The 72,089-nt window shown below is 38.7% G+C and overlaps 4 protein-coding genes and 1 long non-coding RNA gene across 5 annotated transcripts; 2 read left to right on the forward strand and 3 right to left on the reverse strand.

Moving 5' to 3' along the window:
• Positions 1-5,372: 5,372 nt before the first annotated feature.
• LOC148414784 (ephrin type-A receptor 4-A-like) lies at positions 5,373-40,000 on the reverse strand. Its single transcript, XM_088428710.1, has 19 exons — positions 39,832-40,000; positions 38,289-38,356; positions 34,266-34,463; positions 33,314-33,424; positions 31,990-32,344; positions 21,558-21,713; positions 19,866-20,366; positions 16,710-16,834; positions 16,436-16,595; positions 16,238-16,349; positions 14,452-14,510; positions 13,118-13,231; positions 12,850-13,035; positions 12,175-12,236; positions 11,860-12,069; positions 9,855-10,031; positions 6,960-7,147; positions 6,680-6,859; positions 5,373-6,206 (listed from the first exon to the last, which is right to left on the reverse strand). Exons 1-19 carry the CDS (start codon positions 39,986-39,988, stop codon positions 6,089-6,091), a joined length of 3,237 nt encoding a protein of 1,078 aa, XP_088284836.1. The 5' UTR covers positions 39,989-40,000; the 3' UTR covers positions 5,373-6,088.
• Positions 8,902-22,641, forward strand: LOC148414785 (uncharacterized). The gene is made up of 3 exons (XR_015867370.1): positions 8,902-8,956; positions 9,880-10,013; positions 21,566-22,641. It is a non-coding gene; the product is annotated as an uncharacterized LOC148414785 (long non-coding RNA).
• An 11,247-nt stretch (positions 40,001-51,247) lies between the features above and the next one.
• On the reverse strand, positions 51,248-51,975 carry LOC148414786 (uncharacterized). Its single transcript, XM_088429873.1, has 4 exons — positions 51,849-51,975; positions 51,662-51,770; positions 51,504-51,578; positions 51,248-51,416 (listed from the first exon to the last, which is right to left on the reverse strand). Exons 1-4 carry the CDS (start codon positions 51,922-51,924, stop codon positions 51,344-51,346), a joined length of 333 nt encoding a protein of 110 aa, XP_088285999.1. The 5' UTR covers positions 51,925-51,975; the 3' UTR covers positions 51,248-51,343.
• A 5,043-nt stretch (positions 51,976-57,018) lies between these two features.
• Positions 57,019-58,692, forward strand: LOC148414787 (monocyte chemotactic protein 1B-like). The gene is made up of 3 exons (XM_088430036.1): positions 57,019-57,187; positions 57,251-57,359; positions 58,471-58,692. Exons 1-3 carry the CDS (start codon positions 57,121-57,123, stop codon positions 58,616-58,618), a joined length of 324 nt encoding a protein of 107 aa, XP_088286162.1. The 5' UTR covers positions 57,019-57,120; the 3' UTR covers positions 58,619-58,692.
• A 2,982-nt stretch (positions 58,693-61,674) lies between these two features.
• Positions 61,675-62,964, reverse strand: LOC148414788 (C-C motif chemokine 2-like). The gene is made up of 3 exons (XM_088430081.1): positions 62,847-62,964; positions 62,649-62,763; positions 61,675-62,250 (listed from the first exon to the last, which is right to left on the reverse strand). The coding sequence occupies exons 1-3, from the start codon at positions 62,902-62,904 to the stop codon at positions 62,028-62,030; spliced, it is 396 nt and encodes a 131-aa protein (XP_088286207.1). The 5' UTR covers positions 62,905-62,964; the 3' UTR covers positions 61,675-62,027.
• Between the last annotated feature and the right edge of the window lie 9,125 nt (positions 62,965-72,089).

Genomic DNA, 72,089 nt, shown 5'->3' on the forward strand with positions numbered 1-72,089 from the left:
CAGTAGGCACCTTTTGCCTAGATATTGTTTTTGTTTTTATTTTCTGTAGATTATGACCTGGAGTAATTTAGTTTCCACTTTTGTATTTTCAAGTTTAAAGTTTAAAACCATAATTTGTTGACTAGTATCACGGTGTTTCCAAACTTTTGGGACTGTAGTTTATGCATTTCTGACTGATTCCGCCACATTTCACATCCCTACAAAAGGTAATCTGGAATCACCATATAATGACAAAAAAGCCTCTTTACAATCACAACAATTTTGAAGTTGTTACCTTCAAACCATTTGGTATTGCGGTAAGTCCCGCAATACATTCCAACACCTGCCATTGGCCACAAGCCGCGGGGAGAGACAACAAAAATGAGCTCATTGATTTCATCCACGGGGGTGTCTAGCTGCTAAGCTTTGGAACCCCGCAGGGCAATGTGCATCATCTCGTTTTCCACAGCCACCACCTCCCCCTGAAAACCTCTGTGCTTCCTTGACCTGTCACCTCAGGGAGAACAAAGCATTATTTGGATCGCAGGCAATGGTCTCACTAACGTATCTATTTAAAATGAACATTTAAGGACATGTGTAATTTTGAAAAATCCTTCTTCTTTGATAATTTAAACTCATTTAAACTGCACCGTGGTGATTTTTTTTGAGTCTTTGTTTTTTTAATTCATCCCCACATTTCACTGCTCCTGTGTTCTTCTGATAAAACCTGTGTAGCTGAAGTTGGCAGGCAAAGCGCTACATTAATGCAGGGAGAAGTTTGTGGAGGTCAAAATAGAGGTAGAATGAGAGTAAATATTGGATTTGCGTGGCTGGGAACATGACTCCAAATTAATGCTAATGTTGCTGCTCTCTACAGATGTGTAAACAGGCCAGATGCTTTGTTCGCAAATGACAAGCACAAGAGGTGATAATGTTTCAATTATGTTTGCACATTTTTCCACAGCAGCCTGATGAGCTATAAAAGTGCATAACTTTAGATCAATGTTATTGTGATTTTAATTTCATCTTTTAGTACTGGTATTTACTAAAAATCTTAAATTTGTTTGCTTGGATTATATGACTTAATACTGTATGGGCACATTGACAACATAATAAGTACACAGTTTATAAGGAATTTTCTTGTAGTTGTCATTGAATGTCTCCTAAAGAGAGATGGATGTGGTTCAACATACCTAGCTAGTGTAATACAAGCTTTAGCTGAAAATGTCTATCTGATAATATTTATTGCTTCAGAGTAGTGAGCAGATGATAAGGAGAGAATCTGACAAATTTGCATTTCAAATGTTTGCAATTTCCCCGAAAACAACTTTTTATTTTTCCTTCCCTAAACTGCCAACCACTAGTGTGTAAAATTGCCTTTGGTGCAAAGATGTATTATAACCATTAGTCTGTATACACACAGTGCCAGTCGAAAAAGAGCTTGTGAGGAAACACCTGGTGTCAATGTTGGAGATCCCAAGCTGCCGTCTGCCCACGGACAATTGGGATTAGTGGTAATCGCAGTGGTATTCCTTTTGGGATCCCTCAGCAAATTATCCATGCGATGTTGGAGGCTCTGCCTTTACAAGGTTTTATTTAAAAAAAATGTTTAATTGAATATAATTATGTTTTTTTTCATAATCCAGTTGTTTAATTGATTAATATAACAATGAATCAATCCTTGTCTTTTTTCCATAAATTTGCATCACTTCATGTGACAATGCATCAATATGGGTCACTGGCGGATCAAAACAACATGGAAAAACATGATGGATGCACTGAAATCAATGATATGCTAATTTTTTTTTTTTCTGGGAAAAATAAGTGCCTTACTATATGTCGTCATTATGTTCGATAAGCGGTAGTATTGCCTTTTTTTTCAAACAATACTTTATTAGGCACTGCTTAGCTCACTTGTTGAATTCCCACAGCATGAGTTGCGACTTGTTCTAAGACCTGGAAACCCTCATTATGATCCCATGTCTAGTGAATTTCCAAGTCAATTTTTGCCTCAATTAAAGGCAAAATGAGACGAACAATGATATTGTAAAAGAAAAAAAAAACCTTACTTCATTTGTTCTTGAGGTTGCTGCACCTAAAAAAAAAAAAATCAACCGCCCCTCTCCCACCCTTACTATACATGGTCTTTTGTAAGACTATACGTACCCTTTTTTTTAATTGCCTCACTATACATGCTCGTTCATTTAACAAATATTTTACTATAAATAATATTAAAAAAGGCCTAAGTGTTCCAATTATTACCTTTATTACTATCTATCTATCTATCTATCTATCTATCTATCTATCTATCTATCTATCTATCTATCTATCTATCTATCTATCTATCTATCTATCTATCTATCTATCTATCTATCTATCTGTTTGTCTGAAATAGATATCGAAACTGTTTTGGTAGCCAACGAGCTAGCTAGATAACTAGCTAGCTAACTACCTTCCTATTCACCTACTGTTAAGCCATCCATCCATACATCCATCCATCCAGTCACAAAGTTGATTTTTTTTGCTTTCTTGGCAAAATTGGCACATCAGTTTTAAAATGTATGCCTCTGCGAAAAATTGAAATAAAACGGCCCCCTGGTGTTGTTTGTCTCCAAGCGGGTAATAATGACTGCAGCAGAAGAAGTCATTATGAACAGGCTAATGCGTGTCAGATGCTACCTGTCCAAAGCAGCAGCAGCAGGGGAGAAGGAGCCAAGACTTGTACGCTGGGCCAGCATAATGAGAGAGACATGTCCTGCCATCCTGGACAGCTGTGCGTGCATGTGCGTGGCCACATCCTCAGTCGGTGAGCCCAGTGCAGAGTTTCTTGGCGGTAGTTTTGGAGAAATACACACACAGCCTTGTCAGGGTTGCCGTGGGAATGCCTGCGGCATTGTGTCCGTCTTTGAGGTGGATGCCTTTAATCCTGAAACAAATCTCGACTTTGTGTTGTGTGTCTCCGGCTGTGTGCGAGCGAGCGTGCCCGTGTACAAAACTCAATCTCACAGCCATTAAGTTACGGCTGGCTGTGCAGCAAAGACGCCCCGCTGCCACTCCCACATGGAAGAGCAGGCAGGATTAGCCCGATCCATACGAGCCCTAATCTGGGGACAAAAACCCACATTGGCCTCCCACTGAGACATGGAGACAGAAAGATTCAATTTGATCCGCCCCCCTCGATACATCAAGAGTGTCTTTTGGCGTTAACATTACTACTGCTCACTCGACCGTCGGGCAATGTGGATTCAGGGCCACGCTGTTATCCATTTCATCGATTCCTTTTAGAACAATTTGGAGCACATGCAGGCCTGATTTGTCACGGTCGTTGTAAATGAAAATGATCTGACTTCAAATTATGGCGTGTTTAAAAAAAGGCTCCAAGCTTTGAGAGAGTTGAGATGAGAGAATAGGAACACGTCATTCAGTTGGTGCTTCTGTTTGGGTTGGCAACAGAGTTCACATGGGTACAGCGTGATTTTTTATTTTTCTCTTAAAAACTTGGGGCGCTATTTTCATTGTCAGCGCATCTGCAATGTTCCTCAAATGCCGGCTGATCGAGCTATTTCTAATTGCGTAAGGTTCATTGTGCATCTGGCAGAATGGTCTCCTCCGCACTTGGCAAAGTGACAATTTGTTGGCAGAGAGTCAATCCAAGTGGGTTCTCTAAATGCATTTAGAAAATCTATGATTTCACTTTACTTCTACAAGTACAAATTGTGATTACTTTTGGCACCGCCCTCTACCAATACCGTAGCATTTAAATTCAGTATGCATTGCAGCACCATGAAATGTGGCCTGGTCATGTGACATCACTTGCTCATTATTGTTGAGAAGCAGCAAGATTCAGTGCCTGGAGCCAAACCGGACTCCTCCTCCTCTCTCTCTCTTTCTGTCTCTTACTTAGCAGCATCTGCCTCATTAACCACCATCAGCATTTCATTTCGGGAGTCATTGGGAGTGAGTCATGGGGGAGGCTTGTGTGTATGTGCATTTGCATGTGCGTGTATGCAGCCAACTCTCATTAGGCTGGAAAAACATTGGCGTATTTGCCAGAATCCAGATTGTATGGTCCCTTCCTTTATGTATCAAAAGCATCCTTCAATCAGCTCCCTAGTGTGTGTGTGCGTGTAAGACTATGCGCATGGCGTGGTATTAGAGGACAGATGTGTGCTGATTGAACAAGTTTGCACAGTGAACTCAGCCCAATTTGTCCCGGCAAAAGCGCGATTCCACGTCAAGACAGCCTACAGCTTTTTCTTCCCCTTTTGATTGCAAGAGCTCTCTCCTGTCTTTCTTTCCGCCGGTCCTCTCTTCAACTTACACAACCGTTTCTGGCACAATTTTGATGTTCAGAAGAAATGAATTCTTCAGCTAAATATATTTTGCCCCTTTCCGAAGATGGGTAGAGCTATCTATCTATCTATCTATCTATCTATCTATCTATCTATCTATCTATCTATCTATCTATCTATCTATCTATCTATCTATCTAAAATAGATATCTAGGTAGCTACCTACCTACTTACCTACCCACCCACAATTTCGTTTACACATTTACTGACAGTGATAGGCACATGCAGTGCCTTAAATTGTAAGTGAGTTTTTCCAGACTCAAGGCGTGGTTTGAACAAATTTTTGGTTTGATTTGCAAGTGTAGAAACAAGGCATATCAAGGAATATGCTGGCACTGATTTCAACTCAACCTCAACACTTAAAGAGAGGGACAGAAACATGTATAAAACACAATAAGTTTGCTTTAAACTCGCCAGCTTAATGTGAACACAATTGTATATGCCATGAACAAGTTAATATATATTGTATGTGGCAGCGTTATAAGGATTAAAGAAATGGAAGTTTTAACACAAATGGTGAAGCATCACATATAGACAGAGCGACATTATTCTCCCAATCACAAGCATATTCTTTCTCCTCAGTGAATATTTCAGCAGGGTAGTCGGTCCTTTACTGAAGTTGTGAAACTCTTATTTGTTTGTTTGCATGGCAGTAATGTACTTCCAGAAATATTTTCCATGATGAAAAAAGTTTTCAATTCTTTATATCCTTTATAATTATGAGTATGAGTATGCTTTTTAGGTACTGTGTTATAGATTGCTATTGTCCCATTTTGGGGGAGACTCGAAACTTAATTCCATCCATTTATTTTTTATTGAAAAAATTGCTTTGAATGTTTTGAGTTACGAGCATGGGTACAGAACAGATTAAACTCATATCAAAAGGCATCACTGTGTGTCATATGGGCATTTACTGAGTGGGTTTAAGGTTTAAGGTTTAAGATTATTTACATTGGCTCTATATGTAAAGCTGTCCCTAATATTGTGGTTAATGTGTGTATAATGAACCAGTGATATATGCAGTCATTATTGTACAAAAATGTCCATGGATGAATTTGGGCATTTATTATAATGCAATGTGGCAATCAATTCAGATTTTCCTCAGTGCTTCTAATTTACAATATACAGTAAAAACTACATAAAAAAGACCATAAATAAAATGTTTCATGTAGCTAATGAGACAATCAAGACTGACATGACATTCTAATGTAAATCTCTAATTAATACGATTCAACAAAGACAACTATAAAAACAAAAGTGAAACATTCATTCCGTTAGTAAGTAACTAGTGATGACAAATTTGTCCTGACTCCTCCCATTTTCACTTTGCATATTAAGAATATTCAAAGACGTGCGACACTTGGACACAGGGGGAGTCAGTTATTTTTGAATTTACATTGCCCAGGCATACACGTACCCCACAGACAATTTTCTTCAAGTCAAGCCCAAAGCAGCGCAAAAAGTCCCGAATAAAACTGGAAGCCATCCTGCTTTCATGTCAGCTTTCACAAAACAGATAATAAAATAATGAAAAACAGAAGCGAAGAAAAGAATGGGGCTTCAGTCTCAGTAGCAATCTGTGGCCACATCCAAATTGTGTTTTTCCAAAACTCCGCAGGATGGAGTTCGACAAAAGTGCTGCTTGCTCACGTGTCACATACTGTACTTTCGTTCCACTACTTGTATTGGTTCACTGGTGAAAAGTCCCCCTAAAGTGCATGGATGAGGTAAATGGAACTTAGGTATCCGTCCCGTGACTCAGACTGGAACCATTGTATGTTGCATGTGCTGCATTTGAGACAATATTTCTTGCTGTACACTGGCAACTAGTATGTCCTGGTGTGATGGTGTGAGGATTCCCAATCTGTTCATCTCCCTGTGGAAAGAGAGGGGAAAAGACAAACGGTGAGTAAAAGGGGCGCTAATAGGTCACGCACCAATTGGAAAGTCTGAATGCAGTATATATAATTTTTCGGACTCCTTTTAAATAAACTCTAGTGTTTTTATGGAAGGCATAGGCATGGGGTACAACAGTCTCAAATATCAAGTAAAAAATGTACAGAATTTGACCAATCCGTGGTGATAAAAAGGTTGGAGACCACTGCACTACACTACAAAACTTGAATTTAACAACACAAGAAAATTAGTCATGACATAATTTAAACAAAATTAACTGCCATAAATGGGATTTGTTCAAAAATAAGACCCCTCAAAACTAATGTATTGATACCACCCACATCTTTGGAATTGTTGTAATGGCATCAGTGAAGTTAAAAATCACAGCTAAGGTGAACGCGCTAATGAAGTTGCAAGATGTCATAATAGAATCAAGACTAAAAGTGCACTCACTGCTGTGTGAGTGCCAGGAGGTTATCCAGGCTGGAATATCCACCAGCCACGAGTGTCTCTGTGTACCTCTCCAAACCAATGGACTGCAGCCACTCACACAGTGACCACTTGGACGCGCACACTTCTGGTAGGACTGACACACACACTTCCGGACACACTCCAGACTCCAGCACCGCGGGCCTGTGAGCACACAGTCACAAGTGAACTCGGCTGAGTGGCTGTTCCTTCAGCTTTATTAAAGTAATGATGCCATTTTTCAGAATTTCTTTGTATACTGGACCTTTCCCCTCCAGTTTTGCGCAGAGTCCCGGGGTTCCGGATGAGCTTATCCAGCATGTTGAGGATCTGGCTGAATGTGGGTCTCTCGGCTCGGTCTCGTTCCCAGCAGTCCAGCATGAGCTGGTGCAAGACCACCGGACAGTCCATGGGAGCAGGAAGGCGGTAGCCTTCTTCTATTGCTTTGATCACCTACAGTACAGGAAGGACATAGGTGGAGGCACATAGCTTTCAATGGCTGCACAACAGCTTTGAAATGCTTGTTTTAACAGCTAATTGTGAAAGTGATGCGAAAAAACAACTGGGATTTGCATGAGAATCAACCTCTGCAAAGTACATATAAAACTGGAGCATATTCTCACAAAACTGAGCATGCCGTAGTTCCCTGTGTAAGGTAAGAAAAACATGTGTTTGAGGGTTTTTCTCAGAAAGTTTAAGTTAGATTAAAACAGAGCTTCTCATATATGGTAAAGCCCCAAAGAGAAAACATTTTGCTCACGCCCCCCCACTTGCCATGCTGACCATAAATATGGTTATTATCGATAAAAAGTGTATAAGTATACTTAAAACTGCATCCTTTTTAACATTGACACAAGGAAAAAGCAATAAAAAAAAAACTTTCAAAAACTGTCAACCACTTTTTTATAGTATTTATGTATGGTTGAAGGTTTGGCTAATCCAGGGGTATCAAACATAAGGCCTGTGGGCTGGTTCTGGCCCACAAAAGGGTTTAATAAAAATGAGTTATCTTTTTTCATAAATGAAAAACTTGAAATGTTGCATGATTATTAGTAATATTAATGATTTACGATTTACAGTGATCTTGTGCTTTTTACTGTTCTGGACGGTAATAAAACATACTAATACATTTGAAGTTGTTCTTTTGAAGTTATATAAATATACTGTATACCTTAATTTTATTGGAAATGTATTTCCTCAATAAGGCCTGCGAGCTGAAACAGATTTGACACCAATTGTCTGTGTCTGTGCATCAAAGTGCCCGTAAAAAAAGATGCCAATCCTCATTTTATCACAATTACACTTCTCATGGCAAAACAAATCCTTTTCTCTGGGGTCATCTGCGCCCCTCCTGGCATCACCTCGCACCCCCGGGGGAGCTTGCCCCACTATTTGAGAAACACTGGATTAGAATGATAATAATGGTTAATTAATTAATTCCAGATCTTAACCAACTAATCTAAGTTTTTTAATCACTTGATACCGTTAATATATATCATATATTTTTAAAGATATTTTTTTGTGTGTAATGCAAAAGACTGTACAAAACAATTTAAAATTTCTTCAAATCAACAAAATGACCCTTTCAACCTTATACTTTCTCAAAATATGTTTACATTGATGTATGGTTCTGTGCCTGGATGATGTCAAGATTCATTGGCCTTACTGGTTTAAAAGCAAAAGCACCAAAATCCCTGCAACAGTGCAAAGGTTAAACACACATCCCTTGCTTTGTTTGCCTTCAGAGGTCCTCTCCTGAAATATCAGAGACGCGGAGCCTGTTTCATGTATTCTTCGACATCAAGGGGCCTCATTGAAGTTTGCATAATTGGTCTCTACAGAAATAAACGTTTGAACAGAAACCAGTTGCACACAAATGGTGTTCAGTCTTCAAGTGAGCGCTATAGGGAAGTTGCCTCGTAAAACGCGACTTCGGTATTCGCCACATTCATGGATTTGTGCTCTAAGTGATGTGTAGTTCAATATCTTCACAATGACATGCAACCGTACCTGCATGACTGAAATTACGATTAGCTAAGATTTTGTCAAAAACGGGGGCTTGGAATCTAAGAAGTCGCTCCTCTGCATTGCCTTTCTGTGTTATGAATTTCAAAATTTGGATTAAAACACTGCAAAAATAATTAATTGTGACTTTTTTCTACATATGTAGTTTGGCCACTGGGGGCAGTATAATGCATTCATGAAGACACAAACAAAGACTGTAGGAATATTTGTTGATCTTGGCAGAGGAATGAGAGTTCTGTGAGTATTGCTATTTGTCTGCGTGTATAACTGCACCGATTGTGTTCATACATACTAAATATATTCAGCCATTTTTTCTATGATTAATTTGATAAGCAAATAAAATTTCAGGGCTCAGCTTGCAAAATAATGTGACCAAAAACAAAGAACAGGTGGCCAAAATTGTTTTTTACCTGAGCCTTGAGCACAGGATGACGTTATTAGTTCACAATAGGTGGGAAAAAACATGCCTTAAAATGTATTAGTTATACAAGAAAAAATATTTAGTTATCAAAGACAAGATATTCACTTTTTATTGCTGAAAGTAGCTAAAATGGTAAAGTATCACTTTAAGGGGCTATAGCCATTCTGTCACATTCTGATGCAATTGCAATTCTGTGTTTGTATTAAGCTAAGTGGACTTTAAAGGAAAGCTATGTAGTTGTTTTAAATGAACAATGTGTAATTATTTTTGTTTTATGTTTCGTTTGGATACAATAGAAAGGCGCTCTTGCTCAAAGCCATCTGTAAATAAACATTATAATGACTCATTCTTTCATGGCAGGCATTTCATAATTAGTGTATAAATAATAAACTAAAAGCTTCAAAAGCCTTTGATGTTACACTGATTGACTTATGAAACTTTAAAGCATTTGAACTATTATGCATTAAAAAAAGTTACTGTGATGTTTTACTCATCGTGGCATAAATACAGCTACTGTATGGTTCTATGCATGTCCCTGAGGTACAATCTAAACACTAAAGAAGGCTTATCAAGGGTGTATCAGTATGCATGCTGATCATTTTATGGGTATCGCACCAGTAATCAGTACACAATGCCCACGATTAACTTTTTAACCATTTTAGTCATTCTTTTGAATAAGATGAGTTTTAGGTCAGAGATGATAAAAATACTCACATCCTGGTTGTTCATGTCCCAGTAGGGCCTCTCGCCATACGAAATCACCTCCCACATGACGATGCCGTAACTCCACACGTCACTGGCTGTGGTGAACTTCCTGTAGGCGATGGCTTCCGGGGCCGTCCACCTGATGGGGATCTTCCCGCCAGGTGAAAGGTAAGTGCCAAGTGCTTCCTGAAATAGTCAAAGATGGTCACTGTGATTTAGTCGGACCACTTTCATCACTCTGCGGTGTTTGTGCAGCATTATGTCATCTCAAAATAAAAAATCTGGATTTTTTTTTAAACAGTAGAGTGAAAATTACATTATCTGAGAGTGACCAGCCATCCCGTCATAACTGAGACAGTTCCTATTTTCAGCCTTGTGTCCCGAGTTCTGACAGAGGCATGGGTGCGTCCTATAAACAGTAACCTAAAGATTTGATCTTTTTAATTTGACACCATTTGAGGAAGATTGATTCGTCAGCCACATAAGGCGAGATGCATTTTTCTACCAGCCGTATTCTTACTTAAAATAATTACCGTAACAGATGAGCTAGAGGGCGAATGTCAGTGCCTGTTGCAGCTAACAGCAGCTCATATTAAATGTGGTTGTTACAGCATTATTTTCAATCAAGGAAGAGAGCAGGCTGAACCACCGTCCGAGTTCATCCTTGTTGACACACAGGAATTGACCCGTTTATTAATTGTGATCTTTTGGCATCGGATGGTGCGAAATTTTTGGTTTGCAAACTAAACTCGAGCTGTGTCGCGAGGAAGAAGAAAAACAATTGCTTCGAGGACATTCAACGTTACACTGGCGAGGCGTTCACTGAACACCCACATTTGGGGAAAATCTGAAAGACACTTAACTTAACCCGCAACAAATGAGAAACAGTCAACCAACAAGAAAAGTTGCATACAGATTTACTTAATTCCCATATTCAGTGATCGTGAATTAAATTTCCAATTTCAAAACAGTATCAAGATAATAAGAGAAGACGATTTCAGTGCTATATGATTGCAATAAAAGCTATAATTCCGATTCGAATAATGCAGCGTTTGGTAACTCAAGCAAGATGGCCTCTTTAATTTTTTATGAAAAGTAATGGCTTTGAAAATGTGAGTATTCCGCCTCTGTCTCATTTTTAATGAACACTTAGGCTTAGTATGCAACTGTATTTTAATGTTGGTTATGATAGTGGTACTTAGAGAGCTGACTTTGTGGGTGTATTTGGAACCAAAAAATGTTTAGAACTACTACTCTAAAAGCTTTTTACACAAGTGCAAAAATCTAGTGCAGAATATGAAGTCTAATCTAACCCTTATAAATGATTATAAGGCTGAATTAGAAGACAATATTTTTTGTTGGCGATTTTTGCATTATTAATACGTAAGACATCAAGCATCCTCAATAAACCAGGAAATAAGCCCAACCGGCTATCAAAACAAATATAGCACTTCTCATTCTGTCGCTATTGTTTGGTCTTGGCACAGGTCTGCTCTCTGCCAGGTGCTCTTTTAATTTAGTATTGTTTATAAAACAGGGAGGTTGCAAATCAGAAAGGAGAAAATAGCATGTACTCTACTATACTTGACATCAATATCATAATGAGGAAGAATGCATTTAGCTGGATGCAGGGCGTAACCATCCTTTTTCCTGTCAATATGATTTTATTATTAGCCACTAATCAAGCATGATTAGCCACTAATCAAGCATAATTGTATTAAAAATGCTTTTGCTTTGCAATGCCATAAACTTGACCTGAACAGATTTTAGCTCCTCTGATTTTTTTTAGAGCCATATTTTACAAAGTGAGGTGCTACTGACAAAAAAAACAACAAAAAAGTCAACCCAGTGAAATCAAGGTCGACTAAAGAGGAAACACAAAATGTGCTTTGATATAAAAATAAAAATCCCTGGCAACCATGCCTTGCCAAATTTCTTCTGGGACATGTTCCATAATAAATGGAAGGCTGGATTATTATTATTTTAACAAAGTGGCGGCAACGTATGTTCCTACCCTTGTGGTGTACGCAGCCTCCGGGTCATCCTCCAGAACCCGACTGAGGCCAAAGTCGGACACCTTACACACAAGGTTGCTGTTGACCAGGATGTTTCGTGCGGCGAGGTCTCGATGAACGTAGCTCATGTCTGACAGGTATTTCATGCCTGAAGCAATACCACGAAGCATGCCCACCAGCTGGATCACCGTGAACTGGCCGTCGTGTTTCTGAGCAGTGACAAGAGTCAATCAAACCACATTATAAGATTTGTCATTTCAAATTCGAGCTTGTTCTAAATACACAATTTATAACATAAAGAAAGCGAAATGTACCCGAAGAAACGCATCCAGGGATCCATTTTGCATGTATTCCGTAATGATCATTAGGGGTTTGCCTGAACACAAAGGAGTCATTCAGTTTCCATTTTGTAGCGTTTCTCTCTCAGCATGTGTATAAGAATTTGAGATTTCTTTTTTTTTTTTTTTTTTCGTTCAATCAGATGTGAGCTTCAGTATTGTAAATCTAATCTGCCTGGGACCTTCAAAATTAGTAATTTGGGTCCATGTGACATCAACTATATTAGTAATGGGACTATTTTTATCACCATTCAGATTAAAACAAATGTTAGAGCCTATTTTGACCAGCAAAACACATCTGTAGCAATCTGCACAAATTTCAGTAATTATTGCTGTTGAATATCATGTATTTTACGATGCATTTCAATGGGCAACAATTACATTTGAAGTTTGTATATTTGAGGGCTGGACCATCCAAATCCTCCATAAATAGTGGAACTTGTCTATGTTTAAATAGATGGGTCCATCTTCTGATTTCATCGGCAATCAGTTATGATTTGTTTTTAAACTTGGTCGATGATCCCGATCGTGTAAAGCCTGATTTCTGTAATTGTGAGGTGCCAATGCTGGTATTACACCGAGTCACGAGTTACTTAATTAAATGCTATTATGATGCAATATGGCTGTCAGTACTGATCACCATCAACTCACATCTGGTGACAACTCCCTCCAGCCTGATGATGTTCGGGTGGTCAAACTGTCCCATGATGGACGCCTCCGATAGGAAATCTCGCCTTTGTTTGTCCGAGTATCCCGCCTTCAGACTTTTAATGGCCACGTACACTTCTCGCTTTCCGTGCACGCGCAATCGCCCGCTGCACACCTCGCCAAACTCTCCTACACGGCAAACAACAAGGTCAGTGCCAAGTAAGCACGTAGGTGGAAGTTTGCATGTGTGCGTGTGTGTGTGTATGCTCACCCATGCCGATGACTCGCTCGATGTGAATGCAATTCACGTCAATCTCCTTGGCAAACTCGTGGATGGCCTGATCTGGGTCCTCGTAGGTGAATGGGTCCACGTAGATCTTCACGCCTGCCGCGGGGGAGAAGAAACAACTAAGCATAGGGTTGGAAAATTACCAGAAGGGTTCTGGTCAATTTTCCCATTTTAAAATGTCAGTGATAATGTAATAAAAATTTAGAGTGTCTAGTAATAATTTCAGTGATGGGAACTTTAGGGGAAAATGTATCATGCATCTTTTTACTTTTATATGATTCGGGCAGCAGCTTATTGGCATGTAACACAAAGCCAAAAAAATGAAAATCAACCAATAGCAAAAGAAATTAATTGAGACACTAATAAATTCATGTATGTCAGTCAAAAGGTAGGTAGAGCTGCAAAAGTTTTTGTTAGATGTCTGACTCGTAAATCAAGTTACCATTGTACTTTCCTGAAATCTGTTTGTAGTTGTCAGCATTGTGCTAAAGACATCTATCTATCCATCTATTTTGTCTATAATCAACATTTTATATGACAGACATTTTTTTAAAGAAAAAAACTTGCAAACCAGTTTTGAGCATTCAGATCGAACAATTTTTTAAATCATTTTCCATAACCTTTTCCCCGCCAACAGTTGGCATTAATTGTCAATGGCGCTCCTTGGGTTTCCATTGACATCCTTTCATGTTAACAGCCCTCAAAGTGTTCACTTGATTGCTGATTTTTCATGTAAAAATATTACCTTCACAAACACATTCATGACGTCATCTGAAACTGACCACATTTTCTCAGAGTTTAGGTATGGCCAATCATGGCTCACCTGATTTCTGAGTTTAGTCATGTGACCTTCAAAAGCTGAGTCGTGAATGGTTGTAACGTGAGCTCTGAGGAATTGTGATGTCATTTTCAGGTAACAACACGAGGAAAACAGCTTTGAAAGGTTTTTATTGTAAATAAAAAATAATTTCGTTATCAAATGAAACATAGTGAATTGATTTTCGCTCAGAGTATACAGTTTAGCTCTTTTCGGCATGCCAAATGTAGCAACCTTTTACAGCTTGAAAAAGGCTAAAAACGTTTACTATCTCTAAATTTCCCATTGAAAACCTTGATTTATTACTACATATTCCCATAAATTCTTTTCCATGCCCATGGAATGTCTCAAACTTGGAAAATTCCAGAATTGTGCATCCTTGGAAAGAATGCAGAGGACGAGAGGCGGGAGTTTTGTAAAAGCAACAAGTTTTTAACATTTCTTGGTAAGATGCAAGTTTTAAAGTGAAATATATCATCAACCTGCATGTAAAATCTACCTGGATTAAGATGCTTCTCCTCCTCTGAGTCTTGCTTGGTTTTACTGTACTTGCTCCTCCTGGTCACAAAAAATAGTTATTATTTTTCACATGTACGTTCCACTCAAAGCAAGATTGTGATTACAATCACCTTTTCTTCTTTTTTTTGTGTGGTGGGGGCAAAACTGATGACAATGAGAAGTGAGAGCAGGAAGGACACGGCGTGAGCACATGAAAGCGTTTGAGGAACGAAGGAGGAGGAGAAAGGGTGGGCGGGGGGCGACATCAGGTAGTACGAGATAAAAGGTGTTTTCCACAAAACAAAAAAAGTATCCAAAAAAAAAAACCTTTGTGGATGAACAGGAACAGGTGTGTTTAATGTGCATCTGTGCGCACCTGCTACGGCTTTGTGCGCATGCATGCATGTGTGTGTGTGTCTAAGAGAGAAAGAGCAGAAACTGACACACACGCATAGAAGAGGAGACAGTGATGACAAGTCAGGGACAAAGGGATTATCACTGTCTCCACGCTAATCCCCTTTAAAAAGCTGCAGGTAACACACACACCTTATTTAGCCGCACAATGGCGGCGCTACAGTGGGCGTCTCTCTTAATGATAGTGCTGGCGTTTAAGGCAAATGCATTATGCATTAAGAAGATGCTCAATGGGCACTTCATTGGGCACACCTGCATCATCTAATGGGAGCCTATACAAGCACTGAATCAGAAATCTGGTCTGTTCTCCATAATGAAAGCGACACAAAGCCAAGGACTTGCACTAACAATATGATCAACAAGAATATGTTAAACATTGCATCATTTTTTATTAATAGAGGATGCATTGCATGTAAAACGTGAATGAGTAAGTTGTAAAAACATTTCATACGGCTTTCGTATTACAAGTAGTGTTACCTCCCTTTAAATAAAAAAAAAAAAAAAATCACTTATGGGTCAAAAAGTAACATCCATTTTTTTGTTCAATTTTACCAACCATTATGGCTTGTTTATTTACAAAATTACATTTTTAGGTTTCATTGTATAAAATGACCCAGCTTTGGAGTTTTTTGATAAAATAACACAAAAAGTTGTGGCAAATTGGCACAAATGTTTTTTGAGTCATAACTGGGTTATTTTTAACCCAACTGTTTTTATAGTATAAAACCTATATAAAAAGGTTTCAAGATGGTATTAATCTTATTCATTGTAGCTGATAAAGCCTGTATGTCCATGAGTATTGGTATGTCTGTCTGCGTATTTTACTGTAGCGTAGTGTATTCAGATATAAGTTGTTTAAGGGGACATTAGACCTATTTGGGAATTTTCAGCTTTAAAATGTTCATATAAAAATATTAACATTTTAGAATAGCTGATTAATTTGATCACTATTTAATTTAGCTGTACATTTAATAGTTTTTGTGCAACATTTACATGAGTGGAAAAAAAAGTTCCTCAGTATGTTTTTGGACACTATTTTGCAAATGTTCATCTTTATCCCCAGTGTCGGTAATTAAACCAAAACAAAATAGAAGCCTTTATCCCCATTGCCCACAGTCTACACAATGCGTATTTTTATTTGTTTTTGATGTTTGACATTATCTTTCCGCTAAGAAAGGAAAGAAAATGAACAGTTTCAAGCCGCTTTTTTCTTCTAATATTGTCCCCTCTCATTGTGGTTAAGTAAGGAAAGCAACAAGGAAAACAAAACAAGGGAAAACTTCTCGTCAGCATGCAGTGCAGTTCTACATCCGTGCAAAGTAGACTACATATAATGAACACAATTGACAGGGCGCGGATGTTTGTGTGCGTACCTGCGACTAATGATGAAAACAGCTGCAGATATAAGCAGCAGAATTCCAACCCCGCTCACGGACAACAACAGGAAGGCAGAGTTGACGCCTTCCCCAATCAGAGGGAAGGGATCTAACCGGAAATAATACCATTTATTATTCATCGCTACAAGCACAAAAGTGATCCTCCAAAACAGACGAAATTGGTGATTCACGTACCCGAATTAGTGGCAAATTCAAACGGGGTGCTGAACTCTCCATATCCGGCGGCGGTTCGAGCCCGCACGTGAAAAACGTAGACAGTGAGCGGATTGAGTCCCGTGACTTCTACGCTTCGCAAAAAGGTCCTCATTATGCGGTAGGACCTCTCCCTCTGATCCTGATTAGACGGGACAAAGTGGAGATCCTTTGAATGCCTGACAACAAGTCCTTTAAGGAAATATTGGCATTCCAGACGGACTGGCCGGCTTCCATTAACCTGCCAGACACTCACCTTCTCATAGAACTTGACCTCATATTCGAGGATGACCCCATTGGGTTGGTCAGGCTGTTGCCATGACAATGACAAAGTATGCCGAGTGACATCAGTGGCTTGAATTGATGACACCGGAGATGGAGCTGAAAGACAAAACGAGATCCAATCGTAATTTGCTGCTGCAAAATGTAGATTTGAATACTAATCGATAACTGTATGATGTGTTTGTAGTGCTGCAACCGTGAGTGAAAATGTTGCACTCTGTACAAGTGTTGCCTGCCTTGTTCAACTCCCTTGCTTCACCCCCAATCAGAAAGCTAATGAAAGCCACGATTAGGCATTTGTTTTAAGTAGTGCTACAACGATTGATCAGCAACTAGTCAATTATCAAATTCAATTGATAATTTTTTTGATGACTGATGATTCGAAAACAGTGATTTTGATGATTGAATTTGCTGTTTAAATATTATGATTAAACAACTGCATTATATTGAATTTATTGGAAATAATGTCAATTTTTGATAAAGACATGGAAGTGAAAACCTTTTTAAAAAAATATGTGATTAATCAAAAAAAATCGAAGGATTAATCAAATTTCAAAATAACCACTGATTGCATTCCTAGTTTTTAGAAGAAGAGGAACTGAATATAATCTTTTTTTCTTAATTTTAATACCACTCTTGTGCTATTGAATAAAAATACAACATGTTTTATTCTGGAACGCAATGATTTTGATGACTAAATATGATGATGGAACATTTTTGTCTATTTTCTGACAAGCTATGGCCCAAACCAGTAATTGTATCATGATTAATTTGTCACTTTGAAATAACGCCATACTGTGTCTAATCTCGTAAACTGCAATTATAGAGGAGCAGTCAAAAGTTTGGGAACACTTTTTTTTTTCTGCGTGTGTGCATTTTTCGTTTTTTAATTTCCTTTCCTATTAATTGTAGAGTAACTCATTCAGTGCCGATGGGAACTATAGAGGTCATTTTTAATAGGCTGGTAGTGAATGAAGAACAGTATGAAGAAGTATTAATGAACAAGGCCTATATTTTATAATTTATATTCAAAGTAGGCACCCTTTGCCCAGAACAGCTTTGCACATCTTGGTATTTTCTGAGTCAAAGCGTCTGATGTGGATGATGCATTTATCAAGACTCAGTAGCTTAAATTTCTTGGCCTCCAAATGTGTTTGGGAGCGTTTGAGTTTGAAGGCGTTTCCACACTCGTGACTGGGACTGTTTTTCATTATATGAGTAATATATGGTGACCCTTTCTCCATAATCCCATTGACCCTGTGCTCAGGAGAACTAACCTAAATCTTATTCGGTGCTATTCCATTGGGGTGAAACATCTCGCTCGCTCTATAGCTCGCTATCGCTCCACTTTTCCAAGTCTCCTTTCTACTGTGAGTCATGACGTGGAGCCATATGGCAGTGCAGGTTGAGTTTGACACATCCCAGGCACAGGCTCATGTTGTGCAATCCCAGCTAACTTATTTCCCCGGGGCGCCTCAAACTTAGCAGGTGTGCCACTTTTTCAAAATGCCAATGTCGAGTTTTAAAGCCAAGATGGTTGAGACATCGAGCGGCAAAACTAATGGAGGGCATTTGTGGAAAAAACGCCAGTCTTAGCCAACGCCCTCACAGCTATAATGAAACACACCATAAAAAAAACGAAGTGACTCGTTTTCAAGTGGTTGACACAAGATAAACGTCCTTCTTCTGTTAAATTTATGGCTTCCTGTTACTAGTTACCATTTATGTGTTGTTTTTGCATGTGCACTGTTCACTATTTGTATTGAAGCCAGTGATGTGCATTTCCCAGAATGCTTTCTGACATCCGGCTGAGAAGACCCCTATAATTAACTCAGCTATAGTTTAGTGTAGGAGGACAGTGTGATAACTATGGCAACAATGAATCCGATTGAAAGCAGCAATGGAATATTTCCATTGTTTTCCACATTACAGGTGTGTTACGGCTAGTTAAAAAAAAAAAAAACACAAAAATTTTTGAACATTTAAAAATTGCATGTCACAGGTGTGTGTTGTTTTTGTTTAAGCGGGTATGGATTTCAGATTTGCTCCTCACTGCAGAACTGACCTGGACCTCGCAAGACTGTTGCTGGATAAAATGTATGGCGGGCTTTAGCAGTTTGATCCATCCATATTGAAGCAGTACAATCTTAAGCATTGTGAAGTGGGCTTAAAATTGGAATGGATGGATGGACTGGTGTGTTCCCTGATGTATCTGCCTTCAAGAAGTTAATATGTTATTTTTTTTTTTTTTTAAGTTTACTTTTTTAGTAGGATTGATGTCTGACAATATTTAAACACTAGGTTGTCTGTTACACAGTTTCAGTAAATCAAGCTTTTTGAGTCTAGTTTCTGAGTCTACTTTCTGATGCTCACTGTGGGTACATTGGATTTTTGTTCATAATGATGTTTTACTTTTCTACCCCTGTGTGCTGTTTCTGGTTTTAAATTCACCTCCTCATGTAATACATATACTTGTTTGTATACTTGTTTTTGAGGGTTGGAAATTGAATAATGATAGTGGCAGAGGGCGGCAGACTAGTTTGTACGTCGCCCTCACATTCAGAGGTCGGGTGGTTTGCTTCTAGCTCCAGCACTCCTGTGTACAGTTTTCATCTCCTCGCCGTTTTTATGTGGGTTTTCTCCAGGTACTCTGGTTTACTCTCATATTCCAAAAACATGCAGAGTAGGTTAATGGGACACTCTAAATTGTCCTTAGGTGTGTTTGTGAGTGTGAATGGTTGTTTGTATTTGTGTGCCCCACAATTGGCTGGCAACTGGTTCTGGGTGTACCCCGCCTACTGCCTGTAAATACGGTTGTCTGATATGTTCCTCCATTATTTTTGTCGTTTGTTTCCGATGTGTTTTAGATAGATGCAAACTTGTTATTGGAGCAGCAATGCAAAATTGCAGAAGCTTTTTTCCCACTAACTGTGACAATTTTCTTGAAAAAAATGATCTGTACTTGACAAATCATGCAAAAAGTGGCCAAAACTCCCAACAATGACAAATGCACTTTTCTCCTCGAGCAGATGATTATGTAAAGCCAGAGAAAGTCTCTCACTGGACCCCATTGTTCAAACTTGTAATCACCAACATTTGCACAAATGAATGACAATCAAATAATCCTTACCAGCTTGATTTGTGGTTACGGAGACCGACACACTCTGGGCGCCCCCAGCCGCACCACCCTGGGAGACGCCATTGCGTGCCTGCACGATGAAAGTATAGTGAGTGTGGGCTCGGAGCTCGCTCACTACCACACGGGTGCCCCTCAGGCCTGTCTGGTCGGGAGAGAAAAGCACGTCCGAGCCGCAGGGTTGACACAGCTGAGATCCTGAAGCCTGTCTGGCGGAATCTCTCTGATAGACGCCTCTCCCCATCTGGACTTCCGGTCCCACAATCCCTTGGTCTGACTGCATCCCCTGGCCGTCGTGCCGAGCATCCGGTTGGGAACTATTATGATTCCTGGTGGTGGTTTTATCCCCCATCTGGTCCCTGGTTTGACAAACGAGACACTCCAGGCTGTAGCTGATGTCGCTTCGCCCTCCCAGTCGGCGGGGAGGGCTCCACTCCAAAACCACTGAGGTTTCGTTCACCACTGAAATCAGCTGCTGTGGCGCTGATGGAGGCTCTGAGGAACAAAATAAACGATGGAAAAGCATTTACATTGAAGTCAAATGCTCCAGAGATAGCAAAATTATGAGTTTGACTAAAATCCCAAAAGTCCTGTAAATTTTAAAGCATCCAATGCCATTTTAAATGGTGACTCTCAAAGATGTCATGGCGTTTTAATATAATTTGTCTTTTTCTGGCACCAGCCATCATTTTTTCTCAAAACAAATACCAGCCTCAGCCAAATAAAACAACAGCATCAGAGATTTGATATACATGAGGACTCACATTCAAAATCACTTTTTACTCCAGTGTATTGTCACTTTTTATAAAGGTTAAGCTTTCTCATGGTACTTTGTTCTTCTTTCTAAAGTGTTTATTTTTTCTCATACTAACTTGATAGCTAAAAAAATGAGATGCAAACCTATTACACCACCTTCATATTGAAAGTATGGTATAAATGTACTGCCAATTTGGAAGTCAACCAGTTCAAATAATGTTTAAAACGTTGCCTGGCGTGTACTTTGGCACTTGATGTCCAGGGAACATGACATCATAGTTGTATAGGGTTCAGGTAATGAACAATCACCTTGTGAATATCACATGACCAAACAGAGAAAAATGTGATCTCATTTAGCCAAAATGACTAGTTAAAATTGATTAAAAAATAGTTACTGGTCTGATCTACTAGTGGTTGTTAGATAAAGGAGATGCGGGATGTGTTTTTATTACAGAACACTTGAGATTGTATTTTTTATTTTATTTTTTATTTTTTTTGGGGGGGTGCCTCCATTCATACTTGTGTTATTTCCCTTTGTGTGTTTTTGGTGACAAGTTTCTGTTGTCATTTTGTTTCCCAAGGCACGAAGACCACATGGGCTGTACAAGCATAATTAAGTTTTACGACTGAGGCCTCTAACACAGGACTTTACTGAGATATTTTGATAAGTAGACAAGGGAAAAAGAGAACATTTGTTCACGCCAGGGTCCGAGCTGCCTAACAGGATATGGATGGTGGTTTAGTCATAAGTAATAGGATCACCCAACAAGAGTTCCATTTAGACAAGTGCGTGTCTGCCTCTGTTTGGTTGGGGTGTGGGGGAGGGGATGCATTGATTACCAAGAAACATGTTGTCTGTGTTTTTACTAAAACTCATTGTCTCGGCATGTTTTTCATAATTACAATAAGTGGACCAATATGTTTTCTTACGGGAACAGGCCATGGAGGGAGGATCGGTGTCAGCTCGAAAGTATCCGGAGTGGCAGTCACAAACTGTTGCCCCTTCTCGAAGAGAGTAGCTGTGTGGAGGACACTTGGAGCATCCTACTTCAGATGACCTGGACTTGTAGAAACCAGCGGAACACGCTGCAACAAGACAACGGATCACGTCAATATTCTTTGGCTACCAATTTGTTTTTGCGTTGTACCAAAGTTCAAATCAGTTCACACATTTGTGAAAATATACATCTACACTATTGCATGTTTTCGGTTCATACAATGTTATGGATGTGAATTGAATGGGAATATTTGATGACTTTAAATGGTAATCGCTAGTGTGCTAATGCTAATCACGATTGTTAACCAATTAGCATTGAATGAATGAAGTTGCATAAATCCTTATATATTTGGGTAAGCAGTGAGGGGGTTGCACAATCCAAACCATTGTGGTTAAAATGAATAATCAGAAAAACTGAAATGAAGAATATCCAATGCTATTTTTTCAGCAATTATCTTTAAGCGTATAATGTATTTAGAGACAACTCTCAATGCACTTTTTTGAGTCTGTTACATTCAGATAGTGACCAAAAGTTAATAAGGGCATTATACATGCAAAAAAAAAAAAAAAAATAGCCTCTGCTCCATATTGCGCTGTGTACCGTGGAGGCTTTGGCCACCAGTGTAGCACTTTTCCTGCATCCCAAGCTGAAGCAGCACTGATGTGCCAGCAGTTTCCTGCAGCTAATCATCACTGATCATCAGTGAAGCTGTTAATACAAGAGGAAAGGCAGCAATGTGCCAGCTAAATCAAGCAAAGACACAAGACTGCTGGCGAGCTACTTGCTCGTTTTGCAATCTTGAAAAAAAAAAGAAAAAAAAGTAAATCAATGCTTTTTTGTTGCTCGGGGTTTGGAGAATATTTAGTCACTGATATGTAATGGTGTTGATTGATTTAAAATGATACTCCTTTTGTAGCTTTTGAAATTATATTTGGGAACACACAGTACATTTGTGTCCCTTGGCAACGTGACAAACTGTGAATTTGGAGCTCAACGATATTTTGTTGGGGTACATTTGTGTACCCCATAACATGTGTATAACATTAGCCGAAATAGAAATTTTGTTAATTGTCATTTGGCAGTGTTTCTTGGGTACCGATTCATTGTTGCTATAGTAAATACCGGTCTTTTCTTACTTATTAGTAATTGTGTCTGTATATCTAGTAGGGCTAGTAATCAAAATTAAATATTAATTGCATACTAATATACAAGATGCTTCACTTTAGAAGCATCACCAATGCTACTGCTAAAGTTAAAAGAAAATCACACTGACATGCTTACAGAAAATTAGCATACAGTTGTGGGTATGATGTTCCTTTATATAATCAATATTCATATGCAAACACTGCAGCTACACATGCAGGCAAAAATTACAACAATACTTAGAGTCACCTATTTTTCCTAATTTGCTAAATATATTTTTTTTATTATAGAGCTCAATTGTGATTTTCTTCTTCTTCTCATCTTGCATCATAAGTGTATAATATGGTATATGTATGCAGAGCATTTTTTTTCATTTATTTATGGCTATTATTTGAGTGTGTTCCCATATCAATATGTTAATCTATCATTTTCGATATCAATCCCAATATATTTGTTGTTATTATTTTTCCAATTTTATAACCTCTTATATTTTGATATTATGGAAATAAAATTATGTATTTTTTTTTAAGTCGAGGGTCATGGGATGTAACCAGTTCTCTTATTTGCCTCTTGTGTGGCTGAGTGATGCACGCAAAATCGATTTAGCAATACACTAAGTCTTTTGGTCCCTCAACATTTTAAGCTCAAGTGCATCCAAATCAGATAGCATTTAAATGCAAACATATTTTGCTGCATTGAACGATAATGTCCCTAAAAGTCAGAAAACGAAGCAAACAATAAAACGCATAAAATGTTCTTATCACTCTAACATTTTTTATCTCTTCTAATTTTGTTGGCTATACCTTTTTTCCAATAATGTTTGATGCTAGGTTTTGTCCTTGAGGGGACAACTCCACAGGCCACCTGTAACATATTGCTTGTGTCTTATAAGCCTTGTGGCAGAATCACTGGCCACCCTGCAAGCAATATAATCACAAGCCACTCAGGCCAAGCGACCCCTGACCCGTCATACACTTCTCTTTGTCTTCCATATCGAGCAGTCGGAAAGGCCAGACAATCAGATAATTGACACTCGGAAAAGTCTTCACACTGCCGACACTTAAAGAGACCCTCAAGAGGGCTTTCTAAAGCTAACAAAGAGACAGTTTGACTTTTAGGGAATACTTCAGCGAAATGTACCTCAAAATGCAGTACTGATAGCCCGCACAAACGGAAGCGACGTTTACAGGAGAGATGTGATGAGGGTCTCTCCCTGCTGTGTACTGAGAGGTTTGTGCATTGACAGAGTAACAAAGCAGTAAATGAGAACATAATTACCCATTTTGACATTCACTGGTGGAGCCAATGAGATTGGAGAGCATGGGATGGATTTCTCCATTCCAAATCCTGAGGGAAAATCCTCAGTTTGTTTCTACTGCAATCATTCACCTTTTTTCATCATCACACCACATTCATCTTTCCTGCTGCTCTACCGTCTTGCAATTCCAAAGAGATGGATAAATCCCAGTGGTTGTAGGAAGAGAATCAGGAAGAATGTGTGAGTGTGTGTGCGTGTGTGTGCGTGTGTGGTTTATGATGAGTGGATGAGAGGGAGGAAGTCTTGACTCACATGGACCATCCTGTCCCATCTGTGCGAGCCTCCATAGATGTACTCTTTCACACACAGGCTTGCCATCCCTTTCAGACTTTTCACAAGCTCCTCATTCGCTTCCTGCACGTTTCCCCCCACGACCTCCATTTTTCATGCCTTGAATCGCTGATAACTCCGAGTGGGTACGAACATCTCCCTGCCCTGTCCGTGCGGCAAACTACGAGAAAGTCGGCTTTTATAGCTTATTGACGTTAACTTAAACGAGCCCGCATGGAAAGCTGTTGCGTAAATTCATTAACATAAATCCAATAAAACAATAAAGATAAAATACAGCCCAGGCAAGTAAACAGCGCAATGAGGAGAAAAGAGGAGGAACCAGACAAGAGAAAAGACTCCAAGCTGCCGAGGATTTGGGGGTTGATTGCACAGCTCTGCCAAGGGGGTAGTGCAGCGTCTTTGTCTATGTCCAACACAATCACATATCCCTTTCACCAGCACTGAGGTCAGAATAAGGGAGGACGAGAAAGCCTTTAAAGCTGTAAACTTCCTTCAGCGTCCTCTTATGTCTGCCATTTGTTCTGTTGTCTCTGGTCTTTTTTTTTTGTGGCTTCTGCGGCAGTTTGAAAGCGGTTTAAGGGTGGGAGGGAGCATGACCTGGAATAACAGCTCATATGGACATCATTAACCCAGTGTTAACCCTCATGCTACTGAGAGCTGTGAACAACTTCAACGCTAAACTGATGTATTGTCAACGCAAAGTATATCATTGCTCCATTAGGCACATGCGAGCTTATCACTAAGATCTGCTTTCGTGCCCTTAACGCTTAAGAACATAAACTAAATTGATTTAAGACACTTCGATATGGAAGCCAGGATTTGCAAATGTGGAGGAAATATTTTTGACTGGGCTTTGTTGTTCCATCATACTGCAGTTACTGTAACAAACTGGTGCGAGTTGGCAAAGTTGTTCGGACATACTACAAATGTGTTTGAACATCTTGACAACGCCGTTTGAACATATTTTGCACAATTGCATGCACATGCCTTGATGTCTTGATGCTTATTCATCCAGAAGAACAGAATCAAGGGCCATCTAAGAGCCCAAACTCTTGATTAATAGGTGTAATCCATGATGACTGTCCATGTACCCTACAAGTAAATTGTGTGGCCCTGGGAAAAGTACACGTGATGTTTATATCCAATAAATGTATTGCTTCTGGAAGAAATATGAGGTTTTACATTTATTTCCATATTTCATGTCTCAATATCGGCCACAAATGGTACATTTTCTTCTGATTTGATTAAGGTCTGGTACGTTTCCATATCATGTACTTGTGCTCAAATAGAAGAGCTCAATCTGAGCTGATATTATTGAAAATAGTACAAGGAAATTTTCTAGTGTTTACAGTATATGGATGCAAACAATGTCTTTTTCATTTGAATCAGCCTTCACGTGCTTAAGACAAGTGGGGGAACATAGCAAAAATATCTCCAGACCTTGCTCTGAGAAAATATAGAATGTGGCAAAGATTTTCGAGATAAAAAAAGGCGAAGGCAAATACAGAAATGGGGGAGGGACGGAAAGATGAAGACATGCAGGGGAAGGTGCCCTTTGATTACTATCAGCATTGTCGACATTTGCATATGCATTCTTCTTCCTTCTAAAATGCAAATGTGTTCGTTGCAAATCCGACTAAGAGCCTTGTCGGCACACTGTATGCATGAATGCATGTGTGTGTGTTCCTCTTGAACCCTTATCATCTGTCAACAAAGTCTTGTTTCCACCCAGCGGACGTTTTGGAGCAGGAAGCACCCCACGCTGTTCCGTGTCTGAAATGTCTGTGTGATGGATGGATGGATGGATGGAGGGAGGAACAGATTGATGGATGGATGGACAGACTGATAGACCCTCACTCGAGAGGGAGGCACACTGTTAATCACAGGGGTCATGCCCTGTTAATTGCAAGCTATGGAATGCAGGAGGAAGGATGTGATTCTTATCTTTTCTCTACTGTGCTCCTTCATTCAAGTAAACGCCTGAAAAAGTGACAGTCCTACAAAGCTTGGCAATAAATCCAAATTCACATTATAGCCTAAGGAATGTCTTTAGCAAATGCCACAGCGAATTGGCTGCATTTAAAAACTGGTACTTTCAAGAAAAATACGCATGCTCCCCAAAGCCAACAGTTCGTACATTAGCATGTGAAAGCGAGCTGGAACAACAATGACCCCCGCGAAACTCGGCCTCCCTCCTCACTGTCGCACAAAGATCAACCCTCCAGTAGCACCCGCCACCCCCTACGACCATGGATCAGGGAGTTGGGAAAGGGAAAGAAAGGATAATGAGAGTGCAGCTTGTTGCGATGCCAGAGAGCTACACACGGACCGACTGGTGGGTCTTGTAAAGACTCTATGTCCACCTGAGATGCACGGAGAACACACACGTTTGATTGTGATGTGGTAATGTAAACTCCTACCCCGATGATTGAACAATCACTCGTGCAATTCCAATCTCTATTCCAACTTTGGCACCAACCATACAGTAAGCCCGCACATACACACCACACCAAAATGCACTCTTCCTCCTACACACACTTTTGTGGGCATTGCTGGGCAGCACTCCACAGTGTGTGTGTATGTGTGTGTACAGACACCAAATCAGCAATCCAAAAAACAATTTGTGGACAAAATGCAATGCGATAATTAAAGAGGAACACTCAACACAGCAATCTTTTGAGTAGCTGCTCACTTCAGCCTCTTTCACACCTTGAAGCCACAAAATACTGCATCAGTGCCGCATATTTTCTTATAGAATATTGGAACAGGTGTGGTATTGTGCTGAAAGCATTCATCACCATCCCACAAGTATTGAGCTTGTTAAACATCTAATCCTAGATTGGCTCACAAGTAATGTAAAACAATGCTATTGTGTTTGAAGAAACTACGTCTTCAAATTTGAGGTGTTTCAGTTAAATTATTCACGCACCCAATCACGCCTATGGACACTTTAGTATTTCCAATACATTCGCCATGCATGTTTTGGGGGGGCTAGGGGAGAACATGCAAACTCCACATAGGAAGGCCAGAGCAAGGTGGATTTGAACTCAGTTCGCTTTAACTGTGAGGCGGATGTGCTAGTCACTGCCCCACTGAGCTGCCCTGGAGTATACTGTATGTACTGTAACATGAAAATTTCAAGCAGTATTAAAAATGTAATTGTAAAAAATACATTTATGACTGAAATGCAAAGGTAAAAATGTACATGGAGTTGAAGTTATTTTATTTTTTTCGTTCCCCAAAAATTAAAAATCACAGTTTATGCTGTATACGGGGCACTGGGTTATAAGGCATATGGTCAGCTTTTGAGAAAATTGAAAGCTTTTAAACACGGTAACTTTAAAATTTGGTGCCATTTTTAGCCTTTAAATTGGTTACACGTTTGAACTAACTCATTCAGGAAAATTCATCTGATTGTCATGAAATGTTGTGTTTCACATATTTGCCATTGCCATGGCGATGGCCAAAAAATGTTGTCTTTAAGAATCTAAAATAAGCCAGAAATTTGGACACACATAATGCTTGTCAAAAATATGACCGTTTTAGAGGGGTACTTCTCTGTAGCAGTACCCAAATATGGCAGTAGCCCACAGTGCAAGTACCCAAAAGTGGCCAGGTTTGTGATAGCACTTAATAGCTGCTTAGCTCTTGTCCAATTTTGGAATGCTGTGTCACTGTGTGAAAGCAAACAGGCACTGGACTCTGTGTAAAAAGCAAAAGTTAAGTTATAGTCCATTCCGCTATGGAATAGCGATGGGGCTATTTTGCTCGAAGCCTCTTTAACACAGCCTCTTTTTTTGGATCTGTCTCTCTGTACTCTCACTTTATTTTCTCTCTGCTGTCGATGAGACACTGCAGGTGCGCTGGAAAGAAGCGCAAGCATGAAATCTGTCTCGATGGTGGGGATTGGGAATGCAGAGACTGTACACAAAGAGGCATTCCAAGCCTCCCAGGCAGTGAGCGGCCCCGGGCAGCCTCAGAAAGCCAAAAGCAAGGAGGAGGGGTGTGACACAGGAGGGAGACAAAAAGCAGGAGGCTTCGCTTCCATTCTTCAGCCATTCCCATTTCAAATTCTCTCTGTTGTTTCTCCTGCGCTCGCCTCTCGTCTCCCCGCCTTCATTTCCGATCTTTCCAGACGGATCGCAGCTGTCAAACTTTTGACGACTTCATCTCGCGCGGTCGTGACCCTGCACTCCGCCTGTATGGGAGTGTGTGCACGGCTGTCAGTCAAGAGTGTTTGACGTCTTCATCGGGCTCAGTCATGACCTCAGTCTTAACCGGGGGTGTAAAAAAGAGGGGGAGTTCCTGCAGTCTTGTGTTTCTCTACCCGTCCCCTTTGCACCCGATGATGACCCCGCTGAAGGGGGAGGGGCGGCTCTGCCTTCTGCTGTCACCGGCCCTTTCTCAATATCTCACCATTCAACATCTAATCCCTTCTTCCTTTCCTCTGCTCCTGCTATTATCCACGTCAATCTGTATCAACAGTGAAAACAAGCGTTTAGCATTTCAGCATACTGACTGAATCTCCTCTTGTTTCAGGAACCACAACTAGTCTGGGAATAGAAGGATCGGAATTGCTGACTCAATTAGCATAAATGTAGCTGTATGAGCAGTAGAGCATACCTTTCATTAAGGTTCCGACTATGGTCATTACACCAGGGTTCCCTGTTTACTTGGGGGTTCAGTAAAGAGTGATTGGATTTAATTTCTGTCAAATTGATGTGGAGATGATCTATACATGAATAACGAAACCCTTTCCCAAATTATTTTGAATCCGTTAAACAATCTGGATCCACCTTACTTCGCTGAACTCCTTCACTCCACATACCTGCCCGCGGCCTCAGGTCTGCGGACCAGATGCTAGTGGAGATGCAGAGAACTTAGCGGGGCCTCAAAAGGCATCCAGCCTTTTCCCTGGTGGACCCTTCCCTTTGCAAAGAACTTCCGTTAAATGTAAGGCAAGGCTCTCTGTCCAACTTAAAACTCGTCAAAAGACACGTTTTTATTCTCTGGCTTTCAATTAAATACGCGACTCGACACTTGTATTTTGTTTTTACTCTATAGTATTGTTTTTGGTTATTTTTATTTACTATTTTGTTCATTAGTTGTATTTGTGGTAACAATGTTTTAACGCTTTCCTCAATGCATGACCGATTTCACCACCTATACCAGACTGTACACCGCAAATGCTGTAAGGCCCCAACTTCATTGAGTTTGTATGTAAATTAAGCAAAAGTTCAGTTCCAGTTTAATTTGCTTTGACAAATCTTGCAGCCTGTGAAAAAAACCCCACTGAATATGTGTCGCACAACACACTCTGCTCCAAGTACTCTCGAAGTAGCAGGTGCCCTTCAGCCTGTCTGTTACGCTGACAAAGCGCAGGCGCGAGAGAGAAGGAAATCCAGGAACCTTTTGACCTTGACGACGGGTGGGAAGAGAGAACGTCTAAATCTCCTCTCCAGGGTCCCCTCCCCGCACCATCGCAAACTTAAAATGGAAGAAGGGTTCCCGTCCGACACCGCTGGGTCAGAGACTTCACGGCAGCGGCTTTTGCTATTCACACGCACTTTGATGGATTTCTAACCAGGCGAGCTGAGGCCGGCCAGAGAACTGACAGGCAGCGGGAGTAAAGGCAGGAATAGAGTGCGCGGCTGACAGATAGATGGCACTTCACATCTGCTCCAGGTTCAACAGAGTCAAGGGTTTCTCCTAAATCTCGAAGAGGAGAAACATCTTTCAGACCTCAGGGTCCACCCTGCAAACTTCCCATCCCCTTTCAAAGCCAACCAACAGGCTAAATGGGGTGAAGGTCTTTAAGAACATTTGTCACACACAGAAATTTGGCTACCGCTCATCTTATTGAGAAGAGAAAAAAAAAAGAATGCGGTTTTCCACTCCATGTATTGCCAACTGGCAACAACTGCAATTCCCTTTATGTCCTTGTTTTTTTTTTGTACTCTTTCTCTCTTCTTTAAACTTTGAATTATGGCACTGTTTGTTATACAATTAGCCTTCTGGGATAGGCTCCATAAATAAAAATGGAGGGAGCAGTTCAGTGAGAGGCTCCCCCGTGTCCCCCTATTGGTCTCTGTCCATCTGTGTGGGAGTGAATAGGGGGAGTGACACCATGCCGTATGACTGTCTCCCGATAAGACTTTTGTCTAATGCCTCAAGCACACAAACACGCACATTTGAGATGTCCACGCCATTCCATTCCACGTCATCCACACCTCAAGTATGTTGGTGAGAAGTGTGAACAGCTTGCATATTTGCTACTGTAAAGTTCGGACCGCACTTGTAAGTGACAGAAAGGCGTTTTTTATGGCCCTTTTTGTCCAGATGGCGATTCACAATGAGACCGAACAACTTTAGCGTGCAGGAAATGGAACACCAATTACCAAACAGTTTCAGGTCAAGAAATACAGTATGTGATAAATTTACAATAATTCCTCCTCAAGTGATCCATCAAAAACCTATTTAATACATATGTTGACATGCACAAGCGCTGTACAAAATAATGGTTGACGTGACTTTTATATTAAAATTGGTGGCAAAAAAAGACACTACGGTCAGAAAAACCTTATTTATATGTTAAAATCAAATATTATAGGGAGGCACAGTATGTTCATGAGCATGTGTCTGTTATGTCAGCAACATACATGTTTTGTTAACATGGATGTGTTGCGTTAATTATGCCATCATGGTGTTAGACTGAGCATGCCAGACTAGCTGTCGCCACTTTACGTGCTAGGCTAAAGCTAGCTTTTCAATTAAGGATAGCAAGCATTTGCAAAAACATCAACATTAATTCAATATTTCATAATTGTGAACATTCGGATACAGTGCTGGGAAGTAACTTTGTGCAAATAACTAACTAAATTTTTCAGGAGTTTTAAATGGAGTATTATTTTTCTGGTGAAAGTTTATTTACTAATTCTTAAGCTTAAAAACCCTTGTATGTACATATATGTACAGTTCATTTTTTTCAGTAGTTATTCTTCGCTAACTAAGCAATGTGTTAGTCTCTGAATAATGTCAGGAAAGCATTGCTTTGACGGCACAAAAATTGAGCCGATGCTAGCTAGCTGAAAATAACAACATGTAATATTCTTTCTCTATAAGTTGTTAAAGAGGGTAAATATTTAATATGCAGAGAAGGTTCGTTAATGTTAACTTTTGTTTTAACGATAGGTACATTTCATAGTATATATTTATATTATTATTATCATGATTATTATGAATAACTTTTACGTAAATGCCGAAGTTGAAGCAGTACTTCTACTTTACCTATTTTTGAGACATGATTATTTTCACTATAGTATCTCTTCTACTTAAGTACAGAAAATGAACACTTTTGCCACCTATGTTCAAATATGCTGTCAAATCCAATTTGAAGAAAATACAGTGCAGTGTTTATTGCTGTCATTAGCGGTTTCACTATAGATAACAGACGTGTATTTGCCAATGTACTTGCCAGCCTTCAACTCAGTTTACTACATAATGACAGTGTGAGATGAACAGCTGAATTAATGTGCCATGCTTGCCGCTAAAGCCTCATCACTGTCACTACGATGAATCATCCCATAATAATAACAACAAACAAGCTGCTTACCTTTACATGAACTGCCTTTTTCTTCGTATCCTGAGTTACAAAGACATCCACCAATAGGAACCAGCCACTCTCCATCAGCACCGCAATACATTTTAGGCTCTTCTCTCTCCTCTGATTGGTCAACACAAGACCCCCTGACCTCCACTAAGGACGAAGTGTCAGCCCCTGTCACTGTGTCCGGGAAGGTTGCCAAGTTACGAATAGTCAGAGGGCAGGTTTTGTAGAAAACCCGCACAGACACCAAGGCGATGCAGGCACCAACATCCTGGAAGGCCAAGTAGAAGCCTTTTCTGTTTGTCACCTTCACATCCCGCACCTCAGTGTTGAGTTTCATGATGCGGTCTCCAACGTCCACCTAGACATACAGGGAGACGATTTGCACATTACTGCAGAAACTCACAATATTAGCGTTAGGTCTGGTTATCACTAAAATTGGAGTGAATCGCCTCAGATCTTCAGTTAAAAAAAATCCAGATTTTGCTAATAAAATTCCTACTGCTCCGGATGGAATTTGTGTACATACAAATACGTACATCACTTTTCAGGAGATCCAAAAAACAACATATTTGCTCTATCATCAATACTACATAGTTAAAGAGGACATTTTGGACTGGTTAAATAAGAATTGTATTCTTCTTACTGCTCCATTCCAACTGTGAAAAGTGTTGACAATGTGTAATGTATTCCTTACTTTAATAAAAGGAACAAATGTTTATATAATTCATAGAGAAATGGAATGATGAAAACAATCTACTTCAAAAGATGTTTATTTATGCATCGCTTATACTAAGCTTATAACCTGCTAAGGTTGAAAAAAAATGCAGTTACTGTATTTGTCTGGCTATCTGTGTTGCTGCACCATGGTGGAAGAGCACCATTTCTCATCCAAAGTCAGATGGGTTTAGCTCTAGCTCACCTGCAACCCTAATGAGTAGAAGAACGCAGAATTCGTCTTTCCAAACTCAAGTTGCATTCACCGATTCACACACTTTTGATTAAGACCAAGGGAGAGGTTGAAAAAAGAAAACAAATCCCGAATCTACACTTTTATCCACAACAAAAAGTGAAATTCAATGTAAATCGGTAACCACTGTGGTCTGTAATCCTCCTTACTAACAAATAATCAAACATTAATGAAAACATAAACCCCCTTGGGAGAGGTAATTAGCAAGGACTACGAAATATTCCTGCATGGTCCGCCTAAGATAAAAGTGCTTGTTCCGCAAATAAAAACATTACAGCTAAGTGCCGCAGGAGGCTTTTCTTGGAGATAAGAGCGAATTAAAGTGAACGGAGGCGGGAGGATGAAGAAGTCGCTCGTTACCTGAGTGAAGCTCTCGTCTGCCGCCACCGTGTCCACCTTAATGAAGCTGCTCTCTTTGATGAAGTTCTCCCTGTCTTCGTTGGACTCGTGGTAGTATAGATTGAACGTCTCCTGCAAGACAAAAGGGATTTAAAGAAGAGAGAGATCTATTCATCTCTGTCGCTACTCATTTTCTCTCTTTATATGATAATGAGCCAAACTGAGTAATGGTAGGAGATGCAGGCATTGTAAAATATAATAAATATCCATCAGAAGCAGCCTTAAGAAATTCCATATTATATATGCTTGAATTTGCAGTGACGGATATATTCCAGACCCTTCAGTAACAGCTAATGAATTTATAAAGAGAAAAGATATTTAAAGTGAACAAAATCCACTTTTTGAACAATTAAACAACAAAAAATATGCCTTTAAGAGGCGGAGCTTGAGTACCGTGTATCAATATCGGGTGGCAGTATAATACAACAGCTGTGCAGACAAATGAAGAAGAGTTTCAACAATTGTGACTCAGTAGTTTGTCGCAATATCAACCTTTTTTTGAAGAGGATAAAGTCTTTATGCCTATTTGTATTGTATTGTCTGTCTGCGTGTGTTGCTCCACCATTTGTATTCAAAAATCAGTTCTTTCAAATTTACCACACCCTCACATAAATGTTGTTAAGCGCCATTAATGACCACAGAGAAGGAAAATGGATCTGGTCGTTTTAAACACAACATGTAAGTGTCTTTGTTTTATGTTTAGATTTAGAGTAGACTTTAATTGGGACTAGCAATCAATAGTTTGAAGCCTGAAAAATTGTTCTGCTACATTGCTCAGTTTTATAGCCACCATATAGCTAGCTCTTGAAAAAAAATAGTGACTCGCATTTCGAGGCATCAAAGTATGGCTTCAAATTCCAGAGCATATGTGGAATAATGTCTCTTATCGAAATATTTCATTTAAATTTTATACCTTGCAGGTGCCGGTGACCCCAGGTAGACTGTTGCAGTCTCTCAGGGTAAATTTGACCTCCACGTAAACCCTTTGAGCACCAGTCCTGGGGATCCAATCCGTCCTCAGCCAGTTGTTCTGATTGGGTTGCAAGACGTTACAAACTTGGTACGTCCTGATGGGGATGTTCTTTTCATCCATGATGCTTACTTCTTCCCACTGCAAAGTCACAAACATACTTTCATCTCTGAGACTGTTGAGCGGTAGTACGTACAGAATGTGTGGTATATGCAGCATGAAAATAGTAGTCTCATCTTTGAGGTAGTATTAATGAGACTATGACCAAAATGTATATATTTCTAGAAAACTAAAGATATATCAGATGTTCTGCTTTCTTAAATGCACATCTTGCAATGTCTTGTTTGTCTTTTTAAATTGAAAACATATTGAAAGTTATTTTAAAATTGTGTTTTTGAAAACATGTGTAAATGTGTTTTATTTTATGACGACAAAACGACAAACGTTTAATACAAGCGTTCTTATTCATCATGTAGTTATTCCAAAAACTCCAATGCTGCCAAGTGGAGATGCTTTGAAATGAAGCTGCCAGAAAATGAAACCCAGGAGAAAAACAATAAAATGTGGTTAAAAATAAACCTCATGAGCATGAAATTGTCTTTTGTACTGCAATTTCAGACACGATCTATCCTAAGTTCTCAAACAGATACTTTCACAAGACACTGCTTGATGGAAAATTCGGCTAAGTCATTTTTAACAAAAGATTCAATCTAATATTTGTTGGTCTATTGTGCTAATCCACATACAAAACCAATGGACAGTCAAATAAAGTTAACTATTGATTTTGGCTTCAGTTAACAAAAGCCCAATAAGTTGAATAGATAACCTCCACATATTTCCCAAGCTGCACGGTCTAATTGACTGCAGCCATTCATTGTTGCATCACTATTCTGCAGCGCGATCCCATTTGTTGCCACTCAAGATTTTTTTTTTTACAGCCACATTTCCATGCGAGTGAAGCAAGCTCAGCCTTCACTGCACCATCCATCTCAATCGAGGCAGCCACTTGCCTTGTACCACGACCCCTCAAATGACCGCCGAGCCTCCCAACTCTAAATTGGCTTTTTATTGCCACTGAATAATAATCTGTTCTCTCCCTACAACCGAGAGCCACAAGAGCTTAAATGTGCCATGTCCAATGAGGGACAACGGGAGGGAGCGTGCGTGAAAGACGGCGTGAGTGAGCGTGCTGGTGGCAAGAGGAACGGGCGCTTGTGTGTGAACATGTGCGCGATGAATTTCCATCAATATGCCATCAACGATATGATCTTGTAGGTTAGTTACTAACGGCCTTTTAGTGCTACACCAATTAGTGGATTGAGGATTATACATCGTGTGTCGGTTGGGTCATTCTTCCAAATCACATAGTTTTTATATATTTATGGCTCGCTCAATTATAATATCAGAACTGCTTGTTAGATTCTCATCTTAACCTTTGGTGTGTCAATCTCTTAATTTGTAAGGATTTTGACAGCCTGCATTTCAGGGGGTTAACTTTTTGGAGATTTGAACCTGTTACCCTGTTGATTTCTCATCCTAAACACCGCTGAGGTATTATATCCTTTCCTTAATGCATTTCTAAGTATACCTTGCTGTGTCTGCACTCAAAGCACCGAACCCGCTCCAGAAAATAAACATGACTTGCAAGAGGCCTGACAACAATAGTAAGCCTTCGTACCACCCGTGCAAGAGGAACAACACACCAATCTTGTCCACATCTTTTAGTTTTGTTTTGGCACAGATTGTTAATGCATCAATAATCAGGTCACTGCATGGCATTGTCTATGCCTTTTGAAAGATGAGTGAGGAAACTCCAACAGGTGAATTTGGTGGTTAATGATGCTCCAAAAATCACTCCAATGGGACTTCAAACTAAACCAAGGTAGTTTGCATTGATTGCACCTATTATTTCATTGACGCATGACAAGTTGAACATACAGTGCTATCCTGAAGCGAAATATATTTTTGAGGCAGCTGCTAGCAAGAACACTAGCAGTGAACGTCAACAAATGCAATCATTAACACATCACTGGTGCTCTTTAAACTTGGCGTCCAAAAAAAAAAAAAGAAGCTTTTTAAGTAACTGTAACTGATGAATTGTGATTAAACCAAATTCAGAGGTGTTATTAATCTAAATAAAACAAAACAATCATTTGACAACTGTAATATTTACATGATTTCCCCAAGGACAGTGTCCATCCTTTGTGGCTGCATTACCAAAACGAAAGAGACAGGAGACAAAAGAGATAAGCTTCAACCATCATTTTCCTACATCAATGGTCCTCACCCTTTTGTTACATATTCATACTCCATGTGATTTTTTTTTTCAGCCAACTATCCCCTATCCTGTGCAAAGCATTTTGGGATAAAAAAGAAAAAAAAGAGACTTTAAACTCAGTGATATACACGCCTGTATAAAACAGCAAAATACAGGCAAACAATGTTTCACGAAGGAGTCTCTATAACGTAATTTTGTAGATCCAACCTCCAATTAATTTGCTCTAAATTTGAAAACAAAATTGTATGGTTCCCCTCCATCCAACCATCCATGCATCCATATATTATCTTAACTGCTTATCAGCCATCTTTGGGCAGTAGGCAGAGTATATTGTACATCACATTAAAAAGCATTCAATTGGATTTGCTAATCCCTGGAGAAACCCTGTTAAGACCTCAGGTACCCCTGAAGTGCCTTCATGTATCCCCAGGGGTACTTGTTTCCCGATTTGAGAACCACTGCTCTATAGCACTTGTCTTCAAGGGGGACACAAGAGAGATGGAGCCTATCCCAGTGAACTTTGAGTTAGGACTGGTTTCCAGCCAACTGCCTGGAGCACATTCGGTATAGATATACAACCATTCACACCAGTAGACAAGTCAGAGTCTACTTTGAACACAACATGTTTTTGGAATGTGAGAGGAAGCTGGATTATCTGCAGAAAACCAACTCAAACACGGGAGAAAACATTCAAACCACAAAGGGAGTTTGGAAGACTCAAACCTTGAACCTCAGAATAGTGAGGCAGACATTCTTATCATGATGTTGTAGATTCATTTTTGTATAACATATCCTGTAAACTGTTTGCCACTACATAACCCCCACCCCCCAAAAAAACAAACAAAACACACACATTCAAATATTGTGTACTTCTAGTTAAAAGCTCCAATAGTTAGTTGAGCTCGAGGAGATGAAAATTTTATGACCAGTATATGATGGGCCATGCACCAGAGGGTTAATGTGCAGCAAAGAGAGTGTGCGTGCATGTACAAGGGCATGAGCACGCTTCTCGCGTGGCATGCGTGTTTTTAATGTGTGGGTGTTTGGAGGCCGGGCTGTAAAGAAAAATGAGGTGTGATGCCTCCTTGTCTCGACTCATTTGGAGTCTTTGTTAGCTGAATGAAAATCGCAGCTGCCAAGGGGGAGAAAAAGCTTTGGGCCTGGAAAGAGATCCCTAGTGATATGTGAATGCGAAGCAAGAAGATGCAAAAAGTGTCAGAAGGGGTGAGGGGAACCGGGGGAGGGTGGCGCCTGTAATCAAAAGCTTGGTGTGTGCGGACCAGGACCCTGCCAATCAAGTGGCCTGTGAGAGAATGAGCGTATAGACAGCCACGAAACTGGTTTCAAGTTCACCAATAACTCTTAAACTAACAACGAGGTGAGAGAGTCACCACGGTGGACGTAGAGAACTTTTGAGATTTTTACAACGGTAGAAAATGCTTAAAGAAACGACACCCACCACCAGGCTGCTTTATGCCACGTGGCGTGCCAAACCCAATGCCAACTAGCTCATATTAGCACTTAGACTGGTGGACAGCTCATTTTCAAATCTGTGGGATGAAAATTTAGTTTCCAGACCTCATGTGTGCATGTCTGTGTGCGTTGTCCAAAAAGACAGCAGGTTGTCCACAGTGTATCTGATTAAGAAAAAAAAAATGGAGAGAAAAATATCGAGAGCTCCCACTCACCCCTCCTTCTGAGGGACTCGCTGCCCATTTCAGCTCTCCTGGCACTGTCCTGGTGTCCAGCAGGGTCACTAAAATGACACATACACTGTCAACAATGCTTCAATTTAAAAATATTAAATGGGTGAACAAAAAGTAAGTTAGTACTCAGCCAAACAATAGTGCATCCACTAAAACATTAACGTATAATTTACAGCAATCCTCAACAAGTTTTAGCTGCTAATGTGCATTTCAATTTCAATATGTTTACCTGTATACATTTCAAACATTCAAGGCCTCTTTTATATCATGCACATCAGTGCTTTGAAATATGAGTTGAATTAATTTGGTGACCGTGCTTGATATTTAAAACTCCTTTCACAAACCTTTTCCTATTTAAATGAATGAGACATTATTCCATTCCAGCCTCACAAAATAAAACTACAAATTAAATGCGTTTTTAGAAAGGGAATTGGCACAGCATAATATCATGCTTCACAAAATCATCAAATTACATATAGTTGTAATTAATTCAACAGTTTGTGCATCATGGCTAATTAGTTGTGGTTCTTTTTCTGTGTGTGAATTGCCCACCAAGGGCGTATAATCCAGTCATGCAGACAACACTTAGAGATTCAGTATGCTACAGTAATGCACAATTCTCATCATTATAATAATTATTATTGTTGTCGCACGACTGTAAAATATATTGTTTGATCCTCTGTCTACATGTGTTGGGACACCATTTGTGTTCAAATGGTCATTTTAGCATTGCCACATTTTGCGTTGTTTGTTAGCATTGTGCTAAATTCAATTTCCTAAAGCAAAGTGTTGTTTTTGAATGGGATTCATACAAAAGAGCAGGTTTTTTTTTGTTTGTTTTTGTTTTTTAGACTTGTTTGCCTTAGCATCTATCCTGACTGGGTGTCATTGACTTTTCTGTGCAGCAGAGAGAAAATGGGCACAGCAATGGACACAAATGAATGGGCTGGGTCTCAGGAGGATGTAGAAATAACCAAAATAGATAGACAAAAATATTTTGCCACCTGGCTGTGAAAAAAAACGGACATTTAAAAAATTGTACTAAGCTAGTTGCAAGACTTTCTACAAGTTAGTGTGCATGAGGAATTTTTCTAAGGTCACTGATGTGCATGAGTTCATAAGGTCCTGGCTCTGCATTTCTCTTTTCACTCATCACCATCATGTTCACCATCATCATATGCAAATGCAAAAAGATAAAATATATATTTTTGGCATCCAAACAAATCCTATTTGATTAAATGATGTCGCAAAACCTTTGCTTATGTACACTTTAATAAATCATTTACCTACCTATAAGTTAACGACAAGGTTGTTACATGCAAAATATTTCAAGACATGATTGTTTCGGGAGGCATCACCATTCAAGGAAGAAAAATAACATTGTGAATGTCGAGAATTCCCAAATATGTCAACTTTTTCGCCCTCACTGGCTCACGGAACGCGGAACAGTCCAAGGACGCGCACCGGGCGCACGCAGCCGAGCCTCCAGCGCAAAAGAGTCCCAGTCACACCACGGACGCCTTACCTTCATTGGCCGGATAAATCCTCGTCCTGGAGCTTGCAACTAGACTTATTATCCACATAAACAGCGTGAATGTTCGCCCTACATACGCAGCCATGTGTGACGAAGGGAAGCGGGCGTGCTGGCCGCTGACTGGGCGCGCTGGCTGCGGAGAATCCATCCCGGTGGGAAAAGTGTGTGTAAATGAAGAAGCCAACGATGTGCGTGTGTGTGCGCTTGTGTGTAGTGGGAGTGAGTTGGATGCAGAGGATAGTGGGGCGGTCTCACACTCGCGTGCTTGCCGTAATGGTCATTCAAACTGCACGAGCCAAAAGATATGCATGCACCAAAGTCAGAAACGAATTCGGATTTTGACGTTTACAAAATGAGAAATCCATGTCTAAAAGTCGTTATTTGGGATGTTTTTTTTTATCCAATATTTTGTTTGACTTCTATACTTAGTGTAACCCCTTAAACACCTCCAAAATGGTCCACAGACACAAGATAAATATTTTATTCGCCCTATTTCTTCCACTTCCTTTATTTTTTATGTGGCATTTTATGAAGAGGAATCCATAAAACGCCGCACAAAAGTCACACGATTTAGCTTTTTAGGATAGCACATAAAAATGGGTAATAACAGGCGTTTTAAGGTTTAAGGTGCCTTCAGTGGTATACCTGAACGTTGCTGAGCCAGTACATATAACTACAGCACCCCCTTTTGGTGAATTTTGTTCATGGTAAGGTTTACAAGTGTCAATCAAATAATCTTTGTCTTTCAGCATTTATTGCGTGTTATGACTTTACTCGTAAAAGCGCAATAGAAGGGCCCATCATGGAAGGAAAAGAAAAAAAAACACAAGTGAGAACATTTGTGCAAGGAAGGATGAAAACACGACCAAGCAAAACAAAAGACAAGCCTCGTGACCTGTCCTCCTACACCGTGCTCTCCCTCAAGAAAAGTCGATAACAACGGCTCTTGAAAAATGACAGCATGATGATGTAAATGATCAGCTATATTGAGTTGTATTTTTTTCCCCCCCAGAATTGCTTGTTCGTTAAACTGCTTGTGGGCACACAAAGGCGTCGGCCGCGATTGGGGTAAGTGTTAGCCAACAAAAGATTTGTTGTATTTGACAAAAAAGTCAAGTCAAAGTCTTATTAATCGATGACATAATCGACAAAGTCAGTGATATTCATTACTGTATCAGAATGCTCCTCAATATTTTTTGCGCCATGGACCAGTTTTACTTAAAGCCATATTTTGATTGACAAAACCAACAAAACAAAAAATAATAAAACTGAAAATAATCATTTTGCCTATTACAAAAGTCATCCATATTTTCCTTTGACAAACAGTCCAATCTTATCTTGTTCGTGCTTGTTTGACCAAAATTTTGATTTAGTACATAGCAGCAGATAGTCCCAAACCCAGATAAAAAAATATGCACTGTGTCAGGAAGTGCCTCAGGTATAAAAAAAAAAAAAAGGTGCCAAACATATCACTCCTAGATTATGCCAAACAACAAAGCTTTTTTTTGTTTTTAAAACATGCTCATTGCCTGAAAGTTGCTAGCCGGAGTATGCTGACATAGACAGGCTAACAAATAGCGTCAGTATATATATATATATATATATATATATATATATATATATATATATATATATATATATATATATATATATATATATATATATATATATATATATATATATATATATATATATATATATATATATATATATATATATAATTGACTTTTATTATAACTGATAATGCTGATAATGATGTCAGGTTATCTCAGGGCAGCAGAGAAGGCCTTGCTGGCTCTGATGGTACACCACTGATATAAGTACAACCAATGGAGCAACACATGTAGACAGATAATAATACACTCAGGCATATATTCTTTCTGTTCTGTAAAGAGAACTTGAGCCTAACTAGTATAGCCATATGTCTTTATTATAAAGCCCCCAGTTAGCCAGGGAAATTATGCCTAAAGGAGTTGGACAATATCTGTTGAATTAAACCATAACTGGCAAAGATTGTTTATATTCTTAGAATCTATTGAATGATGACATTTCCATATGTTGTTTTTCTTTTTTTTAAATGCAGCATTAGTGCTATTTTTCTTCTTAAAAAAAAACACATTTGAACATTTGTTTTTTGGAGGGGATACTGGAATGGATTATCTCAAGGCAATACGATATCAAGTTTGTTGCATGTGTGTTCGCATTTGCATTTGCATGCTCCATTCTCCATCTTGCTTTTTGTCTTTGCACTTGCTTCACCGAAACCATGTCGATCACGTGTAAGGCATTCTAATGAGCCCGAGAAGAGCATCTGGCGCTTTGAGACGCCGAACTAAAAAGACGAAAAAGGAACTCCCGCATTGGATGTGCCACTCTTCCCCCATTCACCATAATACAATTTTCACGTTTCTTTCTCCCACGATGCCACGATCGACCGCGCAATCACAAAGGGCAAATTAGCCCAAGCGGGGAACGTGACTTCGCCCGTGAACGTTGGCCCAATGGCGTCGGGCGGTATATGGCGAGGGCCTGCGGCGTCAATGGCGTGGGAGGGCGGTGCTTAGGGGAGCTGTTGTTTCTGGTCATTTGTGTCACCGAAGTTTTGATTGATGACCGTTGGGATGTATTTCCCACTCTCCTTTGAGATTCGCGTCTCTCCTGAGGAAAGAAGGGGGGGTTCCACAGCGGGCCCTTGGCACGCCATGGTCTACACACTACACTACACTACAAACGGGTCTACACACATATATCTTTTGTTCAATTTTGGTCCCCAGATGGCTGCTGCCCACACATCTGTATTGAGGGGCTCACACAGATGCTGAACGTTTGTGTATTTTACATGTTAACATGAACGGTGTCCAGCATCGAATACGATAGAGATCAAGACGAGAAGGGTGACCGGAGGAAGTACATTTCCAAATAGAAACGCGTGAATGCGTGTGAGGAAAAATGCCCAAGGGATGCAAGTAGGTGTGTGGGCGGCAAGAGAGATGAACAAAGGAAGCTGGGAAGAGAAAGCGGGGACAGCGCATTGCCAGTGAGGAGCTGATTGGACGGGTGGGCGTCGGTGGAGTATGGATGCTGGTGGTGATGGGGGTGGGGGGTTTGTTGGGCGTTTGAAAAGGATCTTCCCTCAAAGCCTCGCTAAGATATTCCTGGAGCGATTTCGGCTTTCTTGAAACCCAACATGGAGGGCCTCTAAAATTGTGGGAGCTAAGTATGGTTACAGCCTCATTCCCAGCATGAGAAAAACATTGAATGCTACATCTTACCTGAACAACAGCAGTGATTCTTAAACAGCGGTTCTAGTCACACTGGTACTAGGGCTCATCTTAGTGCGAGTGCTTTTCAAATAGTGGGACAGGCGAGGTGATGCCAGGGGTGGTGCAGATGACTCCCAGGAAAAAGGCTTTGTTTTTCTCATGCAAAGTGTAATTGCAATAAGATAAGACTTTTCTGGGGTTGTTTTTTTCAGGCACTTTGATGCACTTGGTTAGTTTTTATTTTTTTTTCAGTTTTAAATTCAGCTGTAACCCATTTGAACACAGTAAACACACTGTAAAAATAATTAACAGTTGCATTTTTATAAATGATAATCCTATTTATAAACAGAGTATAGATTGGGGGGGCAAAAAGTTTTCTCTTTCCTTTTTGTTATTGAGAAGCACTGCTTTTGTGGTGTTTGATAAAACCAATTGTATTGAACTTTTTAGTAATATTGTGTCTATAATTTACATGATAATGAAATTATTTCTCAGAAAATTACATGTGCTCAGGTACTTCATGAAATCAATCATGGCTCAGCTTGCGAACATTACATGACCAAACTCAGAAAGCAAGTGAGCCATAGTCTGTTATTACCTGAGTACTGAGCACCCTTGATGCCATTTTTAGTCCTCAGCAAGTGGCAAAATATAATATAAAAAATATAATGATGTTAGCAAACTAATCATAGACATATGCAATTTTAACGGCTAAAAAGATGACATGTACAGCTCTTGCGTGCCAATGTTTCACACTAAAATAAATGTAATAATTTGCTATTAAAGATACAGTGATGGCATGAAACACTGCAAGCCTTTTTAATTCAACGGTTAACAGCATACTGCATGCTCCACATGCAATAAATGATGACATGATGATGATGATGATAGCACAAGTAGCTTACCATGTTACTAAAAAAATTTACCTATATAAACAGTATTTAAACACATTTGCTAACAAAAGATTAAAGACATTTCAAATGAAAAGAAACAAAAAAAAACAAGTATTTACTGAAATCATTTAAAAATATTAGAGTTGTGGCTGAATTCACTTCTGATGGCAACTTTCTCCGTTTGAATACAGCATAACAGCTAAATGCGGCTTTACCCTTGTTTGCTTTGTAAACTGGGCTCCACTACTTTATCCATAATTGTAATTTAAAAAAACAAATACTTTTACTTTTTTCAGCTGAGCTGACCAAGATGTTGGCCACACTAATCTTGAAATGTTTTGAAATTATATATCCTGGTCACATTTTTGTTTTGAAAAAAAACAAAAACAAAAAACAAAAATCAAACTGTATTGAATGTACTGTAGTGTATTGTATTTGTGTGTGAGCGGGCATTCACGTGTGTGTGCGTGTGTGTGTGCATGATTCCATAAACATGGAGTCACAGTGATGAGCTCCTCACTCCCATCCCATCTCCCTCCATCTGTTCAGCTGCCATTTCCGTCTTCAGAGGGATACAACAGAGCGAGAAAGCGCACAGTCAAGATAGAGCGTCAAGTGAGGGAAAAAACACTCTTAAGTCACCCGTGGAGATCTGGACATCTTGTGAACAAAAGTATGGGGACAGCTGGCCTAACCTACATGAAAACACAAGAATATATGGAGCTATTTCATCCTTTTCAAATAAAGCAGCTTCCACTGTGGTGGAAGAATGACAAATTGAATTTGGATGCGTCTTTAAACAATATTTGTGGGGTCAGAGGTCACTGATGTCTTTTCTGGTGAGCAAGGTGTACGTAAGTCACAACTCTGTGGCATTATGAGAAAAATGCTAATTTGAAAACATTACTGTATTCATAACAAAGCTTTAAAATAACAAATACACAATGTAACATATTTTTTGCATATTGGTGGAATGATGGCCACATGCTAAGAAGAAAGCACATACTGCACTTTTTAACTTGCACACATGCTTACGTCAGTAAAGTCGTGGCACTATGGAGAAAAATGTAGAACAGAAATAAAACACTGCAGACATAATGAAACCATAATAATGGCTAATAAAAGTTGGCGTACATAATCTTTGAATGTTTTGGTATAAAAGTGGCTAAAAATTCACTTTGTGTAAGTTAGTACCCTGTGGCATGATGGGAGGAAAACAATGCAATATTATTAGCATTTAGCTGGATGTTTCAATTTTGAAAATATTGCTATGGTTTGAATTAGTTTTATAACTGTAAAATGTGGTTCCAGTTTTCTAAAGATGTTATTTTATTTCTTTAAAAACAATGTTTTCTTCAATTTTAGTTTTTACTATTTTGTTAGGTCTTTGTTAAAGGAAATAAAATGAAATAAAAAGTAGCCTACGTAAGGGTTAATAGAAAATATGATTGGATAAGATCAGACAGACCTCATTGGCATTCATCCAAAAGAGCAAACTCATTTTTGAGTCAAAACAGCTAAAAGTGAAAATTGCTCTCTTCTGTATATCCGCACCTTAATCGAGACCATCATGAAAATGAAACGAGTTGCATCCATGTGGTAGCATACTCACCATACTGTAACTGTGTCGCTAAGCGCAAACTGGCCTTTTGTGTACCCGTGAGAGGAAGTGTAAAAGTGAGATTTGCGGTTGGCTTCCTGCGCTTACGAGAGCATGTCTTTGCGGAGGTACAGGTGTGTGTGTATGTGTGTGTGCGAGAGGGCTTTCATTGTTCCTCTCCTCCTTATCTACTGTCTTGGCGGAGAGCCTGGACCGCGTTCTCCCCTCAGCGATGTGACCCGGCCCCTCAGATAACAGACCACCCTAAAAATACTTCCCGGTGTCTCACCTCTCCTGGCGTGAGGTATCCTCGGTAGTCTGCCACATTAAAACACCTCTGGGCGTCTTCTGCCGTCACACAATACAGCATGACCCCCCTTCAGTAATATTTTTCTTCTCTTCTCATTTTGTGTCTTAGTCTGGATGGCAGAAGTGCAACTCAGACTGTTACATCACAAGTTTTCTTATCGTTGCGCTACAATAATTCCTCATCACCCCCGCAGCTCTTGCCATCACCCACACTGTGGACACACAGATGGGATGTAGGAGGAGATGGAGAGGACACAAGCTTCTGGGCTCACTAACAATTCCACATCAAGTCATTTACCATTACGTTTCACACATACACACAAAAGAAAACCAAAGAGTTTGTTGTTTGGCTTGTCGCACAGGTTTGACTGTCAGGAGGAATTTGCATAACGTGTTTGAAGATGACGCCAAAAGCATTTTCAGGGCTTTTCATCTTGTAGTGCTATTACTATGTTGGACTTTTTTATGTTTTAACTACCAAATTTCACATGTGGGCTCAAGAAGGTTGTTGCTTTCTTCTTCTTGTGCAACTTCTGGTGTCTGCGCATGTGTGCACCCTCGCCTTTCTTTTGGCCCAAACCCACGCAGGTGACCTGAGGGGTCTTTGTGTGGGTGGACAACTCAATGGTGAGCCCTCACCCTTACTCCCCCTTTAAAAAAAAAAAAAAAACGACCCCCATCCAACAAAGCTCACCAATGGAGAAAAAGAAAAAGACTTGTTTGAAATAGGCTTTCTCAAAATATTCAACTCCAGACCTGAATTAAGTCTGATTTTTTCTGTCCAAACTATGTCCAAAAATTGACTTCATTTTTGTTTGGTGAATTGGTAACTAGAAATCACATCAGAAATTACCCAAAGACTTGTACATATTATTATATTTCAAAAGATTATATTTTGAGAACAAGTTAAACATTTGTAAAATTAAAAAAAAAGTATTCATAATGCTATGAAGTACTTGCATTTCTAATATTCCAAATGTATTTTATGGTAATATACTAATATTTGGCCTTGAACATACTGAAGAGATTTTTTTATATACAGTATCGTGCCGGTCAAAAATGTGAAAAACACCTTTAGCTATCAAAGTCTTGAAAATGCACAGCTGTGAATTGAAAGGCATTCCATGTCATAAAGCATATAATATAAATCAAAAAATAAAGTTTTGTTCGTGTGCCCTGCGATTGGCTGGTAACTACCTTAGCCACCTTAAAAAATAATTGTCTATCGAATCAATATGAATGGAAAACTGTTTTGGATGGAAAATCATTCAAATCGTGAGATGGTGAAAGATTCATATCGCTACTATCAATATGTCTTCATCAAGACTTATTTTTCTATTAATCTACAGTGCACTATTTGTTAAAATAAGTAAAATGCTGAATTAGATGTTGTTTTCAAACTTTTGATATAGGATATAGGATATTTCCTACATTTTGTATGTCATCTTAGCAACTAGGTTGATAAGATAACATAGTAAAATGCCACCTTAACTCAAAGTTTATCCTCCGTATACATTATATTGTTCTTAATTGCATTAAACTAAGGATAAAGAAAACACATATGTGACGACAAATAATTTAGGACAACAAAGGGGTGTCTGTTTTATAAGTAAAACGTTTCTGACAGCATTTTCAAATTCTCATCACCGCTGATACTACATTCCACTTGAAAATGTAATCTTTATTCGATAACTATAAAGACCACACCAGGTGAGAAGAGAGGCATTAAATCGAAACAAAAGCAGTAAGATCACATGAAGGTTTTTTTCTCAGTTGGACAAGCTTTTTGATAAGCGCTTGTGTTTCAGTCGCTTAGCGAGAATTAGGCTGTCAAGCCACGTGATTGTCCAGTTTATCAAGTTACCTTTTCTTTTATCGGTAAATAGAGTAAGAGTTCATGCATACACACATATGCACAAACAATAAAACAACGAAACTCAAACCCCAAGCTCCCCTGCTTTTCGAAGAACACAATACGTGTGTGTCGGATAAACACATACACCCACCTCAGCTTTAGGACAGATGTTTGCAGTTTTCCACCTCCTGGAGTGGCTTTGCCCAAACAAACAGCGCCCTCATTTGGCCAGAGAAGGCGAGCACTATTGACGTCATCTATGTGGCAGGAGACGGAGGAAGGTGCGACATGTTGGAGTGTGGGAGACTGCGGAAGGGCAGAGGAGGGCATCAACACATGAGTCACTATTTCTCATACAGTCATGTGTCGAGTGAAGTTCATTACTTGTTCAAGCAAAGTTCCAATTAGTATCACAGAGATTAACTTGTGATTGTTGTCAACCGGTGGGGGCTACCACATTTTTTTTTTTTTTTTTATGTATATAAATCTAAATTTAATTTAGATGAATTAGGACAGTGATCAGAATCTGATATATATATATATATATATATATATATATATATATATATATATATATATATATATATATATATATATATATATATATATATATATATATATAGACTCAATGTAACCCTAACCCTATAATATAACAGGGTACACATTCTACTTAGCCCATGAGAGCTGTTTTGCAAAATGTATAATGTATAATGTTAAAAATTACTTTTACGCTATAGTCCTCTCTTACACCATTTTTACTATGTAGTCTGTCTTGTCTGCTCAGACAAATATTGCTCATGATAAGAAAAGAGAGCTATGTTGATTTATTCAAAAGATATAATGGAAGACCAAGCTTAGAATGACTGCAAAACATTTTACATCAAATACCGTTGCTTTGATTGCATTGATAGGATTGCATATAAATATATTCACACTGCGCTCCAGTTAAAGCTGCTGTTCATGTTCTACATTTGGAATCGTCACATATCAGCAAATGAAATAGGTCATGCAGAGGAAGGGGGCAGGGTGGCTGTGAGGAGCTTTGGGAAAAAAAATAAATCTAGCAACCCCTTCAAAAAAAATAAAAAAAATAAAAACTGAAGGATGCCGAAGAAGTAAAGCACCCATACCTGCACTTCAAGACACAGCATGAAATTACGACAGTGGATATTAGTCTTGTTTCCCCTTGGGGAAAGTATCCCAAGATAAAGGCAATATTATGAGTAACAAATGACACGAGAGCAATTATGCATGCATGTGATCTAAATATTCCATAAATGAAAGAGGAGGAGATGTTAGGCTCCATCTTAAATGATGTGATGAAGTGAGTGTATAAGAAGATATCCACAGCATAATGATTATGAATCCAGTAAGAATGCAGATGAGCAGATCTTCAGCAATTCATCAGCGCAGTGACACTTTGAGAAGTCGTATAAACACAAACTATAGTTGCATAATGGCACAGTATGGGCTAAATGTGTAAACTGTGAAGCTTTGGCTGTCGTGTGATAATTTCACTTCCTGCTCTCAGTATGGGAACAAAGTGCTAAAACACCTCTACAATTAGTTGTCTGTTTCGTGTGAGTATTCTTTACAGCATTGGGTCTGGAACTGTTGGGACCTTTTTTTCTAATTCTTTTTTTTTTTAGAGAAGCCCAATTGTAGCTCAAAACTGGAAGGATAAAAAAAAAAAAACGCAAAAAAAATTTCTACTGAAGAGCAAATAACCCTATCAAAACAACACTCAAAGTTCTTAATAGCAATATTTGTTGGTACAATTAAAGAAATTGCCTGTTGGAGGTCGTGGATCTGTTGAAAGGCAATCATGCTAATAGTCACTTCTCTGGTTGTTCTGTCAGCTATAATGTGAAATATTTATGACTTTGAGCAGGGCATCTTTGCGATTAATGCAGAATACATTTTTTTTTAACACGGTGAACCTTTGTGCTTTGCAGTCAGGTCTTCAAAATGTGTGGGAGCATGTCTTCACAGTAGCACCCGCCTGTAGTGTTAAAAAAAAAAGAAAAAGACGTCTCATCAGCTGGAGGGTGCCTTAAAATGTTAAATGAGTCGTCCTGCCTCCTAGCTCATGCAAATGCATGACGCGACTGTCAAGAAGGTTGCCTAGTTTGCTATTTCTGCTCCGAAAGCCACAGGGCTTGATGTTGCGCCAGTCACGGCAAGGTGACTCCATCCACGTGTCACTTGACTGCAGTATTCTAGACTCACCGCTAAACGGCACAAGAGATCCACGTTCTAACTCTTGAACCTGACTCTCGTAACAAAATCTGGAATGATGATGACGCATTGCCTGGTAAAGTAAAAGTTGATTTGATGAATGAATGGAAGAATAGTAAATGGGATAATGAATCTTCTGTTACAGGAAATGACCTACGCAAGTAGCAAAAAAAAAAAAAAGTAAGACGTAGTGATGGGAGAGTCATAAATATATATATATATATATATATATATATATATATATATATATATATATATATATATATATATATATATATTAAAACGAAAAACTCTTTTTCGATCATCTGCTCCTTATTCGCGTAATTTTCCATAAAACACTTCTCAATGCATGTAAAAAAGATCTAGTTTTCAACAACAAAGAGGATGAAGAATCAAATATAGTAAAGGCCAAATGCCCCCCCCCCCCCCCCCACACACACACACACACACACACTGTATGTCAAACATAAACAGCAAAAAATACCCAAAAAGAAACACCGAAAGAATACCAAATGCACAGCAGTCAAACTATGATTTCTATTGATTTTTTTATATACTATTTATTGTTCATATATTATTAATATGCACCAATCAAAGCTGCACTTCTAATTATGAGTTTTGAAACCTTAATACATGTCAAAAGGTGAGGAAAAAAAATGTCCACCCAACTGTTTTTGAGGAACATTTGAGAACCCCGGACGTTTGTTCATCATTAATAGATGGATAATGTAATTCCTCAAACAAAAATTGTAGCACTTCTCTGGTTGCACAGCAACCTTCTTCAGTGGTTGATGACCCACACAAAATAGTGTGCTTTTTGTATAATCGAGTGTAGGTATGTTTTAGAAAGATCCTAGAGAAAATGCAAGCCATTTATGAAGACAGCTTGGAGTGTTTTTGTGCATTCATCAGACACTCCTCCGGCATTTGAGAGCGGAGAGCGTGATATTTTATGATTTTGTAGTTACGTTTCATATACCTGGCACATTTTTTTTTCATCAATTTAAAGCAGTCTTCTCTGAAATTCATGACATATCTTCATATTTTTGTTTTGTTCAGGGACTTCAAACATTCAAGGGCTCTTTCCCAAACGTCTTGTTTGATGGACGACAATTGAAACTTCCATGAGGGAATAACACACAAAATATTGTGATGCAGATTTTTTTTTTTTAATTTAAAACCAACAAAAGAAGTTTTGAAAATATACGAACACATATTGCCTGTCTTTTACAGTGGAATGGATTTATTGTAAGGCAAGTAAGAGCCACATAGCAGAAATCTATAAATAAAATAAAAGCCAATAAATATTAAATTAAAACCAGTACTACACTTTAAATATTTAAAATTAATACAAGGCAGTTGTGTTTGTCTCTCCACGGTAGGATGAAGTGCTGTTTTTACTTGCTTTCCGTGCTTCCCTGTAAAAACACACGACACATTGGTTTAGTTGAATATGAGATATGCATTAATGTCACCAGAGATTGAGAGGACAAAGGCCTACTTACTCGAGCTCCATGATCTTCTTAATGATCCAATCTTGCTTCCAGTGGCTGCACACTTCTCCATCACTGGTCTCAAATCTGAGTGGCAGATTAAACAAATAACTCAAAATCTCATTTCTTTGAATAAAAGATTCACCGAAGGAAGGAACTTGGGTTCTTACACGATAGCGCGGATACAAGGAAGGTTCTTCCTCTGGATCCTGTAGCCGATGATAGGAGCAGAAATCTGCCCCAAGCTGCTTTTGGTGCAACACGAGGTAATCTTTATTCCTGTTTACACATGAAGAATATATTTCACTTTCAGCAAAAAGTGAAGTTATGCAGATTCAGCTGGATCGAATGACTTACCGGGGTCTGCAGCAACCAATGCCAGGCAGCCCATGAAAAGAGCCAAACACGCCAGTTTGGTGGTGCACACTTGCATGATTGTTCCTTGAGATGGTCCAGATGGTCTTTGGAGAAAGCTGACCGTTTGATCTGGAAGGAGGAGAAGGCTGATCCTATCTGGTCAGCCCTCTCGGTTTTATAGGAGAAAAAGGGGAAGCCAACTGACCGCTGGCATCATCTTGTATTTGACAGCAGTAAGGTGACGCACTTTTTTTCCCCTGATTTCATCATTAAATTTATATCTTCAATCCAACATGTCCAAACACGCTCATCCTCGAGCTATGCAAATACAATGTAACAATGCAATAATTTGGGGATTACCTACTCCAACATTGTTCAGACTGTGTTATTTCATTTATCTAATGCCAAGTTTTTGGCATTTTAGAGACAAAACATAATTGAAAACTTACTAAATTGTCCATAGGTGAAAAAAAAAAATGTCTATAGTTCAGGTTGTCCCCTGCCTATTGCCCAAAGTCAGCTGGGGTAGGCATCAGCAACCTTGCAACCCTTGTGGGGAGAAGCAGCTCTAAAATTGGATGGATGGATGGACGTTATTTAAAAGTATTATTTATTATTGATTGATTGATTGATGCCGAAGGTTTTAGATATGCACTGAGAGCTGCATAATTGTGTAACAAAATAGTGTACACTTGGAACCCCTGCATAGCTGTTGTTCAGCACATGCAGATTTTTAAATGTGTTTTTTTTTTTTAGTTTAATTTATTTGTGTGTTTATTGTTTAATGGTTAAAAGACATACCCACAAAACAATCTGTTTGAACTGCTGCCATCAGGCAAATTAAAAAGATTTTCACAGCTGAAAATTGTTAAATATATATTCTTTTAACCCAAGTCATATTTTGAAAACACAAATTCTATCCTAAAACCATCCGGATTTTCAACAAATCCCTCACGCGCATATCTGGTTGCCTCCTACTGCATGCATAAATAATATTTTGCACGTATATTTTTCACTACATGATATTTTGCACTGTATTATTAGCACCATTGTTCATTCACCATTGTTTATTGCTATTTAATTATTTGCTCAATTATGGAACGTCGTCTGCTCGGGGGAAATGAACAGAATAAGAATTTCACTGTGGTAGTTTATTGTGGTAATAATACTTATAATACTTTACATATGAATATACTCTTGAATCTTGAATTTGTCAAGGTATAAGGTAATATTATATGAGATCATTTATCATTCACTCATCCATCTATGAACTTGTAATTGCTGTTAATGATAGGACTGTGTTATTGGAGGAATTTGGAGCTTACAAATGAACTGATAAATAAAATCGTGTTCTGTCTTGTTCGACTGACTGACAGATTGACTCAAGGGTGGACAGTTGTCTGATTGTGAAACACAAATCGCACCCTTGAAGTAAATTATTATCTTGATGATTTCAGCAAAAAAATGCATGCACATGCTGATCACTTGTCACTGTGTCATGCTGTATTTCTTTTGGATCAAAATGAAAGGGGAAGGAAGGAGATCCTGAGGTCTCCGCCACAAACATCCGGCAACCATTTGGTCATTAGTCAGAAAATCTTTGTCACAAGTTTCAACTTATTGGTGAATTTGACTCAAAAGCATTCATTTTTAATACTGCTTGTCCTTACTGGGGTTATGGGTGAGCTGGAGTCTATCCTAGCTGAATTTTGGGCAAGATGTGGGGTACACTCGGAACTTTCTAGGGAGGGTGGCAATGATGGCCAAAATTCTATCAGTTGCACAAATTCTTACTGTAAGTGAAGCAAGTGACTTAACTAGCTGAGGAAGGCGCCATCAAGTTTCCTAACAGGGTGACAAAACTATGACAGTTTGAAGTCGTCATGATTCTGAAGTCTTACACATTCAAGATTGCCTTAAAGTTTCTGAATGAACCCTTACAATTCCTTGCTAGTGAAAAGAAGAAGTGGTACCCACAAAGAGGAAGGAAGCATTCACTAAAATCAGGGACACATTTCTGTGAATCGCATCTTGTGATTTCTACTTTGTGAATGAGCAAAGAAGTATTTTATTTTCAAGGTTCCATGACAGACATACTTGCTCTAGCAATAGAGACCACTTCACATGCAGGATTTGGTGAAATGTTTTCAAAATGACTCAATGGAATTCAGACCTCTGCAGAGCTAATGGAGAAGGCTCTATTTCTGACTCATATTAATACAGTGACAGAACACTAAATAACTTTGTGGTCGTTGTATAGGTGTTCATATGGAAAAAGAGTTAAGACAAGTAAGTTAGTAGAGTTAACCATCAGATGTGTTGTGGTGAAAAAAAAATCCCTAAACAACCATCACATTCCTAAACAAACATCAAAATTCAAAGTTCACTTTTGAAACTTATTTTATTCTCATGTTATGTCATTTATTCCGATTAGACACACACAATATAATAGTGTTACCTGATCTGTGTTATTATGACTTTTTGTAGCCTTTTAAACAGTGTCCAAAACAAATGATCATTTAGCAATAACTGAAATAAACAAAACAAAAGGGGGTTGAGGAACAACACCAACAAACTCTGGGTCTCATGCCTCAACAACTGCTATGACTGCTGCTGCTGCTGCAAAAAACAAAACAAAACAAAACAATAAATTATATCTATGTATATACACACACACACACACACACACACACACATATATATATATATATATATATATATATATATATATATATCTTTAACTTTTCTTAGATGTACAAAGGAAAAATGGACCTTGCTTGGTTCAGTTCCTGGGCAGGCAGGAAAAGGTTAACAACATAACCATGTGCCGATATGCATATGCACACGATACTTCCTTTCCTGGCCACAAACAAAGGTTTCAGGGGGAGCTTGGTTAGTATATCCGTTGTCATACCACAAATAGGTTTATAAACATCACTTTCTCTCTTAGATAGAAAACTTACGGCCTAGTTTAGATAGCATGAGCTTTCAAGGACATTTCAACAAATACGCTAAAATCAGCTTGAGTAATGAATACAGTTTTAAGATCAGGGGGATAAAAACTCTAAATGTCCATTAGTGGACTAGTGGACAACATTAGTAGCTATGATGTAGCATAAAAAGACTTGGCACTCAAAACCTCAAAGTTGAAATTTTGTTAATGATAACATTTCTGTTTGTCTAACTTTGATGAAATGGCCATCTGTAAAATCAGAGAGCATGTATTAATTGCCATATCGTCAGACACAGCCTGTTCATTCGTGTCCAATTTGGTGGACATTTATTTTTGGCCAGTATATTGGAACTTATTTGAGGTACCCCACTAAGTGCTTTTGTTCTAGGTAGAAGGCATTCAGGCTTTTCCAATTATGTCTCATGTGTTTGGGTGGGATGCAGTTAACATTGTTGTTCTGCTGAGATAAAATGGACAGAGCAACTAAACCATTGAAAAGGAATAAGCACTGTAGTAGAATTAATAATACTGTACAGCATTATAGGACTTGGGAAAAAAGTTGACCAAGTCCAGTCCTGACTTAAAATAAAATTTGCTGCCACAAGGCTTCGCCAGAACCTTGTTTGCATTATTTTCTGCATGGATCTTTTTTGCAGACACAAACAGTGTTCCATTGACAACAAGGTAGAAGGACTCCCTTAAAAAATGAAGGTGCGCGGTATCAATTCCAATTAAAAAGAGTGCCAAAAATAAAGTAATATTCAATTTTTTTCCTTCAAGTTATACTTGGATCATGTTGAGCGACTATTTGTATGCAAAGACCATCTTGACACACTACTCCATTTCCTGTATTGGTGTACTATCTGCTGGCTGAATAGCTAATGTTATTTGTGTGTTTAAAAATACTGATTTAGCAGTTAGTGGCTTTCATCAAAGACAATATCAGCACATCGATCTTACAAACAGAAAGGAAAGAAAGTTTTTACCTTCACAAAAAGATGAATCCCAATCCATGCCTGGAAACAGATTACTGCATAGTGGCTTGGTTAAGGGCAGGCATGTCCAAACCCATTCCTCGAGGGCCGCCTATCCGGCATGTTTCGTAGGTTTCTGTCCTACCAAACCTGATTCAAATGATCAGCTCATCAGCAAGCTCAACGGAAGCCTGACAACAAACCTGATCATTTGAATCAGCTGCATTGGATGACAGAAACATCAAAAACATGCAGGATAGGTGGCCCTCCAGGATCGGGTTTGGACATCCCTGGTTTAGGGTGTTCAAATTTTAACCAATAGGACACAGTCAAGCACAAAATGTGTCAAGTGTGCTCATCAAGAAGAGGAAGAAGACGAAGAAAGTTATTGACTGCATAGCAGCTAACAGGCAGGTTGATCCGGAATATTGCCAAAGCATCGTCTGTATTTGATTTTAGGGACACCGTTGCATGTGTAACATACATATAAACATATATGTGTGAACCAACAATTAGTATATGTTCACCTTAAATGTTTGGTGTAATGTAAATAATTGATATGATAATCAATATTACAAAGATTTGATTGTGACAGCCCTTCAGCATATGGAACATGGAAGTGTTTCTTTTGTAGCATGCTAGCTGATGTACAGTGCTCATTTGCTTGGAGTGCAGCAAAAATTCTTTTCATGTCTTCAATGGTATTTGGCTGCCTTAGTCAGTGTACAGCAGGCCTATCACTCCGTAATTAATCTTCGTATAATCCATGATTTAATTGACTTCTCAAAAGATTACCTTATGTTTGACCAGTTCAGTGAGCTAACATTGAAGTTAGCGTAACGTTGCTACTTATTTTTAATTCAGTTGTGTGTTTTGCACCCAAGTTTGACCCCAGTCCAGTCATGTGTCAAGTCCCAAACCTCTGGTGAATGTACCCTAAAACATACATAATTAAAAAAGGCAAAAGCATGTATCTGTTTTTCTTGTCATGCATAAAGCCTCGAAATTAGATTGACTGTGGAGCTCAAGTTGATATAATGGCCATTTTTCATCAACTAGGGTGTATTGTAAGTGAAATAAAAAGTGCTTTAATGTGACGTACCTGCAACCGAAAAGTAGGACATCGAAACCCTCAGACTTGAATGAAAATTAGGCCAATGGCTGTGTTGACTTTTTTCTCAGTGGGAGGAAAAAGTTTGATTATTTCTAGGTGCATGTGCAATTGTGGGTGCATCATGCCTGTCTTGCAAGTGACACAAATTCCTGTATTTGATGATGTGAGCGGGCTTTAAAAGGCCCGCAGCGCAAACATCCACTTCACACCTGATTACGTCCGACACGTGCGATGACAGCTCTTAACTTGGTCTGCCTTTTTTTGGTCGCAGTCATGGCGCCCGGCGCCTTCGCTCGAGGTAGGTGCCAAGTCAACTTGGTTCACATGAGATGATGATTCATGTGACATATTTTTCTTTCAGGTGGAATAGCAAGTTGTTGTCGCAAAATCTCCGACACGCAGGTTCATCGAGATCTGCTGACCAAGTACTACATCCAAAGACCGCCCTCTTGTCGTTTGCATGTTGTAGTGTAAGTTACAATTATTATTCATTTAACAATGCATCTGAGGAGTATTTGTTCTATTTTACAGTGCATACTGTATCAGGGGCATTCAAACTTTTTGCAAAGAATGGCAGACTTGGGTGATGTATCAATGTGGGGGCCAAACATTAAGCAGATAAATGTTACCCTTTCTTTTGTTTACATCTAACACCTGTTAATCTAGTTCAGTTTTAGCAACCAATTTTCCTTTCATTTTAATTTTTTTTTAAAAGTTAGATTTCAACATTTTTAAACACAAGTTTATTTTAAACATGGCATATCACTGGCAGTTCATTTTTTATATTTACAAATGAAAATAAGTAACAGGATTTGCTATTGATAATTACATTTCAAACATGAAATACCACTGTTAATTAAATGTTCTCTGAACTTTCTAATTCAAAATCATGAAAATAATAAGTTAAAGATTGCATTCACCGGTGCAGGGTTTATTTGAAACATATGATATTATTCAAAACAAATGTTCACTTTTCTAAAACAAGAAAATAATTCTTCCGTAGTGGTTTGGAGCCTAATGAACCCAACTATAGTCACAGAGAGTTCGATTAGTGTCATTGTAAATGGCAGGCACCTCCCCTACATTAAAGAAGTAGTTGGTAGTGATAGTCAGTGCTGTTATGTTCCGCTAAGATCAAGTCTTTTTGGCGCCAATTACTTCCCAAAAAAAGAACAGACCGCATAACATGTATATTCAAAGTGGAATAATGAAAAAATGACACAAACATGGATTACACATGGATACACGCCCGTTTTCATCTCACCATGTCACCATCAAGGAGCTACAAGACTTTTGCAGAGGAAATGTAAGACATCCCTCGATTTAAGCTAACCCATGGTAGATTGTGGTAGATGTGGGATTGCATTTAGCATACATTTTATATACTGGTCAGAACATTAAATTTATGACTGAGGCCATGGGCTGGATAAAATCTCACCACATTTGGCCCCCAGGCTAGACTGGGGATTTCTGGCATATAGTATCATTGAGAAATCTCAATGAAGGTCATTATGTTTCATGGTCCCTGAAAGAAGCATTAAAATCTACTCATTTTAACATGTTTTTTTTTTTTTCTCTCAGTTTCAACACATTACAAGGGAAGAGAATTTGTGCTGACCCTGACAAGTTGTGGACAAAAACCAGCATGGCATATGTGGATGGGAAGAACTGCCATCCCCAAAAGTGTGGCACACAAAGGAAGCACATAATTTCTCATGAACTGCTTTGACGTATTTGTCAAGCCTAAATTACAAATCTCCATCCACCCAAATTGGAATGATATGGATCATTGTATTTGAAGGAATGTAAATGTCAGACACTCTTTTCCAAAACAATCATTTTGGGTGGGTGTTATTATCATACTAAATAAAAAATAGATGAAATTTTCGTTTTTGTTTTGTTTTGTTTTTCAGTCGTAAAATTAATTTAGATTCTCATCACTATTTAAATAAGAGGTATCCAAACCTTTTCTCCATCTTTACTCCATATTCAAAAAATTGAAGGACATAAGGGCCCACCAAAATCCATCATATCATTTGCATATTGTCTTTATATTGTATATTACATTGTATTGATAAGCTACTACCTAAATATTGTCCTAATAAGCAAATAGTTTGTGTTTTTACAAGATTCCAGGCTTGTCAGGGTCTATAACCCACTTGCAAATGTCAAGCCCTTTAAATTGAATCTCAACATGCAGAATTAAAATAGGAGCAATCTGTCATAAATGCACCATTTTTTAAAAGCAGTTACTTTGGAATCATTCATGTTCTATTTTCATGTTGTGTATCTTGACAGGTAGCAAACAGTTTTTGTAAAAATGAATTATTTTCAGCCACTACAGTGTTTTGAAGAGAAATGTTCTGCTTAGTTCAGTTGCATATTTGCATATTAAAAAACTACACCATATGCATATTAAAAAACTACACCTACATCATATTAAACAAACTTATTCATAGCAAATTTTACTTAGAGGATATGCCACAGGGCAAGTAATAAGAGACAGAGGGTTGCAAATGGCTCTGGGGCCATAGTTTAGACACCAGTGGTATAAAGGAAGTCTTCATTGTTATTATTTTTTTGTTTTGTTTTTAAAGTAATCCTCATGACCATGGCAACCTTCACAATCTGCATCATGGTAAGTAACTAACAATTGCAGGCTCAAATTTGCGCAACAACATGTGTGTGTGTGTGGGGGGGGGGGGGGGGGGGGGCAAACATGATGCACGTGCTCAAAGAGCTTATGAGTAGCCTGCAGGACTTTTCACAGAATTTCTCACAAGTGATGGGACATTGTAGTTTCCTGAGAAGTCAACATACAATTAATACTCTAAAGCAAGTGGAGCAATGAAAAAAATAAAGTTTACAACTATGATGTGAACCAAAATTAAATCATTAGAATTTGGAAGCACAGCCAGAAATAGAGTACTAGTATGCAAATTAAGAAAGTGGGATTGGTTATTCTACAAAGTTGTAAACAAGCCAATGTCTGGCAGAGATTTTTAATTACAGAAAGGCTTCTGAAATGCATTTCGGGGAAGAAAAGAAATAAAGAGAGTCGCCAACTGCCAAATATGAGATGAAGTCTTCTTCGAGGGGATATTTAGATATGCGAGAGCGTTGCCCTCATCAAGTCAAGTGAATGAAGTATAACACGTCTTTGACCACAACTGACTCAGATGGTAATGGTTTCACGCGGTCTTTGTCTCCACACAGATGTGTCATAGCGGGTTTCCGGTTGCCCAGGTGGAAGTTTGGGGGGCTTCCAGACCAGAAATGTTTGGTGACAATGATGTGTGGAAAGACAAGTTCACGTAATACTCTGTTCTTTTCTGAGTAGCGCTTTGAGGAGGTGAGCGAATTATTTTTAGACTGATGCACATACGTACGTACATATGTAAAGTGCACAAATATGGACTTCCTCCCTCCCATCAGCACATGCTGCAATTATTGTATGTGCTGCATAGTGACTATAAACGTGTGATGAACAAGATATTTTACTGATGATTTGCAAAAATTGACATGCAAATGTATTTTAAATTAAGGCATATTACATTTTCAGCTCATGTTCTCATTTTTGCTGAACTGAGGGCTATCATTCAAGGACAACAGTTTGACTGTACTTGTAACAACAATTTTAAAACTCATTCGACAGCTTTGTGAAATCAGACAAAAAGCAGCTATGACTGACATATTTTGACAAAGCTGAAGTTAGAAAAGCAGGTTTTCATTTTTTTAAGCACTCCTTATGTCTTACACGGCACTAACTTTGTATTAGAGCCTGACCAATTAATCGGTTGACTATGGCCTGTCAAACACTGGCAAAAAAAAAAAAAAAAAAAAAAAAAAACAGCCAAATGGCTGATATTTGCTGATTAGTTAACTTTTTGACTTTTATGTTTACTAATTAATTACAGTAAAAGTATACAAGTAACCCTAGTGTCATTCCCTATATTATTAAATTTCTCTATAAAGTCATTCTCCAAACCTATTATTCAAAAAACAAATCTTATGTTTTACAAGCACTGTTTGCATGAGCAATGCAAGGAATTGAAGAAAAAGGTATATCATTTAAATATGACAACATATTTTTTAGTATTTAGTGCCCTTCAAGGAGTGAACACTTGGTCCAACGGCGCTGAAGTGCTTTTTTCCCAATGTAGAAGAACTCTTTTATTAGGGACATGCACTATCGCTTTTTATACACAATGGATAAAACTTTTCAGGCACCCCTCGTATAGTATAGTAACGCATAGCGACGTATAGTAACATAACGTATTGTTATGTTATGTATTGTTTATAAATTATAGAAACATACTGTATTGTACAGAAACGTTTAGTATAGTATAGTATAGTATAGTATAGTATAGTATAGTATAGTATAGTATAGTATAGTATAGTATAGTGTCGTATAGTGTAGTATACCACCGTATAGTATACATATAATGTAGTATAATATAGTACAATACAGTGTATAATAGTGAAGCATAATCTTACATAATGCATTAGTGTTGTGCAGCATCATGTAATGCAGCATTGTATCTATCGTACAATATAGTATAGTATGGTATAGTATAGTATAGTATAGTATAGTATAGTATAGTATAGTACAATATAGTGTATAATAGTGAAGCTTAATCTTGCATAGTGCACTAGTGTTGCGCAGGATCATGTAATGCAGCATTGTATTGTACAGTACAGAGGAAAAGCACAAAGAACTTTTGAGACAACTTATGTTGTTTAATTGTAAGCCAAGACAAATTATTGAACACATCTCTTGTCAAACTGAACAAACTGTCAAGTGCATTTATTATATGGCATGTAAAATAGCTCTACTACTATTGATGACAATAGTATTACGTGTATTGCATGTTTTTACATTAAGAAAGTTATATTGTAATGAGTATTATAAAAATGTGAAACAAATACTTTGACATTTTTATTACATTAAACAGACATAATTTAACTTTTTAAAAAAATACCAAGTACATAAAAAAAAGCACAAGTACATAAGTATGCTTATACTAGCTATACATGCTGTGTGTGTTTAATATACAATACATACTGTACATAATGCACTCAAATAAAGCTTTCAAATATTAAACCATATAGATTTTTGGGTATTTCTTTGAATTTATCTACACCTGCTTCTTGCCTTTTTTCTTTTGCTGCAACTTTCCTGATGGACGTCTTTTCCTTTGTGGCTTTCTCACTGAGGTGCACGGCATAGTTGGCCCTCTGCCACTTGCTGCTGTGTCATTACTCTGCTGCAAAACCCTTCCATCCACTTTTGACATGGCTCTTTGTGTCCAACAACTGTTAGGGTCTGCGCAAATTCTTTTGCCCCCTATAGTGTGAAACCTGCAATTGATGGTAACATTTATTGATCACACAGAGCAGTTTTTACCTTTTGTCCAGATAACAGTTTTACACATCTTGCTATTTTCTCAGTCATCTTTATGATGTGGAGGACACTTTGGGGAGGACACGGAATGACATTCAGGTCACACAATAGGTTGAACTTCTTGTCCCCTTAATGTATTTGACAGACTTTAAAATTGTTGGCCTGATTTCCAGTTCATATCAATGACTTCCCTTCAAATCCCACAAAATATGTATAATTGAATATTTCCAGCTCCCTAATGAGTTTTCTCATGGAATTGTCCTTTATTTTGCTCCTGTACCTATACATACGCACAATTATAAAAATGAACAATGTGTAGTGAATATTTGATGTTGATAGTCATAGAGGAACTCACACCACAGCTTCGAAGGAGCAGGCGCCCACAGACTGAATAACGTAACTCTTAATTTTTGTCAGTGCCACCTTGGTCGTTGATAAACCAGGACAGCAGTCCGAAGGACGTCCATGTGCTATACAGGACAAATACAAAAAGAACCATGACACAGATACCGTCAGATCAAACAATAATTTTTTTTTTTTTTGCAATACTCACTTGTGAGGATCAAGGTCATCCACAGGGACAAGCTGAGAAAAATTAGGTGTAGCCTCATCTTGCGACCAGGTCTGAATAACAGACTGGGCAGTTGTGCATTAAATTCAATCAAGTTTAGGAAAGTGGCTCTTATAGAATATAGACCTCCCACCTCTTCCACAAAGTCGTTTTTGATTGCGGTTGCATTGTAGGGGGAGGTAGAAGAGACCACACTGTTAACCACAACGAAAAAAGTTTGTACATTCGCATATCACCCCCCTGGAAAAGTCGCACAAAGCCCTTGTTAACTTACGCTCTTGTCTTTTTTTTTCTTAGTGAAAGAGATGGTGAGTGCTAAGCCACGGAGCTGATCAACTGCTCATGTTTTTTTTTCTTCTGTAAATTAAAAATAACATTTTTTTTCCTATCTATTTTAAGCAAAGTGTGTTTTTTTTCACTCTACTTACAACAAGAATTATGTGCAGGATTTCTATAAATGTGACAATTGTATGTATTGATTTAATCTCTTTTGAAGTCATGTGAAATTATTTACGTAGTCCTTAATCACAAGAGTGTCAAATATTAATGATATTCCCTGATCGAATGCCACTAAAAGGGCAAGAATAAAAAGAAAAAAAACATACATTCTATTGGGGGCCGAAATAGAAAACTTTATAAACCTGTATACTTCATTTTAGCTCTCAGATTACCAAAAGACCTTTGTTGCTGTAAAAAAACGTTTTGGGACAGAACGTCAGGCAACATACACATACCAACAACACACAAGCAGCCTGGAGCTGTCAGAGTCAAGAAGCGCAAATATAAACCGATATATACCCATCTTGTGTTCTGATTAGTAGTAAAAGTCAATATTTCCGAAACACTACTCTCACTATGCCCACCTGGGCAGAGGTCGGGCTGGAATCAATGAAAACGAATTGAAAGCCATCATTTGGATTAATGCCTTAGTGTCTCAGAGAACTGCTAAGACTAAACGTTAAGATTGGGGGCACACAGATTCTTGCCTTAAAGCCAATGATATTATGGGCTCATTGTGAAAGATTAAAATGAGAACGAACGGGAGGAGGGGATTTAGTGAGAGAGCAGGAAAAAAAAATGAAAGGGATTAAAAGGTACATGATGGAAATTGAAAGAGGGGCTTTTATAAAATATAAAGGAGGGTAGTGCAGTAGGGCAATACAACACGACTACAAAGCATATTATTAATGTATTGTTAAATATTGTATGGTGCGTATCAAACTTGAGCATTGTTGCACTGTAGAAGCTCAGTGGAATAGTGACTAGCATGTGTGCCTCACAGTTTGTCCATTTCTAACCCTAATCCTTATCCACACCAAGAAGCAGTAGAAAATCAAAACTGTATAGTTTCACTATTGAATTATACATGATTTTATTGTGTGAACTCCGGAATTTAACATTTCCACTGAGGTAGCGGCATCTGCAGGTAGGATATTCCGCACAATAGAGAACACACTTAAGAACCTGAAGGCTTCTTTTTGGCTCTCTGAATCATCAAAAGATATTTTTTAATCTAGTGGTTCTCAAACTTGTTTTGCAGTGACCCCCCCTGCTGGAGGTTAAGTTATTTTCAACATTCCCCCCTTCCTCTCCCTCTCGTTGAGCTTGCAGACATTATACCGTATTCCTCAACAAAAACATAAGCAACAAGCATTATGCCAATAATCACTGCAGTGGTCACCTTTACATTTAAAGAAATTACACTGGTGACTTTACCAAGCCAGTATAATTTGAAATAAAACGTGCTCATTATAGCCCCATTTGCTTGAGGTCCCCAGATCTGGCTCTGGCGTAGGTTACACCATTAATGCAGATCAACCAAGCAACACCATGTGGCTTGGTTTATCTGCACAGCGCTGCCTGCCTCCCAATCCAACCATCCATCCAATCACATGGCTACACTGTCACGTTTAATGTGAGGCCTTCTAGCTGGCCTTACTGTCCCCAACTCATGATCTGATTAGCTATGGCAAGTGTAGGTGCACAGACACCCACGCTGTTGATTCTGGAATTCTCAAATAGCCTCGCGACACAAGTTAGCTGAATTCTGATTGGATAATAACTCTAACCTAAAACTACAGCACTGGAAGGAGCAGAACCAAATGAATATAATAAGTCTTGAAGAGATCAGTACAAGGAGAATATATATATATATATATATATATATATATATATATATATATATATATATATATATATATATATATATATATATATATATATATATATATATATATATATATATGGGGAAAATACATTTTAAATGAAATTAACTTTTATTACAATTATGATAATGATGTCAGGCCAGCAGAGAAGGCCTTGCTTTTTTTACAGTATTTGTATAATGTCACTAAGCAGAGTCATTGTAGCTGTTAAAGAGCAGTAGGTCAATTAATGATCCCTGTGGGACTCCACCATGAAATTACAATACTTATAGGTAGCACGGATAACGAGTAAGCTATTATTTAGGTCCAACTTATAATGCATGTACTGCTGTGTTGCATACTGACACCAATCTACACGATTCTTAACTTGCAGTATCCCGGCCTCATCATTATCATTGCCTCGGCATATTATTCATTCCTCTCTTATTCATTAGCTATCGCCCTGGCAGCAGCTGGCAGTGTCGGCAGGACGACAGCATCGCTGATAGGAATTAGTCTCTTGATAAGGCAAGAGGCTGGAATGTTGCATCGCAGGAAATTGCAATCAATACTGACTCTCATATCCTCGTTGGATATCGATCGCACGTAGGGATGAGAAGCGCGTTGTCAGGTATGAATGTGAGGGGGTACATCCGCACCTCGTGACGCATAGTAAACAGGACAAGGAAGAGCAGGAAGAACTTTTAAAGGATTCTTCATCACATGCACTTAAAGTAGCAGGACACTTGACACCATGACATCGACAGTAAGTTATTGAGCCTCCTCCTCCTTGTGGAAGTGCTATACTGTGTATGTTATTACTAACAGCAACTGATATTTCAAATCAAATGCTGCAGACATCTATATAACAGTACTCACTCATGTCATTTTTATCCTCTGCGAGGATCTGAGACCGCTATATTGCGTCTCTGATGTCCATGTACTTTAAATCAAGCTGTCTTATACTGACCCCTGATGGCCATTGTGAACAGCAGAGCAATGGCCCTCTCGTTCTCATTTTAATTATTCATGACTTTTCTGTTTGTTTTCATGGACTATAATAGAGAGAGCTGCGTTTACCCTTTTCAGGTGTATCAAGTTAAGAAGACTTTTTTCATGTTGGAAAACACTGTTTGCATCAGTCATTTTGTTAGGTATGATAATAAACAATAAAGTCTTGGCAAATTGTTATTCACTTAAAGGAGAAGACAACAACCCAAAATGCTGAGGAATAATGTGCTTCATGCAGTTACACTAGGTGAAACTGTAGTCTGATTAATATTGTGAAATATGAATTAAGCAGCAAAACCCGGTTTCATCTGTCTCAAAGGGCGGCCATTTTTATGTCAATGACTTCACACTTGCTCGTGGCTCAGCTTGTAAACATCATATGACCAAATTCAGAAAAAGGGTGAGTCGTGAATGGTTGTTATCTCAGCCCTGAAGAACTGTGATGTCATTATCAGCAATGGCAAAATCGCACACCTTAGATTTTGCTGCTTAATTCATATTCAACAAAGCCAATCGTTACCAGAGAGTTGAGTTTAGAATAGTAGACTAGACTAATATATAATTGCCAAAAAATATTGTGGTTTACTTCCCTTTAAATGAGTGAGTACATGACAGGTGCGGTGTACTTTTTTTTTTTAAACCTATTCAACAAGTGCATTAAGAAACAACTGGCATTTTATTTTGTCAGAACCAGATATTGAAAGCTTTAAAGGACCAGACTGATTAACAATAATAATAGTGTTTAAGAATGTAATATTCAGTTTTTAAAACCATGGTTCCTCAGAGACAAATCAAACATGATGTCTGATGGATACATTTTGCTGTCTTTGTTTAATGAGGACTCCGCCGTAGACGTTTCCAGCTTTTGATTTATCATTCCTGCCGCTCCAAGGAATCCTTTTGATTCATCCCAGAAGATAAAGATGTGTCATTTTCTTCCTTTCCCTCACGATCAGAAAAGGCTCCTACTCCTTCCTATCTTTTTAAACGCAATGGGAAGTTCATATGAAGTCATGGAAAATAATTGGACAGGAAACTTTTTTCATATGTATAAAGGATGTTGTTGCTGTTGAAGAATCATCCGTTTTAAGACAAGTCTCTTTATGGACAGTGTTTAGAAGAGCACGATGTTTATGAAATGTAAGAGCAGGCAGCGGTCGATATACTGACCTTTATCGGTATGATGTTCTGCCCGTCAGACTCACTAGAGGTCCATAAAATGTAATACATTTTATCCTCATCTGCAACATGTCCATTTCTTTATTGTTTCCTATTATTTTAACCATTTTTACATAGTAAATTGTAAAAAATAATCAGAATTTTTTATCCAATTATCAAGATATATAAAAACAACAACAAAAAAAGATCAATCATCTATTAAAATAACTTGTTTATTTACTCTATAAAGACCCTTACTATTTGGGGGATTGGGGCTGAACCAGCCTAAAAATAATAGACATTTGAGTATATCCGACTCCAAATTTAATTGACACTAATTAGAATGCATTGAGAAAAAAAAGGGCTAAACATGAAAAAATCCTCCCCAAAATGTTGATGAATATTAAATAAATGGAAAATGGCGAGGCCCCGCTGAAAAAAAGGGAACTTTATATTGCTGAAAATTGCTAAATAAACATCCCTTTCATTTCAAAAACTGAGGAGTTGATGCCAGCCCATTCCCAAAGGACTTCACGGCTGTATATTCCTGCTCAATACCACATGACTATCGCAAATCCCTCTTGAGAAATGTCATTTTCCCTCTAATTAATATTTCAATTAGCAAAGCCATTTCCTGAAGGCGGAGAGGTTGAAATGAAAGTGACCTGCTGCCCCAGTATCCATCTCATTGCTATTGACCCTTGCGCCCAAAGCTTCAATTGTGGTTCAAGCTGCCATTTAGAGCAGGCGTCAATAATTGACATAAAGCAAGGCTTCTATTACCATAGGCATTAGCATAGACATTGCTCTCGTGGCTCCGAGGCGCTTTGGATATCTTGTGAGAGTGACTGACCCACCCGGCGCCTCTGGTGCACGGTCCAGAGGACACTAAAGTCTAATCAATATGTGCTTTAATTATAATGGCGCTCAGCCTGCGCTTCTTCACGCTTGGGCGGTGTGCAATGCCACAGCTGATCCAGCGCGATCATTTCTGAGGCACTGGCTTTTCACCGCCTCAGTAACTTGTCTCTTTCTTTGCCAATGCCATTATTGACAGCAAATTGTCCTCCCTTCATCTTAGATTGGTCAAATGGGCCGATTAGTAGAGGTGGAGTCTGGCTTTTTAATCTTTCTATAGCTTTTTGTGGTTCTGTCAGGCCGCGGTGGCTCAAGTTGTCATTGTTTGCGGTAAAATGCGGAGGAGCTGCTACAAAATGAATTCATGATCCGCTGATCTTAAGGATGAGGTTGTTTCATCAAGGAAAGTATTCACAATGTGGTGGGAACTACCATGTTTGCTTATCCCAATATTAATGTTAATTGATTGGCCTTCCTTGATCAGATATGGTTGAAAATTATAGATTTTATTTTTTTAGTACTTTAAGAAGCTCACAGGTGTTTCTTTACATCATATTGCCAAAAAACAATGCCAAGAAATGTGCTCAAATTTTCCAAAATGTGTAGTAATATCAGTTGCTACAGTCATGGATTTGGCTCCCTTGTTATTTTTATGTATTCATGAACTTATTGTCATTAAAGTTGTACTGTTATGGTAGGGAGCTAGTTTCCAGGTCTACTGTCTGAGTCAAGTTTCACAAATCTAGTTTCTGAGTCAATTTTGAATGGTAGCATTGTCAGCCAATCTATACTGTATCGATGATGGGGCCAAACAATACAAATGTATCTTTTTGAGCAAGATATTGCTTAATTTGCTCCAAACCCCCACAGAACAGAATACACAACAATTGGCTACCATGCCTTATGAATTTCACTATTTTCTGTTTGTACATGAATACATAAATGGTAAAAAATACATAATACAAAATCACAAGTAGCCACTCTGACAGTCAGATTCTTTAAAATTATGGCTGACTCTAGAATGAATAATTATTACAAGCATTTCTCCTCCTTCTGAATTTGGCACACATCAGACTGGAATGAAACAAACTGTACTGAAGATAAGCAAAGAAGATGAAGAATTTTTTAAAATTCTTTCTCCTCATCATGCCACACATTTTTCTTGGCTGCTTGTTGCGAGGTCCTGAATGATTGGGAGGTTGGGGGTTGTCTAATACAGAAATAGTCAGATGCCATTAGGGAGCTGAAATGAGCCTACTGAAACAGTAAATCATGTGGGCACACGAAAAGGAAATTAAAGTTCTCCAAAACAGCATTAATAATGACAAGACTGAATTAATTTCATAATTGAATCAATGATCTGTTTTAAAGACACTGATTGACTTCTTACTGTTAATGGAGTTACCACTATATACTGCACAGGTAGTAGGGTATGTTTTTTTTTCTTCTTTTTTTTACCTGAAATTTGTGGACAGCAGAGTTGTCTTCACCATCATCGTACTGAATTCGTGACTGTGTCCAACGCTAGTTTATGCTCTTTTAATTTTTGTCCACTAGATGGGGAGCTTCCCCTACAGCTGTGAAAGGCGACTTGCCATCTTGTCATGCACTGAGCCATCTAAATTTAGCCCACTAGTTGAGAGTGGCAAAAATATAACCCTTGGAGCCTTGAGGCGATATCTGAAATTATTCAGCTTTTCGAAGCACAACAGTAAGTTGTATGACTAAAGAGAAAATGTCAGCTTGCCTTGAACAATTTAGACTCTGTCCTCCTCGACAGCCTCACTAGTTCTATGAGGATGATGTTGTGCCGAGAAATATGAGAAAATGTACTTTTGTAAACAGGTAAGAAATCGGCTGATTGATGTTCAGTGTGGTCACTGGTCATTTATCTCCATTGGCGCAAGCTTGTGAGGAGGCCTGAGAAGCGATATTAAAAGAGGATCAAAGACCATGTGTCCCCTTTTAGAGCACGGCGCTCATTCATAATGACTCACTGCAGCAAGGTCTCTTCATCTATCTCATCATTTGTCTGCTTTGATCATGTAGTCCATTTCCAAACCTTCAAAATCTTCTTTCTGCCTTTTTAGCAGGCAGGCAGGAACTCTTTGTGGGTCAAGCATATGGCTCCATGATTGGCCTTTTCATCCGACTACCAAGCGCCACCGCCGTTCTGAACTCTCCTCTTCATTCCGCTCTTTCCTACAGCTCTTTTCCCTTGGTGACACTCCGCTATTTGTTCCTCTGCTGGGTTAAGCAGGGTCATATCAAAGCCTTAATCCCCAAGTACGTGTATATGTGTGTGTGTGTCCTCCTGTTTGGGCTAGATTATTCGGAGTCGCTGACCCCTGGGTGATGAGTGAGGCCCATGTTTGGCAACACTGTCACTTGTCTTTGTTTCCCAACCCCAGCAGGGGAGCTCGGACCTGGGGCCTCTCTTGTCACACTAGTCCACTAAAGCACCCAGTCGCTTCGGGAGTACATCCTCTGATCCTTGGCACTATCTTAATATCAATATGGCTTGAGCGGCAGCTGCTTGGGCATGACAATACTCCCTGGTTGAGATGAGTTTGGCTTTAGAGCAAAAACATTGATCCCAATTCCCCCTCATGGAGAGTTCATCTGGCCCTGATAGTCATTCAAGTGTATCTGCTTGATCTGATGTTTGCCGATAAGTAAGATTCCTCCTAGGGATGTGTGTACACATGTGCATAGGCGTGCGCAATATTGATCGCCGAGTGACACGGAAGTATAGATCCACAGCAGCTGCTAAGATTTTAAATGAGTCTGCAATAGTATCAAGTCCTACAAATCCAACCAAATAGTTGTTTGTCTGCGGCTTTGCAGATTGCAGCCCCTCGATTAAAGTAAATGTCTGCTCTCGAGCCAAAACGTTACCATCTGGAATTGCCCAATTAAAAGTTTGCCCTTCATGGGGGGATTGCTGCTGAACATACCACCGCATATTCATGATGTCGTTATTGAGGGGTTTCCTTATTGGATATTTTTTTTTTAACAATCTTCTGATTTTCATTGAGACACTCACATATGAACTGCTTCTGTGTTCAAGACAAAAAAAAATACAATAATCCATCATTTATTGTGGAAGTTATGCCATAATCATTAAAAAAAAAAAAAAAAATCACCTGGGGTGCGGCTTGTTAGTAGATCATCCGTAAATCAGAGAATGCATGAGCAATCCTGATGAAATTCATTGGTGACATCTTGCACCTTTGTCCAGAACATAAATGTCAACTTTTGTGCAAGGAATAGGCAATAAATGAGAGTACTTTTCATGCAGTTGGAACAATACCTTTATTTATTAAGTTACATGAATATTTTAGCATTCATTTAGATGTTTGAAATGTTAATTTTATTGTAAAGCATTCTAGCTATTCCTTTTCTGCTCCTGTTTTCTAAACCACTCTATGCTGTAAAATAACAATAATGACTGAATCAGTAATAATGTAATTTCACAGTATGTACATTTTTGTAATTGCGCTCATTCTTTTCCTTTGCTAAGTGCATGCTGAACAGTAGTAGAAAACCAATTGTACTGCAGGGATCAATAAGATCTGATTTATGGAAGTGCAGTAATAAATTACCGGAGTGAGGCACTTTTCCGTTAGACAAGTGAAAGTTTCGAATAATGGTTATTATCATTATGCTATCTTTGTCACTGTTATTCATCATGGCGTTTATATCCCAGTATGTCACAATGGATTATATTCTACGTCAGCCCTACAACAGGAGGCTACTGGATCTGCTGAATACAAATTTCGTCTTTTTTTTTTCTTTTCATTGAACCTAACGTCCAAGCACAAGCCACACACAACATTGTAAGTAATTACTAATCAGAAATATGAACTCACAAACATAATAACATCACACTGCTCTAATACACATCTTAGATGTGGACGTTCAAACTGTGTGAGGTTCCCCCTCCTTCTCCAGAATTTGCTGATTAGTTTCAGTCATTCTGTTTATCGTGCATGAGATGATGTTATTGCATTTAACAAAACAAACAAAATTACTTACACCAAAATAGTAAAAC

This window comes from Hippichthys cyanospilos, chromosome 12 (assembly GCF_059441005.1).
Source record: "Hippichthys cyanospilos isolate Australia breed blue-spotted pipefish chromosome 12, RoL_Hcya_1.0, whole genome shotgun sequence".
Classification (NCBI taxonomy): domain Eukaryota; kingdom Metazoa; phylum Chordata; class Actinopteri; order Syngnathiformes; family Syngnathidae; genus Hippichthys; species Hippichthys cyanospilos.

Coding starts and splice junctions, on each gene's coding strand:
- LOC148414784 (XM_088428710.1), bottom strand. CDS start 39,988: ATGGATTCTCCGCAGCCAGCGCGCCCAGTCAGCGGCCAGCACGCCCGC. Junction 34,464..38,288: donor CGAGTCCCTCAGAAGGAGGG/GTGAGTGGGAGC, acceptor GTGACTTTGCAG/TGGGAAGAAGTAAGCATCAT. Junction 13,036..13,117: donor CGAGCGAGTCATCGGCATGG/GTGAGCATACAC, acceptor TTTGCCGTGTAG/GAGAGTTTGGCGAGGTGTGC.
- LOC148414786 (XM_088429873.1), bottom strand. CDS start 51,924: ATGCAAGTGTGCACCACCAAACTGGCGTGTTTGGCTCTTTTCATGGGC. Junction 51,771..51,848: donor ATTGGTTGCTGCAGACCCCG/GTAAGTCATTCG, acceptor ATGTGTAAACAG/GAATAAAGATTACCTCGTGT. Junction 51,417..51,503: donor AAGAAGATCATGGAGCTCGA/GTAAGTAGGCCT, acceptor GTGTTTTTACAG/GGAAGCACGGAAAGCAAGTA.
- LOC148414787 (XM_088430036.1), top strand. CDS start 57,121: ATGACAGCTCTTAACTTGGTCTGCCTTTTTTTGGTCGCAGTCATGGCG. Junction 57,188..57,250: donor GCCCGGCGCCTTCGCTCGAG/GTAGGTGCCAAG, acceptor TTTTTCTTTCAG/GTGGAATAGCAAGTTGTTGT. Junction 57,360..58,470: donor TGTCGTTTGCATGTTGTAGT/GTAAGTTACAAT, acceptor TTTTTCTCTCAG/TTTCAACACATTACAAGGGA.
- LOC148414788 (XM_088430081.1), bottom strand. CDS start 62,904: ATGAGGCTACACCTAATTTTTCTCAGCTTGTCCCTGTGGATGACCTTG. Junction 62,764..62,846: donor GATGACCTTGATCCTCACAA/GTGAGTATTGCA, acceptor TGTCCTGTATAG/CACATGGACGTCCTTCGGAC. Junction 62,251..62,648: donor TGCTCCTTCGAAGCTGTGGT/GTGAGTTCCTCT, acceptor CATCAATTGCAG/GTTTCACACTATAGGGGGCA.